General features: G+C 40.3%; 6 protein-coding genes across 21 annotated transcripts in view; 4 read left to right on the top strand and 2 right to left on the bottom strand.

Moving 5' to 3' along the window:
* The window catches only part of doc2a (double C2-like domains, alpha), a 56,781-nt gene extending 44,495 nt beyond the window's left edge, over window positions 1–12,286 (bottom strand). Inside the window, exon 1 of one of the 2 annotated variants that reach the window (XM_074657064.1) lies at window positions 11,719–12,286. Coding sequence is in view for 1 of the 2 variants with exons in the window: in XM_074657063.1 (XP_074513164.1) it covers window positions 10,462–10,528 (67 nt within the window). In the remaining variant the exon portion in view is untranslated. Of the gene's footprint in view, window positions 1–10,461; window positions 11,325–11,718 lie in introns of those variants that run through there. The other variant, XM_074657063.1, reaches the window with a different exon arrangement.
* A 10,801-nt stretch (window positions 12,287–23,087) lies between these two features.
* LOC141781569 (uncharacterized) lies at window positions 23,088–30,071 on the top strand. Its single transcript, XM_074657381.1, has 3 exons — window positions 23,088–23,489; window positions 23,556–26,709; window positions 29,946–30,071. The coding sequence occupies exons 1-3, from the start codon at window positions 23,245–23,247 to the stop codon at window positions 30,069–30,071; spliced, it is 3,525 nt and encodes a 1,174-aa protein (XP_074513482.1). The 5' UTR covers window positions 23,088–23,244.
* Window positions 30,072–38,265: 8,194 nt separating this feature from the next.
* On the bottom strand, window positions 38,266–40,666 carry nupr1b (nuclear protein 1b). The gene is made up of 3 exons (XM_074657069.1): window positions 40,432–40,666; window positions 40,070–40,205; window positions 38,266–38,633 (listed from the first exon to the last, which is right to left on the bottom strand). Exons 1-2 carry the CDS (start codon window positions 40,526–40,528, stop codon window positions 40,078–40,080), a joined length of 225 nt encoding a protein of 74 aa, XP_074513170.1. The 5' UTR covers window positions 40,529–40,666; the 3' UTR covers window positions 38,266–38,633; window positions 40,070–40,077.
* A 7,455-nt stretch (window positions 40,667–48,121) lies between these two features.
* On the top strand, window positions 48,122–54,565 carry sgf29 (SAGA complex associated factor 29). Of its 3 annotated transcripts, none has more exons than XM_074657067.1 (10): window positions 48,122–48,278; window positions 49,247–49,320; window positions 49,409–49,484; window positions 49,597–49,669; window positions 50,280–50,344; window positions 50,427–50,556; window positions 50,873–51,019; window positions 51,418–51,453; window positions 51,670–51,832; window positions 53,192–54,565. In XM_074657067.1, the coding sequence occupies exons 2-10, from the start codon at window positions 49,255–49,257 to the stop codon at window positions 53,306–53,308; spliced, it is 873 nt and encodes a 290-aa protein (XP_074513168.1). In that variant the 5' UTR covers window positions 48,122–48,278; window positions 49,247–49,254; the 3' UTR covers window positions 53,309–54,565. The 3 variants fall into 3 exon arrangements, with proteins under 3 accessions (XP_074513168.1, XP_074513166.1, XP_074513167.1); XM_074657065.1 differs by having other exon boundaries at window positions 48,122–48,298; XM_074657066.1 differs by having other exon boundaries at window positions 48,122–48,333.
* A 2,578-nt stretch (window positions 54,566–57,143) lies between these two features.
* On the top strand, window positions 57,144–63,260 carry nfatc2ip (nuclear factor of activated T cells 2 interacting protein). The gene is made up of 9 exons (XM_074657062.1): window positions 57,144–57,282; window positions 59,419–59,517; window positions 60,143–60,203; window positions 60,311–60,440; window positions 61,197–61,271; window positions 61,436–61,652; window positions 61,754–61,898; window positions 62,627–62,739; window positions 62,830–63,260. The coding sequence occupies exons 1-9, from the start codon at window positions 57,262–57,264 to the stop codon at window positions 62,989–62,991; spliced, it is 1,023 nt and encodes a 340-aa protein (XP_074513163.1). The 5' UTR covers window positions 57,144–57,261; the 3' UTR covers window positions 62,992–63,260.
* A 1,400-nt stretch (window positions 63,261–64,660) lies between these two features.
* The window catches only part of spns1 (SPNS lysolipid transporter 1, lysophospholipid), a 23,131-nt gene continuing 16,276 nt past the window's right edge, over window positions 64,661–71,515 (top strand). For 3 of the 13 annotated variants that reach the window (XR_012596828.1, XM_074657060.1, XM_074657058.1), the window contains exons 1-2: window positions 64,804–64,923; window positions 65,254–65,286. The gene's annotated coding sequence lies outside the window, so the exon portion shown is untranslated. Of the gene's footprint in view, window positions 64,956–64,976; window positions 65,001–65,253; window positions 65,287–65,407; window positions 65,441–65,620; window positions 65,650–71,515 lie in introns of those variants that run through there. The other 10 variants (XM_074657061.1, XM_074657059.1, XR_012596831.1 and 7 more) reach the window with 9 other exon arrangements.

The raw sequence follows: 71,515 nt of genomic DNA, 5'->3' as shown, positions 1-71,515 counted from the left end.
CCCGATTTATGGCTAATTTTTTTTTCCTTTTCTTTATCTCAACATGTTTGTGGTGCTGTACAGCGTCTATCAGCTCTACTGTTTCCACCTGGACGACACTACAGCTAAACTTAATGTCGTTTCCTGCCGGAGGAGAGCTGCTTGCGACACCGCGGCACGGTTTGAGCTGCTCTAATGGTTCGTGTCCACAAAGGCGTTTTGTTTTATGGCGAGGGATCGTCTCTCTTCCCAGCATTGGACGCTTGACGGGCTGCCACTAGACACCTGATTGGATGAACACGTTCCCTCGTGGGCTGCTGCTCTCAGATTGCAAACCGGAACCAACATGGCGGCTCGTTTGGAAACTTTCTTCCCTTATTTCATGAAAATAGTTCATAGAAATGTGTTTCTGAAAACGTTTTATAAGAGAAATAATCCATGCAGTTGAACCTGTCTTTGTTTTAGATGGACCCAGTCGGTATATTTAAAGTGATGTTCACCTGAATGAAACCAGCAGCTTCCCTGACCTCCTCCCTACACAACGTTTGTTCCCAGACCTCCTCCTTACACGCCGTTTGTTCCCCGACCTCCTCCCCACACAGCATTTTTTCCCCGACCTCCTCCCCACACAGCATTTGTTCCCTAACCTCCTCCCTACGCAGTATTTGTTCCCTAACCTCCTCCCTATGCAGTATTTGTTCCCTAACCTCCTCCCCACGCAGTATTTGTTCCCTGACCTCCTCCCTACGCAACGTTTGTTCCCCGACCTCCTCCCTTCGCAGCATTTGTTCCCTGACCTCCTCCATACGCAACGTTTGTTCCCCGACCTCCTCCCTACGCAGTATTTGTTCCCTAACCTCCTCCCTATGCAGTATTTGTTCCCTAACCTCCTCCCCACGCAGCATTTGTTCCCTGACCTCCTCCATACGCAACGTTTGTTCCCTGACCTCCTCCCTACGCAGCATTTGTTCCCTAACCTCCTCCCTACGCAGCATTTGTTCCCTAACCTCCTCCCTACGCAGCATTTGTTCCCTGACCTCCTCCCTACACAACGTTTGTTCCCAGACCTCCTCCTTACACGCCGTTTGTTCCCCGACCTCCTCCCCACACAGCATTTTTTCCCCGACCTCCTCCCCACACAGCATTTGTTCCCTAACCTCCTCCCTACGCAGTATTTGTTCCCTAACCTCCTCCCTATGCAGTATTTGTTCCCTAACCTCCTCCCCACGCAGTATTTGTTCCCTGACCTCCTCCCTACGCAACGTTTGTTCCCCGACCTCCTCCCTTCGCAGCATTTGTTCCCTGACCTCCTCCATACGCAACGTTTGTTCCCTGACCTCCTCCCTACGCAGCATTTGTTCCCCGACCTCCTCCCTACGCAGCATTTGTTCCCTGACCTCCTCCCTACACAACGTTTGCTCCCTGACCTCCTCCCTACGCAGCATTAATTCCCCGACCTCCTCCCTACACAACGTTTGTTCCCCGACCTCCTCCCTTCGCAGCATTTGTTCCCTGACCTCCTCCCTACGCAGCATTTGTTCCCTAACCTCCTCCCTACGCAGCATTTGTTCCCTAACCTCCTCCATACGCAGTATTTGTTCCCTAACCTCCTCCCTACGCAGTATTTGTTCCCTGACCTCCTCCCTACGCAACGTTTGTTCCCTGACCTCCTCCCTACGCAGCATTTGTTCCCTAACCTCCTCCCTACGCAGCATTTGTTCCCTAACCTCCTCCATACGCAGTATTTGTTCCCTAACCTCCTCCCTACGCAGTATTTGTTCCCTGACCTCCTCCCTACGCAACGTTTGTTCCCCGACCTCCTCCCTTCGCAGCATTTGTTCCCTGAGCTCCTCCATACGCAACGTTTGTTCCCTAACCTCCTCCCTACGCAGTATTTGTTCCCCGACCTCCTCCCTTCGCAGCATTTGTTCCCTGACCTCCTCCATACGCAACGTTTGTTCCCTGACCTCCTCCCTACGCAGCATTTGTTCCCTAACCTCCTCCCTACGCAGCATTTGTTCCCCGACCTCCTTCCTACGCAGCATTTGTTCCCTGACCTCCTCCCTACACAACATTTGTTCTTTGACCTCCCCTCTACACAGTGTTTATTCCCCGACCTCCTCCCTACGCAACGTTTGTTCCCTGACCTCCTCCCTACGCAATGTTTGTTCCCCGACCTCCTCCCTACGCAATGTTTGTTCCCTGACCTCCTCCCTACGCAGCATTTATTCCCCGACCTCCTCCCTACGCAATGTTTGTTCCCTGACCTCCTCCCTACACAACATTTGTTCTTTGACCTCCCCTCTACACAGTGTTTATTCCCCGACCTCCTCCCTACGCAACGTTTGTTCCCTGACCTCCTCCCTACGCAACGTTTGTTCCCTGACCTCCTCCCTACGCAACGTTTGTTCCCTGACCTCCTCTCTACACAACATTTGTTCTTTGACCTCCCCTCTACACAGTGTTTATTCCCCGACCTCCTCCCTACGCAACGTTTGTTCCCTGACCTCCTCCCTACGCAACGTTTGTTCCCTGACCTCCTCTCTACACGGCGTTTGCCCCTCTTTCTACTCGCTGATTCACGATTATGTGGATTAAATTAATTTTACCTTTAATTACTTTATAGATTCATATTATTAATACAAAATAAAAATCAACTCAATATAAATATTTGTAACAGAGTATTCCCGCTCTGTGGTATTACTACTGTTACTTCAGTAAAAGAGTATTTCTTCCACCACTTCTTAAATGATGCTGTTAAAAGAAGTGAGTGACTCCTCATTAGCTCCAAATGTTAAACAGCTTCTTCCAATTATGAAGCCAGTCGGCTGATTTCCCGCCTAAACACCTGCAGCCTGCTTCATGTCAGCTGTGATCCTGAAGGGAGAGAACAAATCAAATATTCAGCTGGAGACATTAAACCAGCAGGAGACACGGCGTGATGGCGGGGGACGGTTTCAAAAAGCTCTGCGGGGGGGTTGAAGTATACTACAGCCTTCTATCTGAAATAAAACAAGTGAACAGAGCGAGTGGGTCCGTCAGACAAGGACTCAACTGGACTCCGCTTACAGTGTCATCATTAAATGTCCGTCATCAGTTGTTATCACTTCCACTGTAACGCCTCAGACGGGGAAAACTGCACCTTCTAACACAGCAATCTACTTCCTCGAAGCCCTCCCACCCCCCACCACTATCTAATGTCAGGTCCACACTACACCAGAATCCAGCTGATTCTGGTCTTGATTCCTCCCGACGATCGGCAGCAAAGCCCTGATAGTTTGATGGTTCTAAAGATGACTCCATGACTTCATCCGTCCATCCTTCTTCAATTTTCAGTACAAAGTAAAAACTAACTCACTGATTCTTCACTGATTCCATGTTTGTTTACACTTAAGTCAAGTTTTTTTAGTGGGGACTCTTGTTGTTCATGGACCCCTTTGAAAATGGCCATGCCAGTTTTTCCTCGCCAAAATTTAGCGTTGTTATGCCATGTTGGTACGCCACGTTGTTACGCCACGTTGTTACGCCTCGTTGTTACGCCACGTTGTTACGCCACGTTGTTACGCCACGTTGTTACGCCACGTTGTTACGCCACGTTGTTACGCCTCGTTGGTACGTTATGTTGTTACGCCACGTTGTTACACCACGTTGTTACGCCACGTTGTTATGCCTCGTTGGTACGTTACGTTGTTACGTTACGTTGTTACGTTACGTTGTTACGTTACGTTGTTACGCCAGGTTGTTACGCCAGGTTGTTACGCCAGGTTGTTACGCCAGGTTGTTACGACACGTTGGTACGTTACGTTGTAACGTTACGTTATTCTACATTGTTACGTTATATTGTTAACCACGTGGCATTGTATGTTTCTGCAAGCGTGTTACACGTGATATGAAACGTAGGTATTAGGGCTGTCAATCGATTAAAATAGTTAATCGGGATTCAATTCAATTCATCCATCCATCCATCCATCTTCAACCGCTTATCCGGGATCGGGTCGCGGGGGCAACAGCTCCAGCAGGGGACCCCAAACTTCCCTTTCCCGGGCCACATTAACCAGCTCTGACTGGGGGATCCCGAGGCGTTCCCAGGCCAGAGTAGAGATATAATCTCTCCATCTAGTCCTGGGTCTTCCCCGTGGTCTCCTCCCAGCTGGTCGTGCCTGGAACACCTCCCAAGGGAGGCGCCCAGGAGGCATCCGTGCTAGATGCCCGAACCACCTCAACTGGCTCCTTTCGACGCAAAGGAGCAAGGACTCTACTCCGAGTCCCTCACGGATGACTGAGCTTCTTACCCTATCTCTAAGGGAGACGCCAGCCACCCTCCTGAGGAAACCCATTTCGGCCGCTTGCACCCGCGACCTCGTTCTTTCAATTTATTTTTGTATAGCGTCAAATCACAACACAAGTTATCGCAAAGACGCTTTATATATAGAGCAGGTCTTAGACCGTACACCATAGTTTAGATTAACTGCAAATTAATCACACTTTGAAAATGGCCATGCTGGTTTTTCCTCACCAAAATTTAGCGTAAGTTTGACAAGCTAGTATGACATGGCTGGTACCGATGGATTCATCAGCTTTTCTAGTTTCATATGATACCAGTATCTTCACTCTCACCTCCGAAAGATCGATTGCGTTAATGCGTTAATGCGTTAATGTGTTAAAGAAATTAGTGTTATCACGTTAACTTTGACAGCCCTAGTTTTTTTAAAATCAAATCAACTTTTTTTAATGAATAGAACTCGTCAGTTTCGTCGACATAAGTAAAGAAATGACGTCTTGACGGATTCACCAAGCGAACGCAGATACATACTATGATCTCTGACCGCAGTGAAAATGTTTTTGAAGGCTAAACGCCAACAAAAATAGATTGAAGCAGAATATTTCCTTAGATTTTGCTACTAAGTAACAAAAAAAATATCTTTTTAAATAGTTTCATAAACAGACTTTTGTTTAAATTATCCAGTAAGTGTGATATTGTGATTTTAGTTCTACATAAGCAAATCTAATTTCGACAACCTCAGAGCAGATAAATCCTGAGATCTTTGATCTATGAGGCTGATAACGCCTTCAATCTGCTCATTTCATTCTCCTACACAGACGTTTTTAACGCTGATGACAAACAGCCTGTTTTTTATGCAGTTTGGAGGACTTGTTGGTGCATGAAGATAGTAGAAACTTTGTTTATGTTCCTATATCTGTGGTACACTTTATTAAGGAGGAATGTGCTGAGTTCTGCTGGATTCTCCCCTGAGAGGCTTTTGATTTGCTGTCGTGAGCAGAAGAAGAAGAAGAGCTGATTCGTGCAGTCCTGCGGTACTCCAAGATGAAAATTAACTAAATTAATTCTCACTACACTGAAGCTGCGAGGCGCTATTATTCGGCCGTGCTGGTCTGGAAGTGTTGCAGGCTTCAGGTGCTGCTGAGGAAATGAAATCAAACGAAGGAAAATGTAGTCTGGGGAACAGACTCGTGAGTTTAAAGACGCCAAAACCGTTTATGACACAGAGATTTCATTCTGGTCCACAACGTTAGAGAGTAATCCAACAGGAATCTACGTTAAATCAGCTTTCAAGAGATGAGCTGTTCTCACACGTGAAGCACATTTCATTTGCTTATTACATTTGAAAATTTTCACATGAACTCACATTATTGCCTCTCGTAGATTTCAAACATTTTACACACAATAAATATGCAGATTTCGATTTTATGACCGCAGTGAAAATGTTGTTTTTGAAAGGCTAAACGCCAACAAATATGAATTGAAGCTGAATATTTCTTTAGATTTTGTTACCAAGTAACAAAAAAATTATCTTTTTAAATAGACCAGAACGTCCTATAGATAAAAACTCCAGCCCGTTCTCATTCCCAGATCGTCAGACACTGAGGCTTTGTCTCAACCGTTGGCGTTCAATGCCACCGCACAACGCACCCTTTAGCGCCGGTATGAGATGCAACAGGCTTTCCATCAGACATTTTCTTTAACTCTTTTTTCGGACATTTGTCAGAAATTTGTGTGCCTCCCAATGTGTACGTCAAGCGAGATAGCAAAATTAAAAAATATGTTGGCTAAATGCCATATTTCACCAAAACGCCCTTCTTTTGTTTAATTTTTCTTTTTTTGTAAATGTAATTTTTTTTTATTATTATTATTTATTTGATCTTATTTTACATGGAAAGCACCCCATGCTCTATTTGTGTGTTCTATAATTTCACTGTAAAGAGTGGAAAAGTTGGTTCACTTCATATTTGTATATACTGTAAGTATGTTTATGTAAATGTCAGAGTAAAACCAAATAAAGGAAAAAGAAAATGGAAAAAAAATAAAGTGCAGGTTGCTGTGCCCAAAAAAAGAAAAGAAAGGCTAAACGCCTACAAATATGAATTGAAGCTGAACAAGGCATCCTTTAGACAACATACAAAGATTGTAGTAATAATTAGTAATTATCAAGTTTGCTGTAATTGTGATATATTAGATAATAGTTGTATCTTACTGAGTCATAGTCATCATCTTGAATCATCAACTATAATTGTTATATGCTTATTATGAATTAGAAGTCATAATTAATTATTCTATAGTCATAATTATCTGAATGTTTTTACAGTACTGCATACGTTGCACATCATTTTGCACTACTTGCACTATGTCCACCTCATAGCTTTACACATGTAGCCTATATACTATGTACAGTAAGAATCCTCTCATTTATTTAAGTATTGTATATTTGTTAGTGTAGTTTAGTTTGTTCTGCTGTAACGGTACAGTTTCCCTGCTGGGATTCATAAAGTCCTCTACCTGTCTATAGTTATGACATCCTGTCCTATGAGTTTGACTGTAGTTTGTTCATTATTGCTGACAACATTATGTGCATATTTATTTACGGTGGGTGTCACAGCCGTATAGTCATGTTTAATTCAGGGGAATGCAGCGTTTATCGGCGGAAACATTCTCCCACTTGAAAGTGAAATCTGGTGCTGGTCCAGTGACTGATATCCCGTCCCAGTGGGATTACTGGTGAGACGCAGCGGTGGAGAGTTAAACTCAGTGGAGGATATGCTAATGAGCTGCTTCTCTTCTCCTCTTTACCGTCCTATCTCACCTGCCAGTCACTCTTTATTCTCCTCCTGCTGTGTTTCTCTCTCTGTGCTGGTTGTTTCACTGTTTTCTGTCTGCAGTAACACCGTGACGGCGTCTCAGCGGTCAACTCTGAATACTGACTGACGGCTGTGAGAGGAGGTTTAAAGCTACCGATGATCACAGCCTCAACACATCCTGTTCGGGTTATTATTTAACTGACCCGTAAGGATTCAGCTGCTGACACAACAAAAGAAAACTACACGCTGCCGTAGTATCAGCTGAGTTTACAGAATCATGCTGCAACTAACAATTATTTTAAGGCTAAAGACTCACTTCCACCCTGGAGGGCGCAATACACTGTTTTTTCTGGCAGAGAACCACGGCCTCAGACTTGGAGACATGCGTAGTGTCCTTTCAAAATAAACTTCACAGGAAGTTAGGTTTGGGCAACACAGCCACTTGTAGGTAGGGATGCACCGATACCACTTTTTTTCAAACCGAGTACAAGTACTTACATTTGGGTACTCGCTGATACCGAGTACCGATACAAGTACTTCTCTGTGCCAAAAGACCCTCGTTAGCAGCCAGCTGGAGGGTGTGAGCGAACCACGGCAGGCTGTGGAGTCCCGCATACGGCGCGCTCTAGTTTGGCTTGGAAAGGCTCGGGGCGAAGTATCGGTGGATCCCTACTTGTAGGGTTAGGAAACGGTTGTGGTTGACGTTAACTAAACTGACTAGCAACTTACGGACTCTCATGCTATTAATACTACATCACTGCTTCGACCGCCGAATAACGCCGCGGGTGGGTTTACATTGGAGTTAGTTGAAAGCCCGGTTTGTGACATACTGTTGCTAAAGGGGCGATGCCCAAACGACGGTATTTGACGAGTTGGGAACGGGTTGTTTCCGTACATATTTTACTTAGTTTACCTACTTATTTTAAGCCCAACCATGATGTTTTCCCTTACCTTAATGTCGGTATAATGTTGTGGTATTAAATACGCCTTCCCGTGAGACCGGGTTAGCTCAGTACAGCCTGGTGCATCAGAACGAGGCGAAGAAGGCGTCGCACTCTTTAACCTAATTGAATAAGCGACACAAAGATGAGAGTTACAGGCTGTTCTCATACACTGTTCGTAGCTACGAAAAGTAATCCATGTAATCGTGAAGCAGGAAGGGTGACGTAGTATAAAGAGCGATAAACACCGCGTAGCGAGGAGGTCGGGGTGGGTGGGTGGGTCTAAAAACACCAGACTTTCACCAGGAGACCAGTATTGGTGCCCCGTGTGAGGCCAGAAGTTGATTTATTTGTCACGTAACTTCCGTACTTAAGTTATGCCACTTCTGTACTTATTTGAACCCAAACCGCAACCTTTTCCTGAAGCTAAGTAGTTCTGTTGTCTGACTTTTGGTAAATAAATAAATATAAAAATAAATAAATCTTTCATGCATCCATCCATAAAGGCCACGCCCATTTCTGCCTGCTCAGCTTTCATCAGATCTTCATCTAAATTTGTAAATAACATTTTAGGATAATCCTGAAAAACAAAATATTACTTTTTGATATTCCGTCTGCAGCCTGTCAGGAATTAAATACACGTCTGCAAGCAGATTTAAATGAGACAATTAAAGTTTGACAAGTCATCCTCGCTGAAAGCCCAAATCTACCTCGTTAGGGACCATTAGGGATCAAGGTATTCTCCAAAATCTGAGTGATTTGATCTGAAAATGTACTTCATAAATAAAGATTATTATGACTCATTCATTCTCTTTCTCTCTTGACAGATTGTTGGTGATTATTATTCATTATTTCCTCTCTATTTCTATAAAGCTATATTTATTTATCCACAGAGTGGTGACCAGCAGGCTGCTTCACAGCTCACCGTCCGGTTTAATGGATAATCAGCTACATGTGCTGCAGACAGCAGAGAAGGAATACATCGTTTCATCCAAACTTTCCTGTTTCTGTCTCCACATTATGATTCAGCTCCACCAGCAGCTACATGTAGATCGATACTGACACAGAGCTGAAGAAGAGGAGTGTTTCTGAGGAAGGACGGAGGAAAAGAAATGATGTTCAAGAATCAATAAACAACCTCAAACTCAAACCGAACTGAGCAAACTAAACTGACTGGTATTGTTTGAATATGCTCCCGATTCGACTCTTATCAGGTCATTAAATAGGCGTTATCAGTCGCTATAAGCACCATAGATGTGGGTCAGTAGGGGCCTACTACGCCTACTACGTTGTAAAAGTGAAAGTGAAACTTAAAACAACACATTCTAACATGTAAAACTGAATGAAACTTCTTTAGGTTTAGGCAACAAAACTACAACTTATTTAGGTTTAGACAATAAAACTACAACTTCTTTAGGTTTAGGCAACAAAACTACAACTTCTTTAGGTTTAGGCAATAAAACTACAACTTCTTTAGGTTTAGACAATAAATCTACAACTTCTTTAGGTTTAGACAATAAAACTACAACTTCTTTAGGTCTAGGCAACAAAACTACAACTTCTTTAGGTTTAGACAATAAATCTACAACTTCTTTAGGTCTAGGCAACAAAACTACAACTTATTTAGGTTTAGGCAATAAAACTACAACTTCTTTAGGTTTAGACAATAAATCTACAACTTCTTTAGGTTTAGACAATAAAACTACAACTTCTTTAGGTCTAGGCAACAAAACTACAACTTCTTTATGTTTAGATAATAAAACTACAGCTTCTTTAGGTTTAGACAATAAAACTACAACTTCTTTAGGTTTAGACAATAAATCTACAACTTCTTTAGGTTTAGACAACGAAACTACAACTTCTTTAGGTTTAGGCAACAAAACTGCAACTTCTTTAGGTTTAGGTAATAAAACTACAACTTCTTTAGGTTTAGGCAACACAACTACAACTTCTTTAGGTTTAGGCAACACAACTACAAATTCTTTAGGTTTAGGCAACAAAACTGCAACTTCTTTAGGTTTAGGTAATAAAACTACAACTTCTTTAGGTTTAGGCAACAAAACTGCAACTTCTTTAGGTTTAGGCAACAAAACTACAACTTCTTTAGGTTTAGGCAATAAAACTACAACTTTTTTAGGTTTAGGCAACAAAACTACAACTTCTTTAGGTTTACGTAAAAAACTACAACTTCTTTAGGTTTAAGCAACAAAACTACAACTTCTTTGGGTGGGTTTATATTGTTCGTCACATGCTGTTGCTAAATGGTGCCTCTGTGATGCCGCGGGGCGCTGACCAAACGGCTGTATTTGATGAGTTGGGAGTGACAGCGGGTTGATAGATCCCACAAATCGCTTTGTTTTAGTGACTGAGCGGTGATGTTTCTACCCGTCTTCTTCCTCATCTCCCACCACCTTCCCTGTGAACCGTAGAGAGCAACACTGATTACCGTCAGCTGAGGACGTCGTCTTGTTTGTCTGTTTTTTTAAATGTCTGTCCAACCTGCAGACGACCATCAGTGTCTCCGGTCGGTCTCTCTCTCTTCCTGATTGCTGCTAAACTGATTCACCTGTTACCATCTGCACACCTGCATCCATCTACTCATCAACGCTGCTCTATATATCACCTCCAGCTCTTCACTCACTCTCACTCCATCGTCATCGCCCTGTCTGCACGTAAACAGATATTTTCCAAAAATCCATCCACACGACCTTCATTTTACAAAATATCTCCGTCCACACTCGAACAACTCCAAACACTCGCTGTAATATTTACACAAGAGAAGAGAGAAGAAGAGAGATCACAAGTTACGGGTCAATGACTCTAGTAACCAGCCTTCTCTCTCTCTTTCCTTCGACTTCATTACCCTCAGTGTGATAACAGTTATTACCATCAACTGTCTCTTTACATGATAAATGACTAAAGGGAGGTCATTCAGGTTCACGTCCGTAGCCTTTCTGAGGGCTCCGAACCTCGTCTTCAATCCCCATTCAGCCTCCACATGTTCAATGTGTTCCTGCTGTAGCCTCCTCTGACTGGAACATGTTCCTAAAGTAAAGTAGTGATACGCTCGTTCAAGATGAGCTACAGTCTGCACACAATCTGTTTGTAGTCACTCACAGATAGACTCACAGCTGGATGAAGCTCCTGCTTTAAGGTGGAGAAATACACCCGAATACATTATATAAAGGCATAAATACAAATGTTGCTGTCATTTTCACAGGGGGTCTACTAACAGACCAGTAACAGACCAGTAACAGACCACTAACAGACCAGTAACAGACCAGTAACAGACCAGTAACAGACCACTAACAGACCAGTAACAGACCACTAACAGACCAGTAAAAGCAGACCAGTTACAGACCACTAACAGACCAGTAACAGACCACTAACAGACCAGTAACAGACCAGTAACAGACCAGTTACAGACCACTAACAGACCAGTAACAGACCACTAACAGACCAGTAACAGACCAGTAACAGACCAGTAACAGACCACTAACAGACCAGTAACAGACCAGTAACAGACCACTAACAGACCAGTAAGAGACCTGTAACAGACCACTAACAGACCACTAACAGACCAGTAACAGACCACTAACAGACCAGTAACAGACCACTAACAGACCACTAACAGACCAGTAACAGACCACTAACAGACCAGTAACAGACCAGTAACAGACCAGTAACAGACGGTGTTTCTTACCTCTGGTAGTGAGAGTGGAGGAGATTCCTACACAAACAGGTGGATGTGAAGAGTCCGCACTAACAGGTGGAGAGAGAGAGAGAGAGAGAGAGAGAGAGAGAGAGAGAGAGAGAGAGAGGCAGCAAGTATCCACAGAGGAGGGGGGGTGGAGAGGAAGAGGATGGGAGGAAGAGGATGGGAGGGAGAGGAGAGGGAGGGAGGGAGATCTCCCTCTGATAGATTTGGACTTTTAACCCTTCCTCTTCCTGGGTTCTGCAGGTTTTCTGTGTTTAATATTCTCCTCTTCCTCGTCCTCTCTGAGTCTCACATTCATCTGAGGTGTCAACAGCGCTGAAGCTCTTCCTTTAATCACACTACACATGTATTAGATTAACTCTGCCTCCTCTTCCTCACCCTCTCTCTCTCTCTCTCTGTCCCCCGGCTGCAGATTGCAAGGGGAGGGGGGAGAGACAAAATAATGTGGCAACGGCAGCATCTGTCTTTCTCTTTCTGTATAATTTGTGCTTAATGACGCCTAATGATACGTGTGTGGAGGAAAGGGTGGAGATGATCTGGACCTCCATCCCTCCTTTTCACCTCCTTTCATTCCTCTCCTCCTCTTCTTCATCCTTGTGATCCTCCTCTTCTTCTTCTTCTCCGTCAGACAGATAGGTGTCCCTGGAGTGAAGGAACCCCTCGTTAAATAAGAAACCCTCCATCCTTCCTCCTCCTCCTCCTACTCCTCCTCCTCCTCCTCCCTGCATCCACCCACTCACTCTCTCCTCTCTCTCTCCACCCGTCCATGCGTGCCAAATGGGCAAGGCAAGGCAAGGCAAGGCAAGGCAAGGCAAGGCAAGGCAAGGCAAGGCAAGGCAAGGCAAGGCAAGGCAAGGCAAGAAAAGAAAAGAAAAGAAAAGAAAAGAAAAGAAAAGCTGAGACTGCAGTGATTTTTTTTGATAAATCTTATGAGCCACTGTTTTACTGCTTAATTTTCGTTTCACTTAAGAAAGTAGAGATAAGTAACCGAGGCAACTAGTGCAGTAATAATAATAATAATAATAATAATAATAATAATAATCATTTACATAACACCTGTCAAAGTTAAGCCCGAAGTGCTTTCTAGATTAAAAGATTTACAGAATTTTTTTTTTTTAAATGTGTATGTTTCACACATGACATAAAATAAATGAGGAACATGAGAGCTCATATATCGAGCAGCACTGAGTTAATACATAAAATGAAGAGAAATGACTAAATAAAATAACATGACACTGTGGGTTGGTTTTCCTCCTGTCCTCCACCACCACTGTTGTACATAGAAACGAATTTCACACTTTTTTCTTGACGCTACTTAGTTAGGTTTAGGAAGAGATGGTGGTTTGGGTTAAAATAACTCTGGAAGTGGCGTAACTTAAGTATAGAAGTTACGTGACAAATAAATCAACTTTGACTTCTGGCCTCACACGGGGCACCAACTGAGGTCTCCTGGTGAAAGTCCCGTGTTTTTGGACCCCACCCATCCACCCCGACCTCCTCCCTACACGGCGTTCGCCGCTCTCTATACTTCCCGGTACGTGGATTACGTACAAGTTGATTTTGTGCTGACCATCACGAAAAAAAAATTAAGAAATTTGTGTCGGCAACTGTCGCCGTTTGCACGACCAACCATCGCTCAGCATCCTGTTAATCATTGAGGATAATGAGTGAGATAATTGAAAATGCTAACCTCCTCCATGCTTCGCCTCAGAGATGTGTGCCGCCGGTGAATCTCTCATGTATTATGCAGATTGAGTGTTATTAACCTTAACGGCCCGTAATAAATGAGACAATAAGCATTCAAGTCTAATTTCATTTGAATCTGATCCTTCGTCCACCCTTTCACTTCTTCTTCATCATTCTCCGCTGATGGAGTTAACCCTTTATCACACACACGGCCTCCGTTCACTCATCTGCATAATTAAAGTCATGCAAATAAAATAATATGTTAAAGTAAAGGTTTCCTCTCTACTGCTGCTGTCAGTGGACATTTCTCTACATGAGAGGACGACACCGTTCACTTCTCTGAGTTTCACTCTGAACAATAACAACACTTCTGTCTTTCTTTATAGTCAAACTGTACAAATATAACAGCAGTTCATGAAATAGTCACAAATTTGTGTAAATTTTTTTTGTGATTTCTTTTGTAATTTGTGTGCAAAAAATCAATTCATAAGTAATCCACATACCAGAAGTATAAAGAGCGACGAACGCCACGTACGCAGGAGGTCGGGGTAGATGGGTGGGTCCAAAAAACACCAGACTTTCACCAGAAGACCACTGTTGGTGTCTCGTGTGAGACCGGAAGTCAGTGTTGATTTATTTGTCACTTAACTTCCGTATTTAAGTTACAGCACTTCTGGAGTTATTTTTATCAAAACCACAATCTTTTCCTAAACCTAACTAAGTAGTTTGTTGCCTAAACATAACCAAGTCGATCTTTTCTTAAACCTAACTAAGTAGTTTGTTGCCTAAACCTAACCAAGTCGATCTTTTCCTAAACCTAACTAAGTAGTTTGTTGCCTAAACCTAACCAAGTCGATCTTTTCCTAAACCTAACTAAGTAGTTTGTTGCCTAAACCTAACCAAGGCGATCTTTTCCTAAACATAACTAAGGAGTTTTGTTGCCTAAATCTAACTAAGTAGTTTTGTTGCCTAAACCTAACCAAGTCGATCTTTTCCTAAACCTAACTAAGTAGTCTTGTTGCCTAAATCTAACTAAGTAGTTTTGTTGCCTAAACCTAACCAAGTCGATCTTTTCCTAAACCTAACTAAGTAGTCTTGTTGCGTAAATCTAACTAAGTAGTTTTGTTGCCTAAACCTAACCAAGTCAATCTTTTCCTAAACCACACTAAGAAGTTTTGTTACCTAAGCCTAACCAAGTCGATCTTTTCCTAAACCTAACTGAGTAGTTTTGTTGCCTAAACCTAACCAAGTCGATCTTTTCCTAAACCTAACTAAGTAGTTTGTTGCCTAAACCTAACCAAGTCGATCTTTTCCTAAACTTAACTAAGGAGTTTTGTTGCCTAAACCTAACTAAGTAGTTTGTTGCCTAAACCTAACCAAGGCGATCTTTTCCTAAACATAACTAAGGAGTTTTGTTGCCTAAATCTAACTAAGTAGTTTTGTTGCCTAAACCTAACCAAGTCGATCTTTTCCTAAACCTAACTAAGTAGTCTTGTTGCCTAAATCTAACTAAGTAGTTTTGTTGCCTAAACCTAACCAAGTCGATCTTTTCCTAAACCTAACTAAGTAGTCTTGTTGCCTAAATCTAACTAAGTAGTTTTGTTGCCTAAACCTAACCAAGTCAATCTTTTCCTAAACCACACTAAGAAGTTTTGTTACCTAAGCCTAACCAAGTCGATCTTTTCCTAAACCTAACTAAGTAGTTTTGTTGCCTAAACCTAACCAAGTCAATCTTTTCCTAAACCACACTAAGAAGTTTTGTTACCTAAGCCTAACCAAGTCGATCTTTTCCTAAACCTAACTGAGTAGTTTTGTTGCCTAAACCTAACCAAGTCGATCTTTTCCTAAACCTAACTAAGTAGTTTGTTGCCTAAACCTAACCAAGTCGATCTTTTCCTAAACTTAACTAAGGAGTTTTGTTGCCTAAACCTAACTAAGTAGTTTGTTGCCTAAACCTAACCAAGGCGATCTTTTCCTAAACATAACTAAGGAGTTTTGTTGCCTAAATCTAACTAAGTAGTTTTGTTGCCTAAACCTAACCAAGTCGATCTTTTCCTAAACCTAACTAAGTAGTCTTGTTGCCTAAATCTAACTAAGTAGTTTTGTTGCCTAAACCTAACCAAGTCGATCTTTTCCTAAACCTAACTAAGTAGTCTTGTTGCCTAAATCTAACTAAGTAGTTTTGTTGCCTAAACCTAACCAAGTCAATCTTTTCCTAAACCACACTAAGAAGTTTTGTTACCTAAGCCTAACCAAGTCGATCTTTTCCTAAACCTAACTAAGTAGTTTTGTTGCCTAAACCTAACCAAGTCGATCTTTTCCTAAACCTAACTAAGTGGTTTTATTTTGAAAAGCCTGGACTGGAAATGCATGCGTCGCGTAATACTGGACATTTGTAGGAAAACGCACAAAAAATATGTTTTTAAAAGACGTGCTGAGCGTCACGAAAAAAAAGTGAAATTTGTGTCTATGTACACGAATCAAATAGATGACTATTGACTATTTGGTGTTGGTTATTTATTTCTCTCATTTAATTTCTGCACCAAAGAGGAGTGTCACAGCTTAGGTTGTGGTCTTCTGATTAGACCTGTGTGTTTTAAGGTGTTCCTGTAATAACAGCTGATTCATCATCACAGACTGTGTCTGGAGTTTAACGTCAGCAGCTGTAAAACCTGCAGAACTGTCGGTGGACTCGCTGCTTGAATACAGGATGTGTTTCCACAGCAGCTCCTCTGTGATGTGACTGATGCAGCCAGTAAGAACTACTTACGTAACTTCTGTAAGTAGGCCGCAATATTTTATTTTATTAATTTATTTCTTATTTTTAGTCTAAAAAAATCTCCCACATTTTTCCAATAACTCATCACTGACCTTGTTAAGCTGATATTTAGCTGATATTTACTTGGATACTAATACTGCAGACTTGCAGTTCTACAAGTGTCTTGTCTCAAAGCTTTTACTTTGTGCTGCATTACTGAACACATGTCAGACAGCTACAACCAGGTCACAGTAAAGCGTACCACGACATTACACAGACATACTGCGTGTCATGAGTACGCATTTAAGCATTTTCTTGTGTCATTTGCGTGTCGTTTAGACAAGAAAACCAATTAGTTAAGGTAGGGGAAAACGTCATGGACTTAAAATAACTAAGTAAACTAAGTAAAACACATACGGAAACAACTACAGAAAACACGTCACAAACATCAACGAATAGTAGCGTCACAAACGTCAACGAATAGTAACGTCACCAACGTCAATGAATAGTAACATCGCAAATGGCAACAAATAGTAACGTGACAAACGTAAACGAATAGTCGCATCACAAACGTCAACGAATAGTAACGTCACAACCATCAACGAATAGTAACGTGTCAAAACGTCAACGAATAGCAACGTGTCAAAACGTCAACGAATAGTAGCGTCACAAACGTCAACGAATAGTAATGTGTCAAAACGTCAACGAATAGTAGCGTCACAAACGTCAACGAATAGTAACGTGTCAAAACGTCAACAAATAGTAACGTCGCAAACGTCAACGAATAGTAACATAACAAACGTCAACGAATAGTAACGTCACAAACGTTAACGAATAGTAACATGACAAAAGTCAACAAATAGTAACATAACAAACGTCAACGAATAGTAGCGTCACAAACGTCAACAAATAGTAACATAACAAACGTCAACGAATAGTAACATGACAAAAGTCAACAAATAGTAACATAACAAACGTCAACGAATAGTAGCGTCACAAACATCAACAAATAGTAACATAACAAACGTCAACGAATAGTAACGTCACAAACGTCAACGAATAGTAACATGACAAAAGTCAACAAATAGTAACATAACAAACGTCAACGAATAGTAACGTCACAAACGTCAACGAATAGTAACATGACAAAAGTCAACAAATAGTAACATAACAAACGTCAACGAATAGTAACGTCACAAACGTCAACGAATAGTAACATGACAAATGTCAACGAATATTAACATCACAAATGTTAACAAATAGTAACATAACAAACGTCAACGAATAGTAGCGTCACAAACGTCAACGAATAGTAACATAACAAACGTCAACAAATAGTAACATAACAAACGTCAACGAATAGTAACGTCACAAACGTCAACGAATAGTAACATGACAAATGTCAACGAATATTAACATCACAAATGTTAACAAATAGTAACGTGACAAACGTCAACGGATAGTAACATGACAAACGTCAACGAATAGTAACATCAGAAACGGTCTTCCTCTCTTTTTATACTACATCACTAACTCTTACCGTAGCATTTATATGCGGATGCGTTTACATTGCAGTCAGTACAGAATACATGGCAAGAAAGACGTACTTATTGCACGCTAAACGCCTTGCACATTTGGCATTTATGCGCCTTTTTGTGCAAACGGGCCGTCTCAGGACAGTCCAGATCTTATTTTTTAAAAGTTGTGAAGACATAAAAGAGATAATTGTTTATTTTTCCAAACTTTTGGGAGGTCAGTTTACACCACCAGAGGTCTTTAAGGGCCGTAATCTAAATATCTTGAACTCCATGTTGAAACAGGTGAGATACTTACATGCCGTCGTTGTTTTCTTCTTCTGTGGTGTCACGGTTGTGATCAGTGAACAGACTGCATCACCTGAGTCTGTTTCTGATTCAGCTCACGTCTGGTCGACTCTCTCATCTCGTGTCTTTGAATGCTTCGGTCTCGAGGGTCCACACTTCCTCTCGTCTCAGCAGGAATCGGACTAAAACTTTGCAGCCGTGGCCCCAAAAACTTCAACTCTGAGTGACATCATTAGTTATTTATGATGTCCTCAGTTCACTTCATTAATTCTCATCTCCCATGCTTTAGTTTCTATCACAATGTACGCCCCAAAGACACTTCTGGAGTTTAAACAAACTTAGTGAACTAAACTGAGCATCTCTTTAAAGGCTGGTTTCTACCCGGAGGTTTGGTTACGTCATCGGCGTCCTTCACTTCAACGCTGAAGAAGACTGTTAACAGAGTCGTGTAAATAATCAGACAAAAGAAGAAAACACTGGATAAACTCTCAGGTGTTTGCAGAGAGTCTCCTAAAGTTGCACTTGCCAACATCTTGTTTTTTGGCAATCACCATCTTGGCTTTTGGGTGTTGGTGAGTGTTGGTGAGTTTTGTTGGGTGTTGGTGAGTGTTGGTGTGTGTTGGTGTTGGTGTGTGTTTGTGGATGTTGGTGGGTGTTGGTGGATGTTGGTGAGTGTTGGTGTGTGTTGGTGTTGGTGTGTGTTTGTGGATGTTGGTGGGTGTTGGTGGGTGTTTGTGGGTGTTTGTGGGTGTTGGTGTTGGTGGGTGTTGGTGAGTGTTGGTGGGTATTGGTGAGTGTTGGTGTGTGTTGGTGGGTGTTGGTGGGTGTTTGTGGGTGTTTGTGGGTGTTGGTGTTGGTGGGTGTTGGTGAGTGTTGGTGGGTATTGGTGAGTGTTGGTGAGTGTTGGTGGATGTTGGTGGGTGTTGGTGGATGTTGGTGGGTGTTGGTGGGTGTTTGTGGGTGTTTGTGGGTGTTGGTGTTGGTGGGTGTTGGTGAGTGTTGGTGGGTATTGGTGAGTGTTGGTGAGTGTTGGTGGATGTTGGTGAGTGTTGGTGGGTATTGGTGAGTGTTGGTGTGTGTTGGTGGGTGTTGGTGGGTGTTTGTGGGTGTTGGTGTTGGTGGGTGTTGGTGAGTGTTGGTGGGTATTGGTGAGTGTTGGTGAGTGTTGGTGGATGTTGGTGGGTGTTGGTGGATGTTGGTGGGTGTTGGTGAGTGTTGGTGGGTATTGGTGAGTGTTGGTGAGTGTTGGTGGATGTTGGTGGGTGTTGGTGTGTGTTGGTATTTTGTCCAGTGATATAGAGGTTTTACTGGATGCTAAATTAACTCGAGACGCAGCCGAAGATTTGTAACCAACATCTGGTTCGACAGCAACGATGTAATCCCGTTAACCATCTCCAGCTTCTTCACACAGAAACATGAAATCCTCTCCGACTGAAACACTTCCCCGTGAACGCCAGGAGAGGGTTTATGGGCTTCATGAAACAATAGCAGCATACTTCTGGACATTTTTAATCTCCCGTCTTCGGGCTGACGGGGATAATGGAACATGTTTGTTAATGCCTTTATAATTATATTTCCTCTCATCTCAAAGAGAAACAGACTGACGGAGTCTTAGAAGGAAAAGCATTTTAAACTAAGAGACGTCTGAGACGATGAAACACCAGATTTATTTCTGTAGTTTTTATTATTCTAACGAGCAGCAAAGACTCAGAGACAGTTGTTGTTGTAGTTACTTCCTCCAAGATGTTTACGTACGTACTTACACCAAGAAATACTGTTCGAAAACCGGTGGTGGAACTAAGTACATTTACCTACTGTACTTCAATTCTCAGGTACTTGAGTATTTCCATTTGTATGCGACTCTTGAGTGAACATTTTATTTGTCAATCAATACTTATTTCATACTTTAAGTACATTTAGCTGATACATACTTTTACTTCAGTAAGGTTTTGAATGCAGGACTTTTTCTTGTAGTGGAGTATTTTCACAGTGTGGTATTAGTACTTTTACTGCAGTAAAGGATTTTCTGCCACCACTGGAAGCTGTTGATGTTTTTTACACGTAAATGTATAATGTGTAATATTTCCCCAATAAAATGTCTAAAAACGACTACATCTATGTTATATATATAATTTAGTTGAGTTGTGTTCTTAAATTAACCCAAATGTGTTTCATTTGGTCGCCTGTCGATACCGTCATATCCTCTTTCTGCAGCGTTGAGGTCGTCTGTCAGAAGTAATCTCTCGCCCATAAACATGAGTTTATGGTCTCAATCGCTGGTTTCAAGTCTTCTTCAATACAGCATGATGTTCATTTAGTAAATGATGGTCCCATTGAGAGTCAGATAGACCATAAAGCAGGGGATGCTTTAGGGCGGGGCTACCTTGTGATTGACGGGTCGTTACCACGGCGTTGTCCGGTCTGGGAGTTGTCATCTTACAACTTTAACCCTTTCACAGCGTGTTTTCAGTTCTTCAAAGTTAATTAAAACATTTTGGTCGTCTAAAAACATTTTATTCAGCGTTCGGTTATAGCTCCACCCTCTCGTGTCACTTCTGGTTGCAAAAAAACAAGATGGCGACGACCAGAAACCAAGATGGCGAAGGCCAAAAACTAACTATAAGTCTAATGCAGTGAGGGCCAAAGAGCAGATGTACTACGGAGTATGAGAAACACATTGAGGGGAAAACATCTGAGTTTATAGAATAAAGTCTGTATGTAAATATATAAACAGGATTTAATGGAATAGATCGGCCCCATTGTCACCGAGTGTGCGTGTGTTTGCACGTGCGTGTGTGCGCGTTTGTGCACGTGTGTGCATGTGTGTGTGTGTGTGTGTGTGTGTAGTGTGCACATGTGTGTGTGTGTGTGTGGTGACATCAGTGGTGACATCATAAAGGAGTGGTGACATCATAAAAGAGTGGTGACATCATAAAAGAGTGGTGACATCATAAAGGAGTGGTGACATCATAAAAGAGTGGTGACATCATAAAAGAGTGGTGACATCATAAAGGAGTGGTGACATCATAAAGGAGTGGTGACATCATAAAGGGGTGGTGACATCATAAAGGAGTGGTGACATCATAAAAGAGTGGTGACATCATAAAGGAGTGGTGACATCATAAAGGAGTGGTGACATCATAAAAGAGTGGAGACATCATAAAGGAGTGGTGACATCATAAAAGAGTGGAGACATCATAAAGGAGTGGTGACATCATAAAGGGGTGGTGACATCAGTGGACCATGTCACCACCCCTTTATGATGTCACCATAGAAATGATAAAGTACTTATTTCATATTACACAAACTACTGATGAAATAACAGAAATTATTACATTACTATTAATTAGGAAACATTATTAATTATTATTTTATTGTTTGTTAACAGTGAATTAACTTATTAAGTAAAGTGTAATTAACTATCATCTTTTAAAGTGTGTGTTGTGCACGTGTGTGTGCATGTGTGTGTTTGGGTGACATCATAGCAGTGGTGACATCATCACTGCATCGTGACATCACCAGATGGAACTCTGACGTATTAAAGGAGTGGGGACATCATAGCATGGTGACATCATCACTGCTATGACATCACCAGATGGAACTCTGATGTATTAAGGGAGTGGTGGCGTCATAAAGGAGCAACATTCCAGAGAGAATCTCAAAATCTCTTGACTCAAGGTGAATCTGAAGACTTGATCAGACGAACGGATCGACTGAGAGAAGAAGCTGAGAAAGAGGTATGAATTTTATTAGTTTAATGAATTTTATTACTATTTTATGAATTCATTGCTTCAGATTAAACCTCCCAACGGTATATGAAACAGTTAAAATGATCCTCAACATTTAAATGCAGCTTACATGTTAGTTAATAATAATTAGGGCTGCAAGTAACGATTACCTTCATTTTGGATTAATCTCTCAGTTAGTTTCTTGATTAATGGATTAGTTGTGTCAGAATAAGGTGAAAATGTGGATCAGTATTTCCCAAAAGCCCAAGATGACAAATGTCTTGTAGATATTCAGTTTACTGTCACAGAGGAGGAAAGAAACCAGAAAATATTCACATTTAAGAAGCTGGAATCAGAGAATTTACACTTTTGTTTTTCTTAAAAAATCGCTCTCAAACCAATTTTCGAAATAGTTGGCGATTAATTTAATAGTTGACTTAACTAATTGATTATTCGTTGCAGCTTTAATAATAATGATCCAGTACTGTAATAACATAACACTGACAGGTGCCGTTCTGCACAATTAGTACTAATCGATCAAAATTAGTGATCTATGTTCAAGCAGAGCTGCTTGAGCCCCGCAACCACCAGTTTTTATGAAGTTTTACGGTCGTTTATAGTCATTGCTATATTATACATCACTGGTATCAGTAGTACTAGTAGTACCTGAATCTTACAGTTTGCACTTTGTGTTTTTAGGTTTTTTTCAACAGATTACAAACGTCAAACAATGATGGACGAAGCAATCTCCAACGAGCTCGTTGAATGCACACTGGGACAGGTTGAGTCCGATATTGATGAACTGATCCAGACCATCTCGAGCATCGAGTCTGGGGAGTACTCCGCGTCAGAGGAGATCGATGACGAAAAAGAAGATGAACACTTGGCTGTTGATCGCATCCAGCAAAATGTGGAGTGGTATTTGAACGATTTTTTTAACCTCCGGCGATCTTTTTCAGAGGACCAAGAAGAGGAAGACGAGTTAATTTGGGTGTATGTAGGCAGACAGAGCAAGTTCAACAAGAAGAAGAAGAAGCCTTTTTGGAAGCCCTGGCCTAAATGGAGACCACGGAAAAGGGCCCGGCGAGCAAGAAAGCGGGCTCGGCGTCCTGAGACGCCTGTCGGCAGCGAGGCTGCTAATGAAGCAGACTTGACATCTGTCCCTCTGGAACCGATAGATGTGCCATATGAAGATGTCCAACAACAGAGTAGCACTGGCAGACGTTCGAGCAAGATCAGCAGCAAGAAGAGGAAGTCTTTTTGGAAGCGCTTGCTTAAATGGAATCCATGGAAATGGGCCCAGCAAGCAAGAAAGCAGGACAGTGACTCAAACTCCGTCATTCCGAGGCGTGTGTCGAATGCCACTTCCTTAATCGATTCCCGTGAGGACAGCGAGGCTGTTAATGAAGCAGACTTCACCTCTGCGGTAAATGCGGATTCGGATAAGACTGTCGAGTCAGTACTCGTTGACGCCTTCGTCGACAGTGACTCAAAATCCGGCCCTCCGAGTCGTGAGATGACTGCCACTTCCTTAATCGACTCCAGTGAGGACTTCACCTCCATCCCTCTGACACCGATAGATATGTCATATGAAGATGTCCAAATACAGAGTAACACTGGCAGACGTCAAAGCAAGATCAGCAGCAAAAAGAATAAGTCTTTTTGGAAACGCTTGCTTAAATGGAATCCATGGAAATGGGCCCAGCGAGCAAGAAAGCAGGATTCGGATAAGACTGTCGAGTCAGAACTCATTGAGGTCTCTGACGACAGTGACTCAAACTCCGTCCCTCTGAGTCTTGAGACGACTGCCACTTCCTTAATCGACTCCAGTGAGGCTGTTAATGAAGCAGACTTGACTTCTCTGATAAAAGACATTTTGGATAGGGCTATCAACTCGGTACTCATTGAGGCCTACGTCAACAGTGACTCAAAGTCCGTCATTCCGAGGCGTGTGTCGAATGCCACTCCCTCAATCGGCTCCATTGAGGACAGCGAGGCTGTTAATGAAGCAGACTTGACATCTGCATTCAATGCGGATTCGGATAAGACTGCCGAGTCGGTACTCGTTGACGCCTTCGTCGACAGTGACTCAAAATCCGGCCCTCCAAGTCCTGAGATGACTGCCACTCCCTCAATCGGCTCCATTGAGGACAGCAAGGATGTTAATGAAGCAGACTTGACCTCTCTGATAAATGACATTTTGGATAGGGCTATCAACTTGGTACTCACTGAGGCCTTCGTCGCCAGTGACTCAAAGTCCGTCATTCCGAGGCGTGTGTCGAATGCCACTCCCTCAATCGGCTCCAGTGAGGACAGCGAGGCTGTTAATGAAGCAGACTCTACCTCCATCCCTCTGGAACCGATAGATGTGCCATATGAAGATGTCCAACTACAGAATGGCAGTGGCAGATTTAAAAACGGGATCAACAGCAAGAACAGGAGGACTTCTTGGAGGCGCTGGCTTAATCGAAATACATGGAAAAGGGCTCTGGGAGCAAGAAAGCAGGATTCGGATAAGACTGCCGAGTCAGAACTCATTGACGTCTTCGTCAACAATGACTCAAACTCCGTCCCTCCGAGTCCTGAGACGACTGCCACTTCCTTAATCGACTCTGTGTTCAATGCGGATTCGGATAAGACTGCCAAGTCGGTACTCGTTGACGCCTCCCTCGACAATGACACAAAATCCGACCCTCCGAGTCCTGAGAGGCCTGCCACTCCCTCAATCAGCTCTAGTGACGACAACAAGGCTGTTAAGAAAGCACACTTGACCTCTGTGATAAATGCCGATTTGGAAAAGGCTATCAAGGCTATCAAGGCTATCGTACTCATTGACGCCTTCGTCAAGAGTGACTCAAAGTCCGTCATTCCGAGGCGTGTGTCGAATGCCACTCCCTTAATCGATTCCAGTGAGGACAGCAAGGCTGTTAATGAAGCAGGCTTCACCTCTATCCCTCTGGAACCGATAGATATGCCATATAAAGATCTCCAACTACAGAATGGCAGTGGCAGACGTCTAAGCAAGATCAGCAGCACAATGAGGACGTATTCTTGGAGGCGCTGGCTTAAATACAATCCATGGAAAAGGGCCCAGCAAGCAAGACAGCAGGATTTGGATAACACTATCGAGACAGACGACATTGACGTCTTTGTCGACAGAGACTCCAAATGTGTCACTCTCTCACTCAGATCCAGAAGGACAGAGGTCAAGGCTGTTAATAAAGCAGACTTGACCTCTGTGTTCAATGCGGATTCGGATAAGACTGCCGAGTCGGTACTCGTTGATGCCTTCGTCGACAGTGACTCAAAATCCGTCCCTCCGAGTCCTGAGAGGCCTGCCAATCCCTCAATCGGCTCCATTGAGGACAGCAAGGCTGCTAATGAGACAGACTGGACCTCTGTGTTCAATGACGATAGGGATAGCACTATCGAGTCAGACGACATTGACGTCTTCGTCGACAGAGCCTCCAAATCCATCACTCTCTCAATCAGATCCAGAAGCACAGAGCTCAAGGCTGTTAATGAAGCAGACTTGACCTCTGTGTTCAATGCGGATTCGGATAAGACTGTCCAGTCGGTACGCATTGACGCCTTCCTCGACAGTGACTCAAAATCCCTCCTTTTGAGTCCTAAGAGGCCTGCCCCTCCCTCAATTTACTCCAGTGAGGACAGCGAGGATGATAATGAGGAAGACTTGACCTCTGTGTTCAATGACGATAGGGATAACACTATCGAGTCAGACGACATTGACGTCTTCGTCGACAGAGCCTCCAAATCCGTCACTCTCTCAATCAGATCCAGAAGCAAAGAGCTCAAGGCTGTTAATGAAGCAGACGTCACCTCTGTGTTCAATGCCAATTCGGATGAGAACGACATTGACATCTTCGTCGACAGAGCCTCCAAATACGTCACTTTCTCAATCGGTTCCAGCAAGACAGAGGCCAAGGCTGTTAATGAAGCAGACGTCACCTCTGCGTTCAATGCCAATTCAGATAAGACTAACGAGTCAGACGGCATTGACGTCTTCGTCGACAGAGCCTCCAAATCGGTCACTCTCTCAATCAGATCCAGAAGCCCAGAGGTCAAGGTTGTTAATGAAGCAGACTTCACCTCTGTCCCTCTGGAACCAATAGATGAGCCATATGAAGAGGTCAGTATACGGATTAGCAGGGGCACACGTCAAAGCAAGATCAGCAGCAAGAAGAAGAAGTCTTTTTGTAAGCGCTGGCTTAAATGGAATCCATGGAAAAGTGCCAAGCGAGCAGTAGAGCTGGATACGGATAAGACTTTCGAGTCAGTGAGTGAGTTCAGGGATTCCGACAGGACAGACGAGACGTCTGCAGGCAAGACTTGTAAGAAAGAGAAGAAGGGTCTCTGGAAGTACTTGACTAAATGGAACCGACGGACGAACGTCCAGCGTGCAACACGACAGGATGTGGATGAAACCGTTGAGTCGGACGAGGACGACGTTGACTCGGACTCGGACGACGTTGAGTCGGACGAGGACGACACACCAGAGGCTGCGCAAGCCTCACAGAATGACGGATCTTCAAATGTCCATTGCCTCTGCAATAAGCCAGTTGGACAAACCAAAAGGACGCCTTGGTGGCGCTTTCGTAATTCCCGGAGCAATAAGGTCCAACCAGATTTAAGCCAACCAATGGACAAAGCTGTCAAGTCACCTGGACCCAAACGCTCCACATCTCGTCGTGGAGAAAAATCTCGCATCAGCTACAGACGGCCGAACAACACCCCTTTGGTGTTGCAGGATTATGATGGAGAAGATGATGAGGATACGACATTGGAGGACACCACGAACACCCCACCTTCCCACTCCATTCTCAAGGGTGATGACAACATCCCATGTGACGGCGTGAGCTCGCTTCCATCCAAGACAGGGAAGGGTGTCGTGGCTGCTTCTGACACGGACGCCAATAAGACCCTCGATGACGCGGGCAGCAGTCACTCTGCGACCTGCGAGGTACGTATGCATTTATACCTGGAAAATGAAATCGATTAGACCAGATTTAAAGACAAAAAAAGAGTACATTAAACAAGATAAGACGCAACGAGTTCATAGTTCAGTTATACAGAATAGATCAGCAAGAAAAAAAATCAATTACTCTTATGCTGTGATCAGACTACACGATATTTTTGTCTTTGACGATGGCCACCATGTCAGATCTAACGATCACAGCGCCATAAACTCTTTCGGTGTCTTGGTCGGGTGCGTGGCAAGACTACACGTATGACCACGACCAATCACGGCACGTCGTATTCCACGATCGTGCGCGAGTTCAGACGTCATCGGGGAGGCGGTTGAAGCAACTGTCAATAGGCTCGTTGGAGAGGAGCAAGGCCTGCGCAGAATCGATCACCGGCGATTGCCGTGCAATGCATGCCGGTTAGATTTGTGTTTGACTTGATGCCGACATGCTCTGACGTCATGCACACGTGGGCAACGATGACTTCACGAGATCGAGTTTTTAGAACCTATTTTATTTACAAACAAATACAAATAAAGTGGCCTACAGATGGGATCTAACAGGAAGTCATTTTTTCTGGGACTTCCTGTACATTTTTTGAAGGCTGCTAGAAACGTCTGGAAACTGTCCGACTCGACCGCAGCTTTTAGTCACCGCCCCCCCTGCTGCAGCCGCCTGATCTCGTCTACTTTCCAGGCGAGGTGCAGTTCATCTTCAATGCTTGGGTAATGATAATTTAGCATATTCCCGCAATTAGGACCCGAAGATATGCCGACCCGTCTTGAAACACAGACGAAGGACTCAAGGGGTTTTGCTTGCACCCTCTGACTCGCATGCAAGCAAAACCCTGTGGCGCAATGAAAGTGAGGGCCAGTGTGCGCCGCCTGAGGTGGGATCCCGGCCCCGCGGCGTCGGGCGCACCACCGGCCCGTCTCGCCCGCACCGTGGGGGAGGTGGAGCGTGAGGAGCTGAAAGATGGTGACAAGAGGTTAACGTCACGCTGCAGTAAAGTGGTATCGTTGCCGTTGTATCGGAGCCATTTTGGGAGTACGAGTACATGAGCACAGTATCGGACCCGATACCCGATACTGGTATCGGTATGATATTGTGTAGTCTGATCCCGGCATTACTTAAGCAAAGCTGTTTATGCAGAACAGAGAGTAGATCTCTCCTGTCGTCTTCATACTGAACTTTGATCTCTGTACTTACTTGTTTTTTTTCATTTCAAAATATCGTAGACAGCACCAGATCAGCCGGAGAAAAGACCGTCTCTGCTGAAGAGGATCCTCTGCCGCCTCCACCTATATCGTGTGAAATGATCCTCCTGGCCCCCCCCCCCCCTCTAGGGGAGATCATGCCTGGTTCTGCTCAAGGTTTCTCCCCCGTTGAAGGGGGAGTTTTCCTCGCCACGGTGGCGATCAGGTCCTATCGGGTACGGTTGATCCGTACAGTGTTAACCCGGGTTTGGTTTAAAATAAACTTTTATATTAATCATTAATTATGCATGTTCTCCCCGTGTTAGCGTGGGTTTTCTCCGGGTACTCCGGTTTCCTCCCACAGTCCAAAGACATGCAGGTTAGGTTATTTGTGGACTCTAAATTGCCCGTAGGTGTGAATGTGAGTGTGAATGGTTGTCTGTCTCTATGTGTCAGCCCTGTGATGGACTGGCGACCTGTCCAGGGTGTACCCCGCCTTCGCCCAATGTCGGCTGGGATCGGCTCCAGCCCCCCCGCGACCCCTAACGGGATAAGCGGTTGCAGATGAGGATGAGGATGAGGATTAATCATTAATTATTCTTTTATCTCATTACTAAATCAAATAAGTTGTTTGTAATATTCAGCAGTGTAATTATCATGTTAAGCAGAAATAACTATTAGATTTCTAATAATGATAATGGATAATAATGAGTGGAAACATGAGCTCATGGTCGTGGCGCCGAGGCCCCGCTCCGGAGGGTTGGAGATCTACATCTGGACGTCGACGGCTGCTCTTTCTCCCCAACCTGGATGTCATCCTGGACCCGACTCTCTCATTCCAGTCGCACGTCAAGTCCATCATCAAATCTTCCACCTGAGAAACATCTCTCCACTCACTCTGCAATCACTCTCTGACTCCGTGGCAGAATCCCTCGTCCACGCCTTCGTCACCTCCCGTCTGGACTAATGGAGTTCTGTCCTGGACTTATCTTTAGTTATCCTTCATGTTACAGGGATTTTAGGTCAGCCTTATAGTTTCACATCACCCATCACCTCACTACCAACTACTGACTACTGCTTTACACCCTTATTGATCTTCTGTTGATTCAGTTGGATTACCTTTAATAAATGTACCTGCATTACTTTAACTGTTACTGTGTGGACTTCTCTTCTCTGTTGAGCTCTTGAACGAGCTGAGGATGGGTCAGATTTCATGTGTGTACCTGGATGTATATGACAAATAAAGGTTTCTTCTTCATCTTCTTCAACTATCTGTTTATATCTTTCTGGGAAAATGATTATCCAACAGACCGGTCCGGTAACAACAGAGTCAGCTAATAGGTTCATGGTTTATAACGTGCTTCTGGCTAACGCTACAGTAGCTAACATGTTTTCAATATCTCAACGTAGAGATTCAAAACGTTGTTTTGTTAAAGTTGCACGTGAGTGATGTGTTGCATAATGGCAGTAAAAGGAGCCGGTCATTGGTTGGTTATTAGCGGAGGTCGGTTATGGAACTGAGCGGTCTTTTATGTTCAGGGTTACATCCCTCCCATCCTCCAAAAAGAAACGTCCCCATTTCTAAACAAGTGCAGTAAACCCACGTGGACACGCTCACATCAACCTGCCAGCTTTACAACAACAACATTTCAACACTGAACATTTCCATGTTCTCTTACATAACTGCAGTCTCAACTAAGTATGTCACACTATTTTCACACACCAGAAATAGCTGCTACACATAGCACCTAGACCAACCATGTTACACTGAAACAAGGTGCTACTGCAAGGAGAAAACATGTCCAACCATAACGTCCCTCATACTATACGACTTTCGTTGATTTCACGACCACAGGTGTCGCTGTTTACAAGCATTTCTGAAAGGTACAAATAGTCCCTTTAACCATAAGTAACAAAGTCCTTGAAACGAACTGGTTGTCTCACGATTCGTCCAGAGAGAGGCGCAGTCTGTTGCGGCTCATTGACGTCCCCGACATGAACCGTCCCTGAGCCGCCAGCGACCCGCGGCTCCTCAGACACACAGTCCACATCTGGGGACCGCTCATCCTGCAGCGAGGGAGCTGGAAGAGGAGAAACTGGAAGAGGAGAAACTGGAAGAGGAGAAGCTGGAAGAGGAGAAGCTGGGAGGCTCCTCAAAATAACCAGAACCAGTCCGGAGCTCGTGGCATGTCGCCGTCTCTCTACGGCATCACGGTAACAATCTTTATATAGAAGGTGATTCTGGGTCTGCTCCCACACTACCGAAGTGTTTTTATTACGCAGAAACATTGTGGACAGTATTCACTGCGATCACAGGACTTCTTTGCGCTCTCTGTCCCAAAAGCTCGGACAAAAATTGAGGAAAGGGCTTTTTCCTATTCTGCACCCTCAGCCTGGAATCTGCTCCAAAATGACCTGGAAATCAAAATCAAGGAGCTTTAACATCATTAAACATGTTTAAATCTAGAATGAAGGCTTTAGAAGCAGACTCTGTGGCTTCCAAACGTTTTCAGCTCCCTTGTTGTTCAGCTGACTCCCAGAAAAGTTCCTTCTTGTCCCCCCATTTGTTTTCAGATAGTTCTCTTTTAATGCACATGTTAGTGCTTTTAGTGTTTGTGTCTGTATTTGTGTCTCCGTCTGCAGCTTAGTGTTCTTGCTGCTGACCGTCTCGGCCAGGTCTCCCTTGGAAAAAAGGTTCTTAATCTCAACGGGACTAACCTGGTTAAATAAAGGTTTAATACAAAATCAATTTAAAAAGTCACGGGGACGTCCCACCGATACATGGACGTACGGAGGACAGATGCTGGACAGATGTATGGAGGACTGAGATAGCTGGAAAGCCCGTCTGAGGACGACCCAAGGTGAACTGGAGTCTCTGGTGGAGTCTCTGGTGGAGGTGTCGGAGAGGAGGATGCTGAGGAAACTACTCAGTGTTAGGGACAACGCCTCTCATCCTCTGCACGCCACCCTGGAGTCATACCAGAGCACATATTCTTTTACGCACTGGTGTTAGAAATAGTACTTTTATTTTATACACTTGAACTTGTTGTATTTTTGAGCAATCTCTGGCACAATAATTTCCTACGGGATTAATAAAGTTCTATCTTATCTTATCTTTGAGTTTTTGAGAGTCAATGACGAGAAAACACGTCCAGTTTTATTCTGATATGAAGCCGAGTCATCAGCTGAGTAACACTAGAACAGAGTTAGAGTACGATGAGTGAACGTGAGGAGAGTATTAGACTGGAGGAACAGAGGAAGCATCATATCTCTCCTGCTGTTCATCTCTTCTCTTCTTCTCTCTCTTCTCTTATCGGCTCTTCGTTGGTTTCCAGATGCAGATTGATGGTTTTAATGGGCGGTCCAGACGGGGCAACAAATCCCAGTTAAACACCGGAGTACAACACCAGTTATAAATCCTGTCCCTGCGTGTCTCCGTGGTGCGTTCAGGGGCAGAATTATGATGTCTGTATGCTGCACATCTTCATCTCTTTTTAATATTTCCCTCTTGTTCGTCTTTAATTTCACAGATAATGTTTGTACGTTTTATATTTTACTCGGAGAAGATGAAAGAAGTCGGTGTGCTGCTCGTGTTTTAATATAAACCGTTGAGGAGGAATGATTGTCTCCTACAGTACAACTGGAGCTTCCTTTATTGTTATAATCATCATTATCGTCGTCGTTATGCACACATCGCTGCTTTATTTCTCTCCCACCGTTCTCCTGAGCACATAACTTACCGGCTAATAACAGTTCACAGATAGTTTTAGAACTCTTTTACACATTTTCTACGTGATTACAGTGTGCTGTGATTACCAGGAGAAGAGCTGCCGGCTCAGAGAGAGTTCACGTTAACGGAGTCTGAAGGCTGAATGTGTTCATTAACTTCCATCTTTAATAACGTATTGTTCTCCAGCTGTGACCACACAGATAACAAGATCAACAAAAAGTTTTGCAAACAAATAAAATAACTCTAAAAGTTCATAATACAGAGAGTAATAACTGTTTGTGTCTTTATGATTAGGTTATGGTTATGATACGGTTTGTTTCCCTCTGCTTCCTGTCTTTATGGAAAAACTGGGATGTCCATTTTCAGAGGGGTCCCTTGACCTCTGACCTCCAGAGAGGAATGTCATATTTGATGACATGTAGTTGTCAGTATGCCGTCCGTACTGATGCAGTCCGTACGGATGCAGTCCGTACGGATGCAGTCCGTACTGATGCAGTCCGTACCGAGAAAGTCCGTACGGATGCAGTCCGTACCGATGCAGTCCGTACCGAGAAAGTCCGTAGTGTCCAGACTACAGATTATAACGAGCTGCAGATGAAGAATCAGAGAGGTGTGTGTCAGCGTTTAATAATACAGATAAAGTGACCAGAAGAAACATCCTGCTGCCACGGTGACCACATCTCTGAGATGTTGTTTTATTAAAGTGAACATGAAGCTGTGTGTGTGTGTGTGTGTGTGTGTGTGTGTGTGTGTGTGTGTGTGTGTGTGTGTGTGTGTGTGTGTGTGTGTGTGTGTGTGTGCTTGCCTGCCTGCCTGCCTGCCTGCCTGCCTGCCTGCGTGCGTGCGTGCGTGCGTGCGTGATGGACGTCCAGATATAGTTCATCATGCTCAGAGTCGCCTTCAGGTCAACAAACAGCGACGGACTCACATCCTGTAATATGTCGGCCGGTGTGTGTGTGTGTGTGTGTGTGTGTGTGTGTGTGTGTGTGTGTGTGTGTGTGTGTGTGTGTGTGTGTGTGTGTGCGTGTGTGCGTGTGTGTGTGTGTGTGTGTGTGTGTGTGTGTACACACGTGAGCCTCCTCTTCTTTAACGCAACTATAATCAATATTTTTATCTTAGCGATGGATCACATGACCACTTGCTTGTGGTTCCCCTTCAGCATTTTAATGGACTGCCGATAATAACAACTCACGTGACTAATAACTCGAACTCGAATAACTAGATAGATAGATAGATAGATAGATAGATGGAGAGATAGATGGAGAGATAGATAGATAGATAGATAGATAGAGAGATAGATGGAGAGATAGATGGAGAGATAGATAGATAGATAGATAGATAGACAGACAGACAGACAGACAGACAGACAGACAGATAGATAGATAGATAGATAGATGGACAGATAGATAGATAGACAGACAGACAGACAGACAGACAGACAGATAGATAGATAGATAGATAGATAGATAGATAGATGGACAGATAGATAGATAGACAGACAGACAGACAGACAGACAGACAGATAGATAGATAGATAGATAGATGGACAGATAGATAGATAGACAGACAGACAGACAGACAGACAGACAGACAGACAGACAGATAGATAGATAGATGGACAGATAGATAGATAGATAGACAGACAGACAGACAGACAGACAGACAGACAGACAGATAGATAGATAGATGGACAGATAGATAGATAGACAGACAGACAGACAGACAGACAGACAGATAGATAGATAGTAACTTTATTGATCCCGAGGGAAATTCAAGACTAACAACTCACGGGACTGACGATACTATCAAATGGAAATTTAGCGTAAGTTTGCAGCGTTATTTAACCTCCTTCATGACCAGTTGGTATGACCTGGTTGGTATCGATGGATTCATCAGGTATTATAGTTTCATATGATACCAGTATCGGACTTTTCTTTTGCCTTTGTTTTGGACATTTTCTGGATTTTTTTAGGACTTTTTTGGACCATTTTCAGATTTATTTTTACATTTTTCAGATTTATTTTTACATTTTTCAGATTTATTTTTACATTTTTCAGATTTATTTTTACATTTTTCAGATTTATTTTTACATTTTTCATACCTTTTTTCAGACATTTTTTTGGGACATTTTTCTGACTTTTTTTCTGGCATTTTTTAGACAATGTTCGGACTTTTGTTGATATTTTTCGATCATGTTTTCACCCCTTTTTCTGTCTTTTTTTAGTTTACTATGATACCAGTATCGGACTTCTTTTTCTGTCTTTCTTTCGGACATTTTCTGGACTTTTTTAGGACTTTTTTTTACATTTTCAGACATTTTATTCTGAACTTTTTAAGATTCTTTTGGGACATTTTTCTGACTTTTTTTCTGACATTTTCTAGACATTTTTGGCCTTTTGTTGAAATTTATTTATTTTATTTTTTTCACACCTTTTTCTGTCTTTTTTCCTGAAAGTTTTTGGACATTTTTCAGACAAAAGCCCTCACCCATTCACATACCTGGAGGTCAAAGGTCAAGGGACCCCTTTGAAAATGGACGTGCCAGTTTTTCCTCGCCAAAAAGGAAGCGTAAGTTTGGAGCGTTATTTAACCTCCTTCATGACCAGCTAGTATGACATCATCAGTGGCTTCATCAGGTTCTCTGGTTTCATATGATATCAATATCTGTACTCTAGCGATGTTCCCTTAGATCAGCGGATGTATCTCTGCTGGATCCCGGCTCGGGTCTAAAGGTGACCAGGTCCTGTTAGAGCCCCCCCCCCTCCTGTTGGGATCCGATGGGCTGCATCATTAACATCTTTTAAATCCCTTCTTTAAACTCTCTCTCTTTTATAGGACGGCGTTTATGAATATTTAATATGTTGCAGGGTTTCACCATCCCTCTCTTTTATATATTTCTTAACTTTATTTTATTCCCCGGCTGTTTTTATGATTCCTCCTGATGCTGTTTGTTTTCATCTGCTGCTGAGCACAATTATTATTATTATTATAATTATTATTATTATTATTATTATTATTATTATTATTATATTTACTATACAGACATGAGTATCAATCCTAACAGCTTAGGACGGATATAATCATGTTAATACACAGATACCTCAGTATAACATCACACACACACACTTCCAGCGTATCGTGTTACACACTCATAACATCAGACAAATGATCTGAGGTCTCTTTTGGCAATCCTGAGGACCAGTTGCTAGGCAACTAGGGGGGTTTCTAAAAGCATTGGTATCTCCTCTGCAGAGCGGGACGGGCGGAGGGGTGAACACTGAACTGGATGTTGTGTTGAGTCGTACGGTGAAGCTGATTATGTAACAAACAGTCGTCTCTATAAATATTTCCTGATCCTGCTTCAAACATCGGAGCCAAATCCTGCTGCTGCGTTCAGGCTGCAGGTGGATGGGGGATTCAAACCCTGCTGCTTCCTGTTTGCTCAACGGCATCGGGACAAACACAGATAGAGTCAAACACAGAGAAAGTCAAACACAGAGAGTCAAACACCGAGAGTCGAACACACAGAGTCGAACACACAGAGTCAAACACAGAGAGAGTCGAACACCGAGAGTCAAACACCGAGAGAGTCGAACACAGAAAGAGTCAAACACCGAGAGAGTCGAACACCGAGAGTCAAACACAGAGAGTCAAACACCGAGAGTCGAACACACAGAGTCGAACACACAGAGTCAAACACAGAGAGAGTCAAACACAGAGAGTCAAACACAGAAAGAGTCAAACACCGAGAGTCAAACACAGAAAGAGTCAAACACAGAAAGAGTCAAACACAGAAAGAGTCAAACACAGAGAGAGTCAAACACAGAGAGTCAAACACAGAGAGAGTCAAACACAGAGAGTCAAACACAGAGAGAGTCAAACACAGAAAGAGTCAAACACAGAAAGAGTCAAACACAGAGAGAGTCAAACACAGAGAGTCAAACACAGAGAGAGTCAAACACAGAGAGTCAAACACAGAGAGAGTCAAACACAGAAAGAGTCAAACACAGAAAGAGTCAAACACAGAAAGAGTCAAACACAGAAAGAGTCAAACACAGAAAGAGTCAAACACAGAGAGAGTCAAACACAGAGAGAGTCAAACACAGAAAGAGTCAAACACAGAAAGAGTCAAACACAGAGAGAGTCAAACACAGAGAGTCAAACACAGAAAGAGTCAAACACAGAAAGAGTCAAACACAGAAAGAGTCAAACACAGAAAGAGTCAAACACAGAGAGAGTCAAACACAGAGAGTCAAACACAGAAAGAGTCAAACACAGAAAGAGTCAAACACAGAAAGAGTCAAACACAGAGAGTCAAACACAGAGAGAGTCAAACACAGAGAGAGTCAAACACAGAGAGTCAAACACAGAGAGAGTCAAACACAGAGAGTCAAACACAGAAAGAGTCAAACACATAGAGAGTCAAACCGAGAGAGAGTGGAAAACAGAGAGTCAAACACAGAGAGTGGATTTGGACACGCCCTAAATGCACCGGCGCCATTCACTTTAGAATTCAGTTGCAGATATCTGCAATGTGGACTGTGGATATCCGTAATGACGAACCCCGTACACATGAATGGCAAAAGTAGTTTGAATCGTACCAGTCAAAATGTAATTACGGATATCTAAAATCAAAAAATAGATATGTTGAATTGCAGAATAACGTTGCAGATATCTCTAATGAATATCCTGTCAAGCTACTGAATGTTAAATCAGCTGGTGGAGCTCCAGCCGTCACTTCATCCAGATAGATTCAGATTATATTTAGTGGTATTCATCCTTTAATCAGTGATGGAACTTACAGTACATGTTGAAGTTCAGCCTGCAGAGTTTGTCTTTGTTATATAACTCCGTACTGTTGCATAACCTCATTTTATAAAAACTGCAGTTCTGACACAGCAGATATTCAGAGTTCCTGTCTGAGAGCCGTGTGGAGGCTCGGAGGCTCGGAGGCTCGGTGGCTCGGAGGCTCGGAGGCTCGGTGGCTCGGAGGCTCGGAGGCTCGGAGGCTCGGAGGCTCGGTGGCTCGGAGGCTCGGAGGCTCGGAGGCTCGGAGGCTCGGAGGATCGGAGACGGTCCAACATGAAGTAGCTCTCTGGTCTCATCACGCTGTAAACTCACTGACCACTGATCTGTTGGTCTGTTGATCTGTTGGTCTGTTGGTCTGTTGGTCTGTTGATCTGTTGGTCTGTTGGTCTGTTGATCTGTTGATCTGTTGGTCTGTTGATCTGTTGATCTGTTGGTCTGTTGGTCTGTTGGTCTGTTACTGCGGTTGTTGTGTTTGTGTTTAAGTTCCCTGCAATGCAGACACTCCACTCTCTCATGTTTAGAGTCTGAGAGTCTTAGAGTCTTAGAGTCTGAGCGTCGCTGCCACCTGCTGGTGGATCCAAACATCACACCTTGCAGGTGTGAAGAGGACAAACATCTCTCTCTTTTTATTTCACATTTAGCACCCAGATATTTATGATCTGGAAAAACAACATTTACAGCATCAGTCTGAGGTCAGAGCAGAAGTTATGATGTAACCAACGCTGAGCTTCAGGACTCGGATTAGTTTCACACAGAGAACATGTATACAACATATTATTATGTTTTCCTTTTCATATTGTTGTGTGGCTGCTAATAAGAATATGATTTTAAAAAGAATAAAATGAAATATGCATTTACTTATATACAAATCCTTATATACATATATACCTGAAGACACTTTGGTTTATATATATTATATTTGGTGGTTTGAGTTTAGTTTTATATTCAAAATACAATTAATTGAAACATTTTTGGTCGCCTAAAAATGTCTTAATCAGCGTTCGGATGTTCTTAGCTCCGCCCTCTCCTGTCACTTCTGGTTGCAAAAACCAAGATGGCGACGGACAAAGACCAAAAACCAAGATGGCGATGGCCAAAAACCAAAATGGCGGCATCCAAAAACCAAGATGGCGACGTCCAAAAACCAAGATGGCGACATCCAAAAACCAAGATGGCTACGGCTAAAAACTGAAAAACCAAGATGGCGAAGTCCAAAAACCAAAATTGCGGCATCCAAAAATCAGGATGGTGACGTCCAAAAACCAACATGGCTACGGCCAAAATCCTAAAACCAAGATGGCAAGGGGCAAAACAAACATGGCGACATCCAAAAACCAAGATGGCTACGGCCAAAAACCAAAAACCAAGATGGCTACGGCCAAAATCCTAAAACCAAGATGGCAAGGGGCAAAACAAACATGGCGACATCCAAAAACCAAGATGGCTACGGCCAAAAACCAAAAACCAAGATGGCTACGGCTAAAACCCCAAAAACCAAAAACCAAGATGGCGACATCTAAAAACCAAAATGGCTACGGCTAAAACCCCAAAAACCAAAAACCAAGATGGCGACGGCCAAAAACCAAATTCATCCAAAACAAAGATGGCGACGTAAAAAAAGGCGAAGAGGATTCTTTAAGATTCTCTTTTTTTAAATGATTGTAATTATTATATATAATGAATCAACATGATTATGAATCTGTGATGGACACGGTTTGATATCTGAGGTTTAATATCTACTGGATACAGGAGTTCCTTTAATTGAGTGTTTCTTCATCACAGTTTTGAACCTCTTGGGAAGAAAAACAAACACAAAGTCACGTCAGAATCATTTTAATAGTAAAAAAACTTTTTTAAAAATCCATTGAAAACTTGTCAACACACCGAAATCACCCAACTGACACCACATGTCACCTCAATCACATGTGCACCGTCACGGTCTGACCAGGCAGCCGTGCAGGTACACGCCTACAGGTGAGTGCTTTACAACAACCTACAGGCGGAGGAGCCGCGGTCTGCTGCCACGATGGAGATCTCCTCACTGGAACATCTGGATCTGGCTCCTCTTCACGCCCAGGTTAAACCTTCGCCCGTCGGAGCTTCGGGACGCTCCTGCCGTTTCTACGTCTCGTTCTGTCGCCAAGGAGGCCGTGGTCGGTTTCCGGGATGAGCCGTCCGAGTCGCCCTGGATTAGAAAAACAGGATGGTTGTGGTTAAGTGAAAGATAAATACTGAATCATTATATATACATTTAAAAATAAAAATCGTATTCTCGTAATATTCTGACTTTATTGTGTAAATCTCAGATGTGTTTTCCCTCAATGTGGCCCTAATACTCCGTAGTACATTGTCTCTTTGGCCCTCACTGCATTAGACTGATATACTATATACTTAGACTATAAACTGTGTTACCTTCATCACAATGATCAAATGTTTTGCGGCTCCAGACAGATTTTTATTTTTAATTCTTTGCCTAAAATGTCTCTTTTGACAGTAAAGGTTGCTGACCCCTGAAATAGAATATAAAATGTTTCAGCAACTTTATCAACAACAAGTCCAAAAGTCCCTCTCAGATTCGGCGTAATGTTACACAGACTAGACAAAGAGTAAACACCTCCTTTAGAGCAAGTTGGCAGCAAAACATCCACTTAAACTGTGGAGGATGGGCAGTTAAAGGAGGAGGTTCTTAAAGGGAAAGTTCAACTTGGGTGAGTTTGGTTGTTTAAGTCATAATTCCTCAACACTTGAATCCTTCTTGAATGTCCCTGCCTACATTCTCAAATTTCATTTACCAAACTTCATTGAGAAATGGGCCAATTTTAAGTATCTGCTAAGCTGTGAAGGCATTAAACACATAAAATGATTCAGCGATTTAACCAGTCACGAATATAACAGTCACTCTCTAATTCGGCATATAGATATAGAGACATAAATAAAGAGTTAACACTTCTGTCAGAGATCCTCACCACGAAAACCTACAAAACATCCCTTGTGCTAAATGTCATTTACAAAATTGCCAATTTAAGGTATTTACTACTTTGTTGAATCACATAGAATATAAAATGATTCAACAACTTTATTAACAACAAATCCAATAGTCCCTTGCAGATTCGGCGTAATGTTACACAGACATGGACAAAGAGTAAACACCTCCTTTAGAGCAAGTCCCTGCCTACATTCTCAAATTTCATATACCAAACCTCATTGAGAAATGTGCAAATTTTAAGTATCTGCTAAACTGTGAAGGCATAAGGCACATAAAATGATTCAGCAACTTTATCAACAACAATTACAATAGTCAATCTCTAATTCGGCATAAGATTATAAAGACATGAATAAAAGACTAACACTTATTTGAGTACAGAAATCCGCTTTGAGTCGCAGCCGCCCGGTTGAGCGCTGCGGAGGAAGAGCCGTTAAAGCGAGAGATTCTTAAAGGAAGAGTTGAACGTTCTAAAGTTGCCAGATGTCATTTAATGATTCATCAATTTAACTAATTGACTGATTAAAGTTTAAATACAAACGTTAGCAACCATTAATATAACATCCACTCTTGAATTCGGCATATAGATATAGAGACATAAACAAAGAGTTAACAGTGATGTCAGCACATAAACACACCTCAGTATTCACTCCTTGGCTTTCTTCTCCGTGTTCTGGAGCTTCTCCACTATTTTGCGTTCGTGTCCGGACGGATTGTGTCTGTTGGTGTTATCACTGGCCTCCTTCTTTGTTCTGCCTTTACGAGCTGAGCCTTCTGTTGACAAAAACACATTTAAATTTAACAAACAATGAAAAAAAACACCTTTAAATTTAACAAACAATAAAACAAAACACCTCTAAATTTAACAAAAAATGAAAAAAAAGACCTTTAAATTTAACAAACAATAAAAAAAACCCATTTTTGAGGTATTTTCAGTGGAGATTGCTCAGGTTTACAGTCAGACAGAAGAAGAAGCAGAAGAAGGTTATTGTTTTCTCACCTGTGTATTTGTCGGTTAAGTTATAATATTCATATTTGTCGTAGTACTCGTCTTCAAAGCTGGAAGGCTTCAGGTTGTTCACGTCGACATGACTCATGTTGAGTTATAAAGGTTAGTTGTTGGATCACTGAGAGAAACTTTGTTAAACTTCAGAAACAACAACAACAGATCAATCTGTCCAGATGTGTCTTCTTCTTCTCTGAGAGCAAAACAACCAGATGTTTTTCTCCCAGAGTTCTCCAGAGGTGTTTTTATAACGGAGACATTCAGCTCCTCCTCTTCTTCCTCCTCCTCCTCTTCTTCTTTCTCCTCCTACTCTTCCTCCTCCTCCTCCTCTCCTCTTCTTCTTTCTCCTCCTCCTCTTCCTCCTCCTCCTCCTCTTCTTCTTTCTCCTCCTACTCTTCCTCCTCCTCCTCCTCTCCTCTTCTTCTTTCTCCTCCTCCTCTTCCTCCTCCTCCTCCTCTTCTTCTTTCTCCTCCTACTCTTCCTCCTCCTCCTCCTCTCCTCTTCTTCTTCCTCCTCCTCCTCCCCCTCTTCCTCCTCTTCCTTCTCCTACTCCTCCTCTTCCTCCTCCCTCTCCTTCCTCCTCTTCCTCCTCCTCTTCCTCTTCTTCCTCCTCTTCTTCCTCCTTCTCCTCCTCCTCCCTGTATATATATATATATATTTATAGATAAATATAATGATTAAATGAAATACATTTAAATAATAAATTCTGATAATTTATTATACAATAAAATAAGTATGTAAATATATCAGACAACAGACAGAAGAAAAAGAAAAGCGTACCTGTTTAGAGACTATAGGCTATTACAAATCGTACATTTATATAATATATATAAATCTATATATTTAAAAATAAATAAAATAAATTTAAATGATAAATTATGATAATTTATTATATGATCAAATATAATAAATAAATAAAATAAAGATGTTAATATATTATATATATACATATTTATAAATGAATATAATAATAAATATATTAAAAATGTAGATAATAAATTATGATATAATATACAATTTATTAGAAATAAAATTAATAAATAAAATTAATATGTAAGTATATAAATTATTTATATACATATTTATAAGTAAATATAATAATGCAAAATAAAATAAATTAAAATAATAAATGATGATATAATATAATATATAATTTATTATAAATATAATGAATAAATAAAATGAATATGTAAGTATATAAATTATTTATATACATATTTCTTAATAAATACAATAATAAATTGAAATAATTTATTATATAATAAAATAAATATATAATTTGTATATATACATATTTATAAATAAATATAATAATAAATATTTAAAATTAATTTAGATAATAAATTATGATATAATATAATATATAATTTATTATAAATATAACGAATATATAAAATGAATATATAAGTATATAAATTATTTCTATACATATTTATAAATAAATATAATAATATAAAATAAATTAAAATAATAAATTATCATACAATATAATATATAATGTATTATAAATATAATGTAAAAGTAAAATGAATATGTAAGTATATACATTATTTATATACATATTTGTAAATAAATATAATAATAAATTGAAATAATTTATTATATTATAAAATAAAATACATTTGATAAAATATCAAATAAATTAAAATAATTTACTATATAATAAAATATAATAAATTGATAAAATAAATATATAATGTATATATATATACATATTTATAAATAAATATAATGAAAAATATATACAATTTATAATAAATAAATAAATAAAATAAAATAATTTACTATATAATAAAATATAATAAATTGATAAAATAAATATATAATATATATATATATATATATATATATATATATATATATATAAATTATAGAACCTGTCAGTTGAACCTGTAAGAATATAAATCATTGCATCGTTTTAGCAGATAAATGTGTGAAAACACAGAATAACATTTTAGAGTTTAGTCCCATTAGTATTAGTTCTGGTGTTATAGGTCCATTAACGTCCCGGCATCCTAAACTGTAATGAGCAGCAGCTTCATTATATTCACAAACTGTGTTTACACTCTGACATTATTTAAAAGAGAGGATTTCTGTTGGGAATAGATTCACATATTTTCACTGTGCTTGCAGATTTTTTCACTTGTTTTAAGAAAAAAGTCTTTTAGGACGCAAATGTAGACAAAAGTGAATTTTAATGTAGTCAAAAATAGATTTTTCACATTTTATTTATTATTTATTATTCCGTTTTTGTGAATTTTATCTCCTGACATGATGGAAAAAATGCTTTTTAATTAATATATATTATTCATTTTTAGCTTTCTTTTCACCATGTGTTAATGTGAAAGCTGAAACACATGAATAGAATAGAAACGCTGTGACCTCAGTGACCTGATGAGAGAGTTGTGACTCTGCTCGATGATGTTATTTTCTGCTGTTTTGTTAAAACAACGTTTTATTGGATGGACTCTGGTGTTTATCGTCCTACATTTGACTCTGACCTTCAGTGTTTTTCTGAGTTTATCAGCAGCTGCTCGCTTCACGCCGACTGCAGCCCTGACCTCATTCAGTGTCCACGCCAGTCACATGACCTCCGTCTGCCCAGTGTGTGTGTGTGTATGTGTGTGTGTGTGTGTGTGTGTGTGTGTGTGTGTGTGTGTGTGTGTGTGTGTGTGTGTTGTTATCTTATCTAATCATTGTCAAACACCTCGTGACATTTTATTCTAAAACAAACTTTGGACTGAACTTGTCAGAGAGTAAAAGTGCACAGAGAAAGTGAACACGTGCACGGCCACATTGAAATTAACATTAACGATCAGAATAAACACTTCAGTCTGAAACTTAAAATAATATTACAGGAGATTTAAATCTGCAACAAGCTCAAAACTGAGAAAACATGGAGAGACACGTAAACTTGAAACTTATATATGTATATATATATATATATATATATATATATATATATATATATATATACATATATTAATTATATATTTATTTTATTAATATATTATATTTTATTATATAGTAAATTATTTAAATATTTTTTATATTTCATCAAAATTATTTTTTTATTATATAATAAATTATTTCAATTTATTATTTTAATTTATTGAATTTATTGTTATTATATTTATTCATAAATATGTATATATTATTTATATACTTACATATTTATTTTATTTATTCGTTATATTTATAGTAAATTATATATTATATTATATCATAATTTGTTATTCAAATTTATTTTATATATTAAATCTATATATATGTATTAATTGTATATTTATTTTATTAATTTATGAAATTTTACTATATAGTAAATTATTTAAATATTTTTTATATTTTATCAAATTTATTTTATTTTATTATATAATAAATTATTTTAATTTATTATTTTAATTTATTAGTATTATTATATGTATTCATAAATATGTATATATAATTTATATACTTATACTTATAATTTATTTTATTTATTCATTATATTTATAATAAATTATATATTATATTATACCATAATGTATTATTCAAATATATTTTATATATTTATTATTATATTTATTTATACATTTATATGTATATATTTATAAATGTATATATATTATATAAGCATATGATTTGTAATAGCCTATTCTCTCTAAACAGGTACACTTTTCTTTTTCTTTCTGTCTGTTGTCTGAAACTGCTTTATACTTTTATATCTTATTTATTTATTATATATTTTTTATAATGTGTTATTTAAATGTATTATATTTTATACATTTTGTTATATATATATATATTCAGCCTGATGATACAAGAGTTTTAACATAAGAAGATGTATCCTGGTGCAGCTGTAAACACAAACATGGTTTCTAACAGCAGAAGGAAAAGTCCGGTCACTCTCTGAGTTTAAGCTCCACTCATCCAGACGTCATCATAATTACAGGCCTTCATCTCTCCACCATCATCTGCTTTTAGTCTCTGAACCCACCAACACAGCTGGGAGGAAAAACACACTCTTTAAAAGTAAAGTATATATATATGTCAATATATGTATACAAGCCTATTATAACCAATAATCATTATAATCAAACATAACAGCGGTTTATGAGGGCTGTTTGAGTTGTAAAGTCCTGAGTAAAGTTTGTTTATCTGACTGTATGAAGAGTTGAGTCATCGTCTCATGACTTTATTATTTACTCATAATGTGTCTCAGTTCACATCATCAGGACGTTCTCCTTTAAATAAACAGCTGACTGACTGAAGAACGTTCCACTGAGTAATAAACAGTCTTCAGGCTCAGAGAGAAACAACCAGACTCCATTCACATCTCTGCTGTTTTATGAAAACGCTGCAGCAGCTCATGTTTCCTTTCATCTGCAGTTTTAACTAGTTTTCTCTCCTCCTCCCTTCCTCCTCCTCTCTTCCTCCTCTCTTCTTCCTCCTCCTCCTCCTCTCTTCCTCCTCCCTTCCTCCTCCTCTCTTCCCCCTCTCTTCCTCCTCCTCCTCTCATGACTGTGTGAAGAACATTCCACTGAGTCGTAACACTCTTCAGTCTCAGAGAAAACCAACCAGACACCATTCACATTTTGTTGTGTTTTTGAGTTTTTAACTTGTTTTTCTCTCTTCCTCCTCTTCCTCCTCTCTTTCTCCTCTTCCTCCTCTCCCCTCCTCCTCTCTCCTCCTCTCTTCCTCCTCTTCCTTCTCTCTCCTCCTCTCTTCCTCCTCTCTTCCTCCTCCTCTTCCTCCTCTCTCCTCCTCTCTTCCTCCTCTCTTCCTCCTCCTCTTCCTCCTCTCTCCTCCTCTCTTCCTCCTCTCTTCCTCCTCTCTTCCTCCTCCTCTTTCTCCTCTCTCCTCCTCTCTTCCTCCTCTTCCTCCTCCTCTTCCTCCTCTTCCTCCTCTCCCCTCCTCCTCTCTCCTCCTCTCTTCCTCCTCTTCCTTCTCTCTCCTCCTCTCTTCCTCCTCTCTTCCTCCTCCTCTTCCTCCTCTCTCCTCCTCTCTTCCTCCTCTCTTCCTCCTCCTCTTCCTCCTCTCTCCTCCTCTCTTCCTCCTCTCTTCCTCCTCCTCTTTCTCCTCTCTCCTCCTCTCTTCCTCCTCTCTTCCTCCTCCTCTTTCTCCTCTCCCCTCCTCCTCCTCCCCTCTTCCTCCTCCTCCCCTCTTCCTCCTCTCTCCTCCTCTCTTCCTCCCTCCTCCTCTCTTCCTACCTCCTCCTCCTCTCGTCCCCCTCTCTTCCTCCTCATTCTCCTCTCATGACTGTGTGAAGAACGTTCCAGTGAGTCAAAACAGTTTTCAGTCTCTGAGAGAACCAACCAGACTCCATTCACATTTCTGCTGTTTTATGAAACCTCAGCAGCAGCTCCTGTTATTCAGGGTGTTTCCTCTGAGCTCTGGTTGTGTTTATCTCTCTCTCTGTGTTTCTCTCCTTCTCCTCTCCTCCTCTCCTCCTCCTCCTCCTCTTCCTCCTCTCTCCTCCTCTCTTCCTCCTCCTCTTTCTCCTCTCTCCTCCTCTCTTCCTCCTCTTCCTCCTCCTCTTTCTCCTCTCCCCTCCTCCTCCTCTCCTCCTCTCCTCCTCCTCCTCCTCAGACTCAGTTCTGTAAATATTTGCAGAAGCATGTGCTGCTCTGCCCTCAGTTCTGTCTGTTCAGGAAACACACCCAGCAGTGTACACACCGATAAGATATCAGCTTTATGGTCCTGTATTCTGACCTAGTTTTAAAGGTTATTCACGCTTAATGAATAATAATATTACTCTTTAATCCTGATAATCAACCTGCTGGTGTTCTGCTGTGGAGCTTTCATGGCTCAGACTGCTATTCATTATTGAGGTGGAGCAGTTTACTATTTCCTGGAGAGCCTGACACACTAATCCTAGAAAACAAAGCAGATATATAACGTGTTGATTAATTACAGAGCTGCTGGTGGGGACAGAGCCATGCTAGCAGTTTCCCCCTGTTTCCAGTCTATGCTTCTGCCATTTTGGACTGAAAGTGACTACCGGACGCCAGTAAAACGTCCGCCTACAAAGAGACGTACCAAAGTAAAACAATATTATTTCTGTTTTATTGTCTTATTCTACTGAAATGTCCTGTGTTGAACAATTAAAATATTATAAATATAATAAGAGTTTTCAGTCCAAAATGGCGGCAGCAGCTGTTGTCAAAAAAACAGCAGAGTTTCGTCTCTTTGCTTCATATCGACCGTACAGACGTGAGCGTGGTGTCAACGTGAACATCAGACTCTCAGCAAGAAAGCTCCAACTTTTTATAAATAAAATAAAAATGAAAAGATTCAATTCAATGCAGCTTTATTTTTTGTTTATTCTTTTTTTTATTTATTCTGTTATTTATTTGTATTCTCTTTACACTTGTGTCTCGTCATTCTAAGATATTCTACAACTTGCTAAAAATAGAGACAATTTTTTTAAACTTGTAATGTTGTTGTTTGTTTTTAAACTTATAATAAATATCAGTAAAAGTTATAATGTGCCAAATAGTTTTTAAAGGCAGGATCATTTATCTATAATCATACAGAAACACGCGTGAATGTCTTCAGATGCATAACAGTTTAAATATTTTACATTATAAAACAAATACTTAGAAAATATTAAAACACTGATGGGCCATGTGTGCAATGTTTTTATTATTTATTTATTTTTTATTATTATTATTATTATTATTATTATTATTATTGTTATTATCATTATTGTTATTGTTATTATTATAAATTATTATTTATTTATGATTATATCTATTTTCTTTATCCATGTCCAGACATTAGTCTCTGTGGGAAGCAGTTCATTAAGTTTCTCTGAAGGTTATTAAAAAGTGTTTATCTCACATTGATAACGATGAACTACTGATTGATAAAGACTCGGATTTAGGTCAGATATTATTAATCATTAATTCACAGGATGTTTATCTGCTGACACAGTTTGTACGTGACATCTGGCGCCGGCCAAAGTACCTCCAACATGTGCAAAACATGCACGTAAAAATAGGCTTGATTACAGTAGGTCCACAAGCTCATCTGGCTGCAGGTTACTGCACTCACATCTACTCTATAGTGCAAGTGGATGTTGTCAGAGGAAGTATTCACATCATTTACTGAAGTAAAAGTATTCTACAACAGTAAGAAACAATACAAGTAAAATACCTGCATTCAAAATATTATTTACGTAAATGTATTCTACAACAATAAAAAAAATACAATTAAAATACCTGCATTCAAAATATAACTTAAGTAAAAGTATTCTACAACAGTAAGAAACAATACAAGTAAAATACCTGCATTCAAAATATTATTAAGTAAAAGTATTCTACAAAAAGTAAAAAAAATAGAAGTAAAATACCTGCATTTAAAATATAACTTAAGTAAAAGTATTCTACAACAGTAATTAAAAATATTACTAATATATAATAATTAATAATTACAATATTATAATAGTAACATTTAAAATATAAAAATATGAATTATACTTTTTTATAATGATGTTTTTATAATTATAAATATATAGTTATAAAAAAGCTTGCTTGTATTTTTTTCACAAATCAGTGAAAAGTATTATATCTGCATATTTAATTAAAAAATAAATAATTTAAAGTATAATAATTTACAGAGACAGTTAATGTTTTTTAATCAAAATTGTACTTGTGTTAACAACAAACTGAGAGAATTCATCTTTTCTGTGTGAAACATGCAGTTCCGGGTCCGTCCGGCTGGTGGCGCTGTGAGAAGCGGGTTCGCCAACTCAACACTAACTAACACCAACGAAGAAGAAGGAGCAACAGCAGCTAATGTGTGTTGTTAGCTAGCAGCTAGCAGCTAGCAGCTAGTCGACAGTAAACAACAGAAACACGGTGAGTTCATCTTCATGTTGGTGGAGGAAAGGTTAAAGCACAGCGAGTTTATTAAGTTATACACGTGGAAATATGTTCAGCTGATGTTTCTGTTGCATGAAAACAAATCTCACAGTTTATTAACCATGCTAACTCAGAGAGCTAACAGTTAGCCTAAAGGAGCACAATGTTACCTGACTCATTTATATCATTATTAAAAGGTAGCCTGAACATTTTAACTAGTTTTATTGAAACAAAGTTGTGTATTTTCCCGTCGTTTGAACCCAAAATGCTAGTTGTCTCTTTATCCTCATTACGAGCTGTTTGTTTACAATCAGAGTTTACACCAAACTCCATTCAGAAATCACTCAATTCAGAGATACCTTGTTATTCTGGAGATATAAAACTGTAATAAGACATTATTCAAACTCGGGATAGCCCACTTCTTTATTCGGCTTTCATCCAATGTACCATTTTAATATAATACAACATTTATACCAGTTTGTTTTGGTCCTACTAGCTGCTTCCAGTCATTATTCTATCAGAAGCTGTGCCTTTAACATGACAGATTTCTTAATGGGGTTTTGTATCAAAGCTGTTCTAACAAGACTCTTATCTGAATGCTAAAACCTTGAAGGTACAGACATGTCAGCCGATACCAAGATTGTCGAGCTGCTCACAGAGCTCCATCACTTAAAACCAAACTCCATTCAGAAATATGTAAATTCAGAGATACCTTGTTATTCAGGAGATATAAAGACATAGTAGCACATTAATCAAAACCAGTATCATCCACTTCATTATTCGGCTTTCACCCAATGTGCCATTAATGCAGTGTTAACATTTATAACACTTTGTTTTGGTCCTACTAGCTGCTTCCAGTCATTATTCTATCAGAAGCTGTGCCTTTAAAATGACAGATTTCTTGATGGGGTTTTGTATCAACGGTGTTCTAACAAGACTCTTATCTGAATGCTAAAACCTTGAAGGTACAGACATGTCAGCCGATACCAAGATTGCCGAGCTGCTCACAGAGCTCCATCAGCTCATCAAACAGACTCAGGTAAGTCAGTAGCATTGGTCGATAGTTATTAAACACTGATTAAAGGGGTTAAATGTTTGGATCTAAATAATCATGTCTGTGTTTTCAGGAGGAGAGGTCACGCAGCGAACACAATCTGCTCAACATTCAGAAAACACACGAGAGGATGCAGACGGAAAACAAAAGTCAGTCACCACATTGTGAACTCTTTTTCTATTTACAAAACACACACACTGCTTTTCTAGCTGGTTACCAGTTGCTCTTCTACATTTTGTCTTGTTCCTGTGTCTCCTTCAGCGTCCCCGTACTACCGGACCAAGCTGAGAGGACTGTACACCACGGCCAAAGCCGACGCTGAGGCAGAGTGCAGGTGAGTCGACACTTTTAGGGTTTTTACATACACGTGTGCTGGCTTGGCTCACCTCGCCTCGGTTTGACTCGGCCCGTCAGCCCAGCACGGCAGGGATTTTCATCTCCATGACAAACAGAGCTGCCTGCTTGAAGGCGTGTGTAAACACGGCTGTAAAACGGTGGTTAAACACGTTTCATTTCTTATATTCTTCACAATAAAATCAATTGCTGGATATTAATATTCACCGCCACCATGAAGGCGTAACATCCACATAAACAACAAGAAACATTGAAATCAAATCGTCAGTTTGTTTTGAGATGTCCAGATTTCATTCATGCTGCCACGAGCGTCTCTGTCCAGGTGTTATGGTGCGTTCACACCAGGAGCAACGCCAAGTTTACACGCGGCACAATCACATACAAAGTCAGTGCAAAGAGACGTGAATTTTGCGCCAGGTAATGCAAATTGGGGCTAAAGAGACGCAGGTTGTTGACCCCTGGTCTAGAGCGAATGAACACAAATGATCCTGGCGGTCTGATTCAAAGTCGCTTCACTCTTTGTCTGAACACAGCTTTAGAGTTCACACTCTCAACGCTCTTTGTTCTCTTCTTTCTTTTATTCCTCACAGCATCCTGCGTCACGCTCTCGATAAGATCGCAGAGATCAAGTCTTTGTTGGAGGAGAGGAGAATAGGTACGTGACATATTGAAACCGTCTACAGCAGGATCTCTGCAACGGATTCAGATCTGAATATGTTTCCTTTTTTTTTTTACAGCCGCTAAGATGGCAGGAGTTTACAGCGACAGCGACCCCCCCAGGAAGACGATGAGGCGAGGCGTCCTGATGACGCTCCTCCAGCAGTCGGCCATGACGCTCCCTCTGTGGATCGGCAAGCCAGGCGAGAGGTACAGTCGCTGTAGACACACACAGTTCCCACATTATTAAACCCTGCAGGCTTCATCACACACCACAGGGAGGAGTTATTGCTGTTTTTACTGGATTGTAGCGCCATAAACTGGCAACTCAGTGAGTGCGTTTACAAACCTTTATTTCATAAAACTGGACCTTGAGATACCGGATCATACTGCCTGGAGTAGATCCTGTGGTCTGTGAACACCTGATCCAGGTGTCTGATTTTTGTCCGAAGCTGCTCTAAAGTGGTACACGTTGAAATAACGAAGTACTTCTCCTCCTTCTCCTCTTCGTCGTTCTCTGTATCAGCCCGCCTCCTCTGTGCGGGGCGACGCCGGCCAGCAGCGACTACGTGGCCAAACAGGGCGACAAGGTGGCGGCGAGGGTGAAGGCCGTGGACGGAGACGAGCAGTGGATCCTGGCTGAGGTGGTCAGCTACAACCACTCCACCAACAAGTGAGAACATCACACACACCGTCACCACAGGGGAGCAAGTATTCACAAATACTCCTGCATTCAAAGTACACAAGTATTCTCAACAAAATGTACTTAAAGCATCCGAGTTTTACATCATAAATAATCATATTATTTAATATTATTGGTGTATTTATGAGTATATAGTATATAAGTCTAATGCAGTGAGGGCCAAAGAGCAAATGTACTACGGAGTATTAGGACCACATTGAGGGAAAAAACATCTGAGATTTACAGAATAAAGTCGGAAGTTTACGAGAAAAAAAGAAAATAGCAGGTAACATTACTACTTTATGATATGACTTTATTCTCGCTCATCGTGTCCCACGGTCCGACGTCGTCCCTCATGTTGACATGTCTTCACCTCTCTGTCTCTGCAGGTATGAAGTGGACGACATTGATGAAGAGGGCAAAGAGTGAGCATCATTTTCTTCTTCTCTTTATCTATTATTTCTTTATTTCTTTTTCTTTATTGCCTAACTCTTAATTATGAAATAAGACCTTTGTATACTCCAGTTCCTGTGTTCTCTAAATGAAGGAGTAGAGAGCGAGCCGGATGTAACGATGATAATAAATCCTCTTCCAGCTCTAAATGTGGTTTCTAAACAGCCGTTGTGTGTTTGTGTGATCAGGAGACACACTCTGAGCAGACGGAGGATCATCCCTCTGCCTCAGTGGAAGGCCAACCCAGAGACGGACCCAGAGGCCCTGTTCAGTAAGGACCAGCTGGTGCTGGCCCTCTACCCCCAGACCACCTGCTTCTACCGGGCCCTCATCCACGCCCCTCCACACAGGGTGAGACGCTGTCGGAGAAATGATTTAATAAACAGTCTCTGGTCATTCAGTCAAGAGGCAATTACAATTTATTAAGCAAATGCATCTGGGTCCAAACAGCAGACAAAGTCCGTGTAAAAGACAGAGAGCTCCCTCACTACAGCATTCTTTATAATCTTGGTTTAGCCTTCCCCGCCTTGTGGCCCGACCTTCCACCCTGCTTCTGAGTGAAAGCATTGTCTGTTCATAAAAAGAGTTACTTGAGATTAGCTAGTTTTAGCAGAGTGCAGGTGTGAGGATGATAAGAAATGTATCTAAACTAGAACAGTGTGTGCTTTCCCAGAACATTCACATTTATCTGAGTACACAAATGTTACACAGAGGGACATCATAGGAGACATTTCATTGACCTCACTGTATAAAATGACCTGTGGTGACCTCTAGGATAATCACAGCCTCATGAAACTTTACAGACACAAACTAGAGACCTAGAGCATTCAGAGGATGGATGGATCAGACTAGAGACCTACAGCATTCAGAGGATGGATGGATCAAACTAGAGACCTAGAGCATTCAGAGGATGGATGGATCAGACTAGAGACCTACAGCATTCAGAGGATGGATGGATCAAACTAGAGACCTAGAGCATTCAGAGGATGGATGGATCAGACTAGAGACCTAGAGCATTCAGAGGATGGATGGATCAAACTAGAGACCTAGAGCATTCAGAGGATGGATGGATCAGACTAGAGACCTAGAGCATTCAGAGGATGGATGGATCAAACTAGAGACCTAGAGCATTCAGAGGATGGATGGATCAAACTAGAGACCTAGAGCATTCAGAGGATGGATGGATCAGACTAGAGACCTAGAGCATTCAGAGGATGGATGGATCAAACTAGAGACCTAGAGCATTCAGAGGATGGATGGATCAGACTAGAGACCTAGAGCATTCAGAGGATGGATGGATCAAACTAGAGACCTAGAGCATTCAGAGGATGGATGGATCAGACTAGAGACCTAGAGCATTCAGAGGATGGATGGATCAAACTTTGGATTTAATCCAATAAATAAACTATCATGTAAACCAAAGACAACTTTCGGCCTATTGTATTCACAAAGTGGACAAAGTATTCTGTATTTCTTGTAGTCGGCGTGGCCTGATGACAGTAACACAGCCCCGCTCTGCTTATTATAGATCTACAGTCTGTTCAGAGCTGACGACTCCACAACGTCTGTGCACACAAGAAACTCACAACCAGATCCAGAACCTAATCCTGAGTTCTGCTTCTGTTTGTTTGTGTTTCTTCACGTGTGAATCTGGTGAGGAAGATGATGTTCCTCCCTCGCTAACCTCAGCATGTGTTTGTTTGTCTGCAGCCTCAGGACGACTACTCGGTGCTGTTCGAGGACACGTCGTACGCCGACGGTTACTCCCCGCCGCTCAACGTGGCTCAGCGCTACGTGGTCGCCTGCAAAGAGAACAAGAAGAAGTGACCGCTGACTGGATGTCCGGACATGAAGGACGAAGTTGAAGCCCGTCTGGGAGCGTTGTTATATTTTGAAATTGCGCTGATTTTTGTATGAAAACGTGTCAAAACTCAAAGTAGACTCTCTCGTGTTTGTGTTTCAAATCTCTTGGAGCAGGTTCTGATCCACTGACTGGTCATGGAAGGGTGTAATCTTCTAGTGGTGCGTTCACACCAAGCGCGAAGCGAAGTTTTGCACGATGCGAGTCAATGCAAAGAGGCGAAGAGATGCAAATTCACACCGGGCGATGCAAATTGCCGTTTTTATGCCTAGAAGACTTCATGTTGTGTGTTGATGGAGCAGCTGCATAGTCTGGCACTGATCCATCCAGACTCCATTCAGAAAACATGCATTTTAAAAGTTGTCTGCGTGTCGTCATGGTAACAGACCTGACAAAGCATGAATTCACAGTTTTTACTAATCAGCATCATCATGTAGTTATTCCAGCATCATTTTGATCTGTTTATTGATATTAAATCACAGCACAATCTGTTTATTTTGGGTTCATACCGCAGTAGAGACGTGTAGCTGCTGGATACAGTCAGTGTGATGTCACTTTATGTGAATACAGCTCGCCGCCAGGTGACGTTATGAACCCAGACACGACGGCGTTTGGTTTTCTGACATCAACATGTACAAAGCAGCTACAGAGGTTATTGCCTCCATGGTTGATGGAGGAAGGAGAAGTTGTTGGTATCCATGGAGACAGGCTCCTCCTCCTCTCCGGCGCGTCGAGAACACAGATGATACCGGCGGTCCAACTGGCGCGAGTTAAGCGAGGCAAATTTTCGCTTCGCTCTTGGTGTGAATGTGACATTAGAGTCTTGGAGCCGAGCTGGGAAACGGCATTAAGTCAATCAAAGACACAATAACAGATGGTTTAATGCTCAACACCTCTTAAATGTCAAAATCACCACCAAGACATGTGAACTAAAAGCTGTGTCCTAAATCCAGACCGCCGACCGCCGACTGCTTTGAGTCTGTTCAGTGTCCACTCAGGAAAAGAGACAAAATAAAGTTATAATAAAAACACCCCAGTCAGTCAGTATGGAGACTGAAACAACCTGAACAGATGTTTTAGGGTGTTTCTGCAGCTTCGGGCATTTTTAAGTCCCAGCAATGACATTTTGATAAATATATACACGCAGTGTTATTATCACCCATCTTCACATCAAAAATACTAATTACAAAATAATGTGATTTAATAAAAATGTATGAATCATTTTATGGGTCCAAACATCACTTCTTCTTCATGTCCCACATCTGAGCTCTCTGTGTTGAGATAAATGAGCTAATTCAATTATATATGACATTATTTCAAATGTACATATTACTTAAGACTTCTAGCCGTAGCTAGTTTGCAGACCTTAAAATCACATAATCCAACATTGTACATTACAATCAATTTACATATATGTATGTTCCTAATCAGTAATCAGTGTGAGTTATGTACATAATGCTACAATATATAACACAAAATATGTAGAGAAATATAAGTAAATAATAAAAATGAGAATATTCAATTCAATTCAATTAATTTTTGTATAGCGTCAAATCACAACAGAAGTTATCTCAAGACGCGTTATATATAATAGAAGTAAATAATAGAAAATTTGAATATATGAAATATGTACAAATACTTACATATGTAGAGTGATGTAAGTAAATAATTATAATAAAATGTGAACAAATATTCACATTAAGAGATGCAATATATGTAGAGAAATATAAGTAAATAATATGAGAATAAAAGAAATGTGTACAAATATTTATATTAAGACATGCAATATATGTAGATAAATGTAGTAAATAATAAAAATAAGAATATAAGAAATATGTGCATTAGAGACATACAATATAAAACATACAACCACAGTGCAAATAAGTAAATACAAAATACTGAGAAGTGGGATCTATTAAGTGTATTGAATATATAAATGCAATTATAGTATAGATATTAATTAAATAAGAATATTAATTGAAATGTACAGTATAAATGCAGTATTAATGCCAGGATATTACACTGTTGATTTATTGCACAAATTATTGTACAGTCAGTAAAAAAAATACGTCTTAATAAAAAAATGAAATGAATCTATAATAAACCATCTGAATCTGCAAAGTAACTAAAGCTGTCAGATAAATGTAGTGGAGTAAGAAGAACAATATTTACCTCTGAGATGTCGTGCAGAAAAATGGAAATGGAGAATAGAATAGAAAGCTTTATTGTCGTCCTATTAAATACAACCAGATTCACAGCTGCCACTTCTGGTCAGTGCTTTAAAACAAATACTTGACAAGACTAAACGAGGCAGATAAACATATAACAGGTAAAACACACACAGTTATAAAGCAAATAAAACAGGTAGAGTAGATGTAATAAATAAATATAAACAAGTGTTACACTAGAGATATAAAATATAAAATAGATGTAATGTAAACAGAGGTAATTGCACTTGTAAAATAGGTAGAGTAGATATATTTCATATTCAGTGTAAATATATATATATTATATATATAGTGTATAATATATATATTCAAATACTCAAGTAAAGTACAAGTATCTCAAAATTATACGTAAGTACAGTACCTGAATAACTACTACAACACTGCTAAATTAACTGTACTGTAGCCAAAGAGGATGTATAAACATAATAACATAATCATCCGTGTTCAGTATTTTATTTATTTTTATTAAACCTTTATTGAACCAGGTTAGTCCCGTTGAGATTAAGAACCTCTTTTCCAAGGGAGACGTGGCCGAGATGGTCAGCAGCAAGAACACTAAACTGCAGACGCAGACACAAATAGAGATAAAATATAATTCACAAATACTAAAAGCACTAAAATGTGCATTAAAGGAGAACTATCTGAAGACAAATGGGGGACAAGAAGGAACTTTTCTGGGATTCAGCTGAACAACAAGGGAGCTGAAAACATTGGCATGCCACAGAGTCTGCTTCTAAAGCCTTCATCTAGATTAAACAATGTTTTAATCCATTTCTGCCCACCCACACACACATACACAGTTATAATTATATATGACCTTCGAATTAACTTAAAACATTTTTTTTTCTTTATTATTGTTATTATTTACTTATTTATTTATTTATCTCACTTATTATTGTAAGTGTTGGTATTATTTTTATTGATATAATTATCATGACCATCATCATCATCATCATCTTTATTATTATTTATATTATTAATATATATGTGTATGTGTATATACTGTATTATATATATATATATATATATATATATATTTTACACATTTATTTTCTTTTTGTTTTGTTTTTGCTCCCCCTGTGCTCTACACATAAAAGGAAGGATGTCTGTATGTGTTTAAGAGTAGATATATGTCATATATGACCATCTAGCCTCATTAAATGCCAAACACACACCCATTATCCACATCACACACACACACACACGCACGCACACACACACACACACACACACACACATTCTTCAACCTGCTTCCATCCCCTTGTGTTGTCTTAGTTTTGTTTTGTTTTGTTTTTGTACTTTGTAATTTGTCTTTCTCTGTATAATATATTTTGGTCTTTTTTTATATATGTCCCTGCACATGTCTTCAGTTGTTTTGTAATCACTTTATAACGCAATGATAAAAATTAAAAAAAATTTAAATTATTTAATGATACCAGCTCCTTGATTTTTTGGTTATTTTGGAGCAAATTCCAGGCTGAGGGTGCAGAATATGCAAAAAGCCCTTTCCACAATTTTTTTCAAAGCTTTTGGGACAGAGAGCGCAAAGTATATTTCCCACAGGACGTAACACGGTGAGTGTCTGAATATCCCACAGTCCGTGAAGGCAGCAGCAGTGGATCATGGCTGAGGCGGTTAACACGGTGAGTGTCTGAATATCCCACAGTCCGTGAAGGCAGCAGCAGTGGATCATGGCTGAGGCGGTTAACACGGTGAGTGTCTGATTAACGGTTAAAAACAAGCTTTAATCTGTGAATTAAGTCAACAATAACAGGTGAAATGTGTCTGTGATTAAAGTCTCTACTAGCAGAGAGTGAATAGTTTCGATGTGAAGCCTCAGAAACAGATTAAAGTGCCTCTAAAGTGTCTCTTTATTAGCATCAGAGGTTAGCTAACCTTACTGTTAGCCCTTCAGAATAAAAGCCTGCAGCAGGTGACCTTTGGTTTCGGTTTAGTTTAAACTCTCTGTTGTTGTGATGGTGACTATTAAACTATTAAACTACCACTTTAACCACGTTAACTAAACTAAACACGTTGTAGCTGGATCTGTAAAGCTGTAGAATAACAAGAATAGTTTAAAAAACAACAGCTTGAGCTGGTTAACGTTAGCTCTCAGCTCCTGCAGGAAATACACTGATCAGTCATTATATTATGTTTATTCAGCATCTTAGTACAGGTCATGTAGCAGTGGTGGAGAGGAAGTACAGTTAGACAGGTACTGTACTTCTATACATTTGAGATACTTGTACTTTACTTGAGTATTTCCATTTTCCTGCACTACATCTATAATAATAATAATAATAATAATAATAAATTGGACTTATACAGCGCCTTACAGAAACCCAAGGACGCTATACACTCACAAAATCATACTAGCTTGTGGCAGCTGCCAATTCTCTGGTGTTTGCTGTTGTTTCCCTTTTCCCTGGTGTTTTTCTGGTTGAGTTGCTGAGTGATTAGAGGGTTATTCAGTTCACCTGTTGCAGGGTGTGGGGACTGGCTCTTAAATGATAGTTGAGAGCAGCTTGGTGGTTCCCCTCTTGACCAATCAGGGGGTAACGACGCCCTTTCTGTAGGGCTTAAAAGAGGAGGGAAACTGCACACCCAGTGTCATTCTGATCTCTCCTTCACTCAATGCAACATGTGTTATCAGCTTTACCAGAAACTCTGGTCTGTTTTGGGCCCTTTTGGGATTCTGTGATCTTTGTGTTTTGTTTGTTGAGAGTGTTGACTCCTAGTTGGGGAAACAAGTTAAGTGCCAACCAATTGGGTTACCTGCACTGGGACGATTAGGTGCTATTTGTGCAACAGCTGGCTTGCCTTACAATAGCCTAATGCCTGCAGGCTGTATTTTTGTATTCTATTCATTTGTTGATTTTCAATGAAACCCTTTATACCCATTTCTTTTAGTGTATTTTATTTGGGAAAACTTTAAAGGAGGGTAAAAGGAAAAACACAAACCAATATTTCAGTTTCCTTAATTGTTTGTTGATATAGAGGCATTTGTTCATTATTGTTATTAAGAAGGCATGTTATTTTATATTATGTGGATAGGAACTGTTTTTCAGTCTTCTGACTGAACAACTAAAGTCTGGGGAACTCAGTACCGCCACAAACAAATAACACAGGAGAAACTAGGGCTAAGTAATTAAAAGAGTGATGTGTAGGAAGAGTCAGCTGACATCATATCTCAGAGGTAAATATTGTACTTTTTACTCCACTACATTTATCTGACAGCTTTAGTTACTTTGCATGTTCAGATGGTGTATTATTATAGATTAATTTTATTTTTTATTAAGACGTATTCTTTACTGACTGTACAATAATCCAACTGTGTAATACCCTGGCATTAACACTGCATTTATACTGTACATTTCATTTAATATTCTTATTTAATTCATATTTATACTATAATTGCATTAAATTATATATTTAATACACTTAATAGATCCCACTTCTCAGCATTTTGTATTTACTTATTTGTGCTGTGGTTGTATTTTATATATTGTATGTCTCTAATGCACATATTTTTTTATATTCTCATTTTTATTATTTACTTATATTTCTCTACATATGTAAATATTTGTACATATTCCTAATATTCTTATATTTTCATATTTACTTATTTCGCTACATATATTGCTTGTCTTTATATAAATATTTGTACACATTTCTTATATTCTCATTTTTATTATTTACTTATATTTCTCCACATATATTGCATGTCTTAATGTAAATATTTGTACATATTTCTTATACTCATTTCTTATTTTTATTATTATTACTTATATTTCTCTACATGTATTGCGTGTCTTAATGTCTTAATGTAAGCCTCTGTCTGTTCTCAGGTGTCTGACAGTGAGCAGCTGGCTGCGAAGCCTCGACCCAAACGCAGACGCATCCTCGACCCTTCAGCTATCGTCTCGGTGCCCGTTTACTCCAACAAGGTAGACCGCCAGCGGTCAGTGAAGGCTGACTCTATGGGGGACGGAACCTACCGAAATAAATAATAAATAAATAAATAAATATGTAACTAAATGCAGCAAAAATAATTTTGATAATAAATGTAGCCATTAATTAATTAATTGATCAAATGTGACATGAATTGATATTTCTGTTATATATTTGCTTCTTTATTTATTTATCTTTGTAATAATTCCCTTATTTATTTAGGCTTCTGTTTAATTTTCCTTTTTATTTATTTTTTTATTTTTACACATTTTTAAATTTATCTATTTTTGAATTTATTTATTCATTTATTTGCTATCTACTTATTTTTTTGCATTTATGTTTTAAATATTTATTAATTTTTATTAATTTCAAAATGTATTTTTTTATTTTTGCATTTATTTGCTATTTATTTATTTTTATGAATATTTAAATGCCTTTATTTATTTTTGCTTTTTATTTTTTAATTATAAGATATTTATTTTTTAATCTATGTATCTACATGTATCTACAACAGTGATTTCACGTTTTAGGACCAGAGCTTTGTGACGATATATTGGATGTTTTTAAATGTTTGTCCACCTGCGACGACGTGCGCTCTGAATCAGCTGGTTTTGTTTTCAGGTGAGCAGCAGTCTGCAGATGAAGCCGACGGCGGCCATGTTCAGTGAAAAGGAAATCTCAGGTAAAAACGGAGGTGAAAAACCCAGAAAGAGTTAAAACCCAGAAAGAGTTGAACGAGAGTCGGGTCGCTTTAATACTGTACGTCTGATTGTTTGTGTCTCTGAACAGACGACGCTGCGGACGACAGTTTGTGGTCACAGTTTTCATCTCGAGGACCGGCGGCAGCGGCGGCGGCCGTCGTCGCCCTCAGTGACTCTGAGGAGGACGAAGCAGAACACGTACAGAACAAAACACAACCGTAAGTAGTTAAAAAAAAGTGGGATGTAAATCTGCATTTAGATTAGGACGGCAGGATTATGGTCAAAATGATAATCACGATTACTTTGATCAATATTGAGATCCCGATTATTCACCACGATTTATATCTTCCATGTTGGGCTACATTTCTGCTGATGTACAAATCTTTGTATCAAAATAAGACTGGTCTTTATTCACAGAGCGTGTCCTAGTACCTCCGTTTTCATCTTCGGGATTTCACTTCATCAAAGTTAATTATCTTTTTGGTCGCCTAGAAATGTCTTATTCAGCGTTTGGTTGCACTTAGCGCCACCCTCTAGTGTCACCTCTGGTTGCAAAAAACCAAGATGGCAACGGCCGAAAACAAGTATGGCGACGGGTTAAAACCAAGATAGCTACAGCCAAAAGCCAAGATGGCGACGGCCAAAAGGCCGAAATCAAGGCTTGAAAACGGCGGTCCATCAACCAATGGGTGATGTCACAGCAACTACGTCCACTTACAGTCTACAGGCATGACCGCTCCCCAAAGGTGAAGCCAAAACAGAGCACGCTTTTTTAAACATCACAGCCGACGGTGTTCATTTAATTGTGGGAATCCAAAATCGTGATCAGATTGTCTCCTTCACAACAGATAAATTCATTCATTCACAGCTCTGAACTCAGATCTTCTCCAGGTGTTACTTCCCTCTCGTCCTCCTCCAGTCAGCAGGGTTCTAATAACCGTTTAATTTAACACGTTTCTCACCTTTTGTTTCAGAGCAGCCATCCGCTGCCCGTCTCCTCCAGAGAGTCCCGTCCAGAAACAGTCCAGACAGGTCAAGAGGAAGATCAGGTGACTCTCGCTCTCGCTCTCGCTCTCGCTCTCGCTCTCGCTCTCTCTCTCTCTCTCTCTCTCTCTCTCTCTCTCTCTCTCTCTCTGTATATGATACTAATGATTGTATTTATAGCACGTCATGGAGCTCAAAGTGGTTCACACCGGTGGTTTGTGTTCCTCAGCGAGATCGACAGAAAGCTCCGGGCGGTGAACTCCCTCATGTCTCCTGAACCTCTGGGAAGGAAGTCCGTCGAGGTGCACGATGACGACGATGACGACGACGTCCTCATCGTGAACCAGAACCCCAGTCTTCAGGATTCTCCTCACAGCTCGTTGGTCCGCGAGATCCCCCTCAAGATCCGCTGCCGGACAGACGTCCACAAGATCCCCGTTCTGTCGGTGTGTAACGTCAGAGACGCCGCTCTGAGTAGTAGTGCGTGATGATGATGTCACCCGTTTGTGTTGTCTGACACGTGGTTTGTTTGTTTGTTTGTTTTTAGTCGACGCCTTTAAGCGACGTGGTGACCCGGCTGTCCGTCGTCCTAAACGTCCCTCCTCATTGCCTCCTGCTGATGAGGGAGGAAGTGGAGCTTCCGACGGACTCCACCGTCGGTGAGCTCGGCCTCGGCATCGCTGACATCATAGGTGGGTCACATGACGTCACATGACAACTGTAAGAACGTTCTTTTGTAAACCAGCAATGAGATCAGGGCTCTAATAATGTTGACAGCTTGTGATGTCTGATAGATTCCTCCAGCTTGTTAGTTATATTGAGATGTGTTTAATAGAATAAATCATCAATTAGTTTTTTGTGTATTTATAATTGACCTGTTTAGTGTATAGTGTGCATGTATTAAAGTCAACTGGTGCAGTTTCTTCATTAGACCACCAGAGGGCACCAAACCATAATTCTTGACCACACCGCTCAACGCAAACACAAAGGTGGAAGAAACATTCAATTCAGGAAAACACGGACAACGCCGTGGTAGCGACCTGTCAATCACAAGGTAGCCCCGCCCTAAAGCATCTCCTGCTTTATGGTCTATCTGACTCTAAATGGGACCATCATTTACTAAATGAACATCATGCTGTACTGAAGAAGACTTGAAACTAGAGACTGAGACCATAAACTCATGTTTACAATGTTTACTGAGGTGAATAATCAAGAGAGAAGTAGGCTCCTTTTCTCATAGACTTCTATAGAACCAGAGGAGTCGCCCCCTGCTGGCTGCTAGAGAGAATGCAGGTTTAAGACATTTCAGCATCGGCTTCAGACCCGGAGTTGCCCATTCATAAATGACTCATCACAGTTCATCCAGTAGTTGAGATGATTCAATCTGGACCAAAGTGCTTTTTTTCTGTTTATTGTGCAGAGTGCGTCGTCATGGCAGTGGAGGATAAAAGTGCGGGCGACTTCAGCGGCAGCATCACCGTGAGGCTGCAGAGCAAAGACCGAGACTCTTCTCAGGAGTTCTCTCTGCACAGAGTTCGTAGCTCCTCTTCTTCTTCCCTCCGTCATCAGCTTTCTGTTTGTTTCAGCAGCAGTGATGTCATATCCTGTGTGTGTGTGTTTCAGGACGCACCGCTGGGCTCCGTCTTCTCCCGGTACCTGTCAAATATGTCCACCGTCGCCCAGAGGACGGTCCGCTTCCACTTCGACGGCTGCAAAGTGACGGACAGACAGACGCCGGCTCAGCTGGACATGGAGGACGGAGACATCATCGAAGTTTGGACTTAGAGTCATTTCACAACCTCTATTATATACGTGTAAAACCACTCAGCTGGTACGTTAGTTACTTTATTTGTAAAAAAGTCACTTTATTTGTAAATGCTGACGATAAAAGATGACGGGATTATATGTTTGGACATTTTTAACAGTAAACATATACGAGCCCTTCCATCATTGTACAATTCTAAAGTTGTTTTTGTGTCTGTACTATAACCTGTACTTATTACTTTTTTACTGTTATTGAAAATAATAAAAGCAGAAGTTGCTCTGTGAGATAATATTCATATATTATATTATTATGTCTCAGTACCACAGTGTTAAAACACTGTATTATACGTCCTGTATTCAAAATAGTTTTACAGAAAAAATTAATTAAATGCTGAAAATACAAAGATAATGGGATCATATGTTTAGATAATTTAAATAGTTTAGTAATAGATACCTCCATGGTAAACATCTGTGGGGAAATAAATAAACTGAAATAAATGTAAACAAAAGAATAAATTGGGAAATAATTAAATATGAAATTAAATGCTGGAAATACAAAGATAATGGATTTATGTTTAGACAATTTTAAAAACAGTAAACATATACAAGCTCTTCAATCATTGTACAATTCTAAACTTATTTTTGTGAGATTCTTCCATGATAAACATCTGTGGGGAAATTGATAAATAGGGAAATAAATCAACTGAAATGAATGTAAACAAAAGAATAAATTGGGAAATAATTAAATATGAAATTAAATGCTGAAAAAATACAAAGATAATAGGATTATATGTTTAGACATTTTAAATAGTACAGTAATAGACACCTCAATGGTAAACATCCATGGGAAAATACATAAACAGAAATACATTAAAACAAAAGAATAAATTGGTAAATAATTATATATGAAATTAAATTAATAAAAAAATAAGTAATTTGTCAAATGTCTACATTTTATTTATTTTTGTGCATATATTTATTTATTTTCAAATGACCTGCACATTTATTTGATAATTGAGGCTTTTATTTATTTATTTATATATATATAATATATCAAATATAAAATATATATAACTAGGAAAAAATAAATATGAAATTAAATGTTGAAAATACAAAAATAATAGGATTATATGTTTAGACATATTTATTTATTTATATATATAATATATCAAATATAAAATATATATAACTGGGAAATAATTAAATATGAAATTAAATGCTGAAAAATACAAAAATAATGGGATTATATGTTTAGACATTTTAAATAGTATAGTAATAGATACTTCCATGGTAAACATCTATGGGGAAACTAATAAACAGAGGGTTAGTAATAAATTTAAGCAAAAAAATAAATTGGGAATTAATTAAATATGGAAATAATTGCTGAAAATACGAAGATAAGTAATTTTTCAAATACATAAATGCTATTCATTACTGTGCATATTTATTTATTTTCAAATGACCTGCACATTTATTTGATAAGTGAGGCTTTTATTTATTCATTTATTTATTTATTTATTTATTTATTCATTTATTTATTTATTTATTCATTTATTTATTCATTTATTTATTCATTTATTTATTCATTTATTTGATCATAATGGCAGTAGTCTTCCTGATTAGAGGAAGCAGGCAGTGTTGTCACGTGACTCTCAGCTGCTCTGATAAAGAGTCACGTGAGCTGTGAACCGGAAGTGTGATCAGATCAGATCCAACATGGCGGCGGTGCAGACCAGTCTCTCCGAAGTCAACATCTAGTTTTATTGTTTTAATGTTTTAATGTTTATCCGGACTGAACGGTGTTAACGCGGGAACTTCTTACTGTTAACCATCAAGATGGGTGTTGAATAACAGTCACAGCTCGAAGTGACGAAGACCAGATCACGAGCTGAGGAAGAAAGAAGAAGAACAACAACAACCTGACTCATCCTCATCATCCTCATCATCACCCCGGTGAACAGCAGACTAACAGCACCAACAACCAGGTAAACACCCCGGTAAACAGCAGACTAACAGCAGACTAACAGCAGGCTAACAGCAGGCTAACAGCAGGCTAACAGCAGACTAACAGCAGGCTAACAGCAGACTAACAGCAGACTAACAGCAGACTAACAGCAGGCTAACAGCAGGCTAACAGCAGACTAACAGCAGGCTAACAGCAGACTAACAGCAGGCTAACAGCAGACTAACAGCAGACTAACAGCAGGCTAACAGCAGACTAACAGCAGACTAACAGCAGACTAACAGCAGACTAACAGCAGGCTAACAGCAGACTAACAGCAGGCTAACAGCAGGCTAACAGCAGACTAACAGCAGGCTAACAGCAGACTAACAGCAGACTAACAGCAGACTAACAGCAGACTAACAGCAGACTAACAGCAGGCTAACAGCAGGCTAACAGCAGACTAACAGCAGACTAACAGCAGGCTAACAGCAGGCTAACAGCAGGCTAACAGCAGACTAACAGCAGGCTAACAGCAGGCTAACAGCAGACTAACAGCAGGCTAACAGCAGGCTAACAGCAGACTAACAGCAGACTAACAGCAGACTAACAGCAGACTAACAGCAGACTAACAGCAGACTAACAGCAGACTAACAGCAGGCTAACAGCAGGCTAACAGCAGACTAACAGCAGACTAACAGCAGGCTAACAGCAGGCTAACAGCAGACTAACAGCAGGCTAACAGCAGGCTAACAGCAGGCTAACAGCAGGCTAACAGCAGACTAACAGCAGACTAACAGACTAACAACACCAACAACCAGGTAAACAGCTCTAACCTCAGGTAGCTGCGCAGCGTGTCTTCAAATGAACAGTAATATTAAACCATGTTGTTGTTTACTCACTAAGGCTCTTTAATAAACCAAACTAAATGTTACCAGCTCCCATCATCTGGTACTGAGCTAAACACCAGACTCATTCACAATAAGATCAGATGAACCTTTATTAATTAAATCCAGCTGTCAAAGCAGCAACATCAGCGAACAGAGAACAGAAATCCAGCTGTCAAATGTGTGTTTGTTTTTGTTTATAGCTTGTTTTGTTTATTGTATTTTGGTAGAATTTCAATTTTTTTATTCTTATTTTATTCTAACGTTTTTATCTATTCTTTTGTTATTATACTGTTTAACTTGCACCAACAAAACCAAAGCAGGTATCTAGTGTAAACCTCTCACACCTGAATATAAACACCTTTCTGAGTCTGAAAGCAGCAACATCAGCAAACAGAGTGAAACACAGGAGAGGTATAAAGGTATACACACATTATAAAAACAATAATAGAGATATTAAAGATACAGCGTGAATGGGTGAACATAGGGTGTCATTAAATAAATGTAATATGTACATATGTGCAGTCTATAAAGTGGTATATAGGATGTATAATGTAAAGTAAGTGTATATAGGATGTATAATGTAAAGTAAGTGTATATAGGATGTATAGTGTAAAGTAAGTGTATATAGGATGTATAGTGTAAAGTAAGTGTATATAGGATGTATAGTGTAAAGTAAGTGTATATAGGATGTATAATGTAAAGTAAGTGTATATAGGATGTATAGTGTAAAGCGGCGTGCTGATGATCCGTCTTCATTGCAAAGAGAACATTTATTTTTTAATTTATTTAATTTATTTGCACATATATAAAACTGCACAAAATCCAGTCACTGAAAAAAAACAAGAAATGTGTGAGGAGAGGTCAAGAAGCCACTAAAGGCTGATACAAAGAACCTCCCCCAACCCCAGGAGAAAAAACAATAACAAAAAAGGAAGAAAGATCTAAACTAATATAATTTTAAAAATACCACAAGAAGTTAAACGACAACAAGAAATACACAGAATGTGCAGAAAAACCAAACAGTGGAAAACAATCCAATAAAAACAATGAAATACAGAATAAAATAAAATATATCTAAACATATCAACAGATAATTAGACATCATGAATTAAATGTGGTGATAATTCCCGCGTGCGTCTCTGAACACTGTCGGTGTGAGACAGCAGAGCAGCAGCGTTATGGATCAGTGAGTCTCTGATCAGGTACTGATGACTTCCTGATCAATGAACTGTGTTTGTAAATGGAGCAAAGTCCAACACAACCGAGGGGTCGCTCTCTACATGCAGTGCCCTGTACATGACCTGACTATTATCTGTGTTCATTATTAGTCAAATACGAAAAGAATATAACAATAATTCAATAAAAACATTTAATGTCCACATATATAAATATATAAGGTGACAAGAAACACATTTCTAGATATCAGGAAATGTGTTTTTAACCTTAACAGCAGTATTAAATGTGTCTGTGTATAATAACATCAAAATTAATTCATTGAGCAGTGATAATTATTTCAATATTAATATTATAATATAATATATAGCTATAAGGACAAAGGCTGCAATGATAGATTTGTGATTACTTTCTAGATCAGGGGTCGGCAACCTTTACTACTTTACAGAATAAAGTCATAACTTTACAATCATAGCTGATGAAGTCAGGAATCAGATATTTTTTTATTGATCATATTTCAAATATTACAATATACCATAAATTTTATTATATTGAAAAATATATAATTTTAACAGCTTATATTTATACATGAAAGAACAATATCAAACGTAACAAAAGAAGAAAAGAAAATACAACATTTAACTGCAGGAGGGAGGTGAAATATAAATAATAATAATTAAAATAAAATATGAACTTGTTTATTTTTTATTACAAAGTGTTTTTTGATATTATATTGTTGTATATTTGCTGACAAGACAAATAAGCTCGAGAGTTTTGTTCGTAGATTTTTTAGCCCGTATTTCAATTCATGTCTTCTAATATTGGTGCTGATATATTAGATAAAACAACAGAGTAAATACATTCATATAGAATAAGTGAGAAATAGATTCAGAAAGAACCAACTGGAGAAACATCTGCTTTAAATGTAGGTGATAATTTATTACTTATCAAGGGAAGTGTCTCAATGTAATATCTTCACGTGAACGTCTTTTATTTTATGTTTCTTTATTTTATTTTATTTTAAAAAACTCCTCAGTTACACAAGCAGAGAGGAAAATAACCTAAATTAATTTGTAATTATACAAAATGTGTTGACCAGGAAGAGTTTTAATGCGAGGTCACTGCAGACTGAAGAAGAACGTTTCCCTTTTAGCTCTTTTGTCACACGGATTATTCTCCACCTCAGCGAAACGTCTCAGTCGTGAGCTCCTAAACCGACATGATTCCTGCGTGACTGTGGTTTCACTAAGTCACGTCCAGCCCGGCTTCTCCTTTCTCTTCCTCTTCCTCTTCCTCTTCTTCAGCTCAGGACCCTCTGAGCCTCTGAACCTCTCTAAACCTCTCTGAACCTCTCTGAACCTCTCTGAACCTCTCTGAACCTCTCTGAACCTCTGAACCTCTCTAAACCTCTCTGAACCTCTCTGAACCTCTCTGAACCTCTCTAAACCTCTCTGAACCTCTGAACCTCTCTAAACCTCTCTAAACCTCTCTGAACCTCTCTAAACCTCTCTAAACCTCTCTGAACCTCTCTGATCCTCTCTGAACCTCTCTGATCCTCTCTGAACCTCTCTGAACCTCTCTAAACCTCTCTAAACCTCTCTGAACCTCTAAACCTCTCTAAACCTCTCTAAACCTCTCTGAACCTCTGAACCTCTCTAAACCTCTCTAAACCTCTCTGAACCTCTGAACCTCTCTAAACCTCTCTAAACCTCTCTGAACCTCTCTGATCCTCTCTGAACCTCTCTGATCCTCTCTGAACCTCTCTGAACCTCTCTGATCCTCTCTAAACCTCTCTGAACCTCTCTGAACCTCTCTGATCCTCTCTAAACCTCTCTGAACCTCTCTAAACCTCTCTGAACCTCTGAACCTCTCTAAACCTCTCTAAACCTCTCTGAACCTCTCTGATCCTCTCTGAACCTCTCTGATCCTCTCTGAACCTCTCTGAACCTCTCTGATCCTCTCTAAACCTCTCTGAACCTCTCTGAACCTCTCTGATCCTCTCTAAACCTCTCTGAACCTCTCTGATCCTCTCTAAACCTCTCTGAACCTCTCTGAACCTCTCTGATCCTCTCTGAACCTCTCTGAACCTCTCTGATCCTCTCTGAACCTCTCTGAACCTCTCTGAACCTCTCTGAACCTCTCTAAACCTCTCTGAACCTCTCTGAACCTCTCTAAACCTCTCTAAACCTCTCTGAACCTCTAAACCTCTAAACCTCTCTAAACCTCTCTAAACCTCTCTGAACCTCTCTGATCCTCTCTGATCCTCTCTGAACCTCTCTGAACCTCTCTAAACCTCTCTGAACCTCTCTGAACCTCTCTGAACCTCTCTAAACCTCTCTGAACCTCTCTGAACCTCTCTAAACCTCTCTAAACCTCTCTGAACCTCTCTGATCCTCTCTGAACCTCTCTGATCCTCTCTGAACCTCTCTAAACCTCTCTAAACCTCTCTGAACCTCTGAACCTCTCTAAACCTCTCTAAACCTCTCTGAACCTCTGAACCTCTGAACCTCTCTAAACCTCTCTGAACCTCTGAACCTCTGAACCTCTCTAAACCTCTCTGAACCTCTGAACCTCTCTGAACCTCTGAACCTCTCTAAACCTCTCTGAACCTCTGAACCTCTCTAAACCTCTCTGAACCTCTCTGAACCTCTCTGATCCTCTCTGATCCTCTCTGATCCTCTCTGAACCTCTCTGAACCTCTCTGAACCTCTCTGAACCTCTCTGAACCTCTCTAAACCTCTCTGAACCTCTCTGAACCTCTCTGAACCTCTCTAAACCTCTCTAAACCTCTCTGAACCTCTAAACCTCTAAACCTCTCTAAACCTCTCTAAACCTCTCTGAACCTCTCTAAACCTCTCTGAACCTCTCTGATCCTCTCTGAACCTCTCTGAACCTCTCTGAACCTCTCTAAACATCTCTGAACCTCTCTAAACCTCTCTGAACCTCTAAACCTCTAAACCTCTCTAAACCTCTCTAAACCTCTCTAAACCTCTCTGAACCTCTCTAAACCTCTCTGAACCTCTCTGATCCTCTCTGAACCTCTCTGAACCTCTCTGATCCTCTCTGAACCTCTCTGAACCTCTCTGAACCTCTCTAAACCTCTCTGAACCTCTCTGATCCTCTCTGAACCTCTCTGAACCTCTCTGAACCTCTCTAAACCTCTCTAAACCTCTCTGAACCTCTCTGAACCTCTCTGAACCTCTCTAAACCTCTCTGATCCTCTCTGAACCTCTCTGAACCTCTCTGAACCTCTCTAAACCTCTCTGAACCTCTCTGAACCTCTCTAAACATCTCTGAACCTCTCTGAACCTCTCTGAACCTCTCTGAACCTCTCTAAACCTCTCTGAACCTCTCTGAACCTCTCTAAACCTCTCTGAACCTCTCTGAACCTCTAAACCTCTAAACCTCTCTAAACCTCTCTAAACCTCTCTGAACCTCTCTGATCCTCTCTGATCCTCTCTGAACCTCTCTGAACCTCTCTAAACCTCTCTGAACCTCTCTGAACCTCTCTGAACCTCTCTAAACCTCTCTGAACCTCTCTGAACCTCTCTGAACCTCTCTAAACCTCTCTAAACCTCTCTGAACCTCTCTGATCCTCTCTGAACCTCTCTGATCCTCTCTGAACCTCTCTAAACCTCTCTAAACCTCTCTGAACCTCTGAACCTCTCTAAACCTCTCTAAACCTCTCTGAACCTCTGAACCTCTGAACCTCTCTAAACCTCTCTGAACCTCTGAACCTCTGAACCTCTCTAAACCTCTCTGAACCTCTGAACCTCTCTGAACCTCTGAACCTCTCTAAACCTCTCTGAACCTCTGAACCTCTCTAAACCTCTCTAAACCTCTCTGAACCTCTCTGAACCTCTCTGATCCTCTCTGATCCTCTCTGATCCTCTCTGATCCTCTCTGAACCTCTCTGAACCTCTCTGAACCTCTCTGAACCTCTCTAAACCTCTCTGAACCTCTCTGAACCTCTCTGAACCTCTCTAAACCTCTCTAAACCTCTCTGAACCTCTAAACCTCTAAACCTCTCTAAACCTCTCTAAACCTCTCTGAACCTCTCTAAACCTCTCTGAACCTCTCTGATCCTCTCTGAACCTCTCTGAACCTCTCTGAACATCTCTGATCCTCTCTGAACCTCTCTGATCCTCTCTGATCCTCTCTGATCCTCTCTGAACCTCTCTAAACCTCTCTAAACCTCTCTAAACCTCTCTGAACCTCTCTAAACCTCTCTGAACCTCTCTGATCCTCTCTGAACCTCTCTGAACCTCTCTGATCCTCTCTGAACCTCTCTGATCCTCTCTGAACCTCTCTGAACATCTCTGAACCTCTCTAAACCTCTCTAAACCTCTCTGATCCTCTCTGAACCTCTCTGAACATCTCTGAACCTCTCTAAACCTCTCTAAACCTCTCTGAACCTCTCTGAACCAGCATTTTATGTTTGTTTTTCGGCAGACAGTGAAGTTGTTTTTAAGATAATCTGAATTAGTTTTGTCTGAAATTATACAACGTGTTTATATCTAATGAAATATTCAGCTTCAAT

The sequence above is a fragment of the Sebastes fasciatus genome, chromosome 13 (genome assembly GCF_043250625.1).
Source record: "Sebastes fasciatus isolate fSebFas1 chromosome 13, fSebFas1.pri, whole genome shotgun sequence".
Classification (NCBI taxonomy): Eukaryota; Metazoa; Chordata; class Actinopteri; order Perciformes; family Sebastidae; genus Sebastes; species Sebastes fasciatus.
This window is presented reverse-complemented; position numbering and strand designations above follow the sequence as displayed.

Bases quoted from the DNA above. Each gene is read 5' to 3' on its own strand.
- nfatc2ip (XM_074657062.1), top strand. From the start codon at position 57,262: ATGGCTGAGGCGGTTAACACG. The intron at 60,441-61,196 runs GTAAGTAGTTAA...CTTTTGTTTCAG, and splicing joins GTACAGAACAAAACACAACC to AGCAGCCATCCGCTGCCCGT. The intron at 62,740-62,829 runs GTTCGTAGCTCC...TGTGTGTTTCAG, and splicing joins AGGAGTTCTCTCTGCACAGA to GACGCACCGCTGGGCTCCGT.
- sgf29 (XM_074657067.1), top strand. From the start codon at position 49,255: ATGTCAGCCGATACCAAGATTGCCGAGCTGCTCACAGAGCTCCATCAG. The intron at 49,321-49,408 runs GTAAGTCAGTAG...CTGTGTTTTCAG, and splicing joins AGCTCATCAAACAGACTCAG to GAGGAGAGGTCACGCAGCGA. The intron at 49,485-49,596 runs GTCAGTCACCAC...TGTCTCCTTCAG, and splicing joins GATGCAGACGGAAAACAAAA to CGTCCCCGTACTACCGGACC.
- nupr1b (XM_074657069.1), bottom strand. From the start codon at position 40,528: ATGAGTCATGTCGACGTGAACAACCTGAAGCCTTCCAGCTTTGAAGAC. The intron at 40,206-40,431 runs GTGAGAAAACAA...TTTTGTCAACAG, and splicing joins CTTAACCGACAAATACACAG to AAGGCTCAGCTCGTAAAGGC.
- LOC141781569 (XM_074657381.1), top strand. From the start codon at position 23,245: ATGACTGCCACTTCCTTAATCGACTCCAGTGAGGACTTCACCTCCATC. The intron at 23,490-23,555 runs TGACGACAGTGA...CTTAATCGACTC, and splicing joins TCAGAACTCATTGAGGTCTC to CAGTGAGGCTGTTAATGAAG. The intron at 26,710-29,945 runs GTACGTATGCAT...GCGGCTCCTCAG, and splicing joins GTCACTCTGCGACCTGCGAG to ACACACAGTCCACATCTGGG.